A 72,089-nucleotide genomic window follows, 5' to 3' on the forward strand; every position below is an offset into this window, starting at 1 on the left:
ATCATCTTGCTTCAGATCTTGACATGCATCACTGGGTCGGACAGGAAACAGGCCCCATGACAGCACTGGTTCCTGTCTTGCAGGGCTCAGGAGGCTACATGCAAATATCCCATATAACAGATCTTTCAGATACCTGCCACAACACATTATTCATCCTTAGCTACATGCTAACATGCCACAGAAATGCAATTCAGTGCTGAAAATCTGGTTCACTGTGGTTGAGAAAGGGAGCTAACTCCAACTCACCAGTGCTCCAATGTGGATTAAATTTGTTGTCTCAATCTCATTCCTGGTGAAAAAATTACTGGTTGGGGTTTTTTGTTTGCACCACACACATTATTGAAAACTGAGCCACACAAGAAGGAAAGAAGTGATGCAAAGGCTGAAGCAGCATCTCTTATTGAGACAGATCCAGGCAGAGTGGTTTGGGGCAGTTCAGGGAGGCACTGCTGTGTCTCCTTGCTGCTCTCTCTGTTACTCTCTGGTCAGCTGTCAGCAGGGTTCATTCAGTTTTTCATGTCCATACCCAACAGTTATAAAAAAAAATCACATATTGCTTACTTGTTAAATTCTCAGTTTGCTCTTAAGCACAGCCAAGCTGAGCCTGAGTACATCTGGGAAGCCTGAATAAATTTTCTCCAGCTGCAGGTTTCAAGTGATGATTCCTTGCTTTAGAATTGACTTTTACACACACTCAGCTATTCGGTCAAATGCATACTCATGCAATATGCAAACACGGCATTAAAGGCGAAGGATTTTAAATGTTGGTATTTAAAATGCACATCTCCCCAGCACATGACAATGGTACTTTAAGCATCAGCATTCCCCTCAGCTTCTTCTTTCCTCCCCTCTGTCCTTAGGGCTCACTGCTGAGCCCTGGTGCTCCTTATGCACCTCCTCACCACCCCAGAGCCTCCATCCTCCCCTGCTTGCTCTTCCCTTTCGTTCCTCCTCCCAAACACTGACACATTTTTAGATTTCTTCAGATCTAATGGTGAGGCCAAGGCTGTTCAATAAAGAAGACTCAGAAATGGTGTATGCAAACCACATTCTTAATAAGCTTAGTCTGCTTAGATGGACTTGTTAACTGTGGGATATGTCCAAATAAGTAGTATGGGTGTTACAGCTCTTAAGGTTAAAAATAAGGTTGGTCAATCTGTAAGAAGAAAATGACCATGTGCTGCAGAAAGTCTCACCTGGGAGCCAGGTACTGAATGCCTGTTCTGAAAATAATGCTAAATATAATAGCTGTTATTGATCCCTTCTGTTCAGATGGCACTCACTCTTCCTAGGCTACATTTGGTTTTCCCCTCTGCTAGACCTTAATTCTCTCCTGCCAGACCATCAAAAGCACTGGATATAATAAACCAAAATGTGCTTTCTCTGGAAGTACAGTAATTGAGAGGGAGACAAATAGATAACTGACTATCTGAGGACCTCAAGAGAGACTCTGGCTTACCCAGCACATAGATTTTGCGGGAATGGCAGTATATTTGCAGAGCCTAATTAAAGTGAGCCAGGAGTGCAATGCGATCAGCAAGCCCTGTCATTGAGGCGTGGGATATCAGCATATTTACTGAAGAGGACTTCTACCTAGCACTACATGTTTAGAGGAGAGACAGAGGAACAGAGAACTGAGCCCAATTGATGGTGATCTGTCACGAGAAGGAAAATGTCCTAGCTCCCTCCCTTGGCCTCTACTTGCTGCCCTCTGCACTCCCTGGCCACAGCACAGGCCTTCCAACGTTTCTCACTCACTCCCTATGCCAGAGAGGGGCTGTGCTGCTCCACAGCTGCCAGGGACAGCCCCAGTCCAGCTCCCCCACCACCAGCTCCCTTCCCAGCTGTACAACGATGCTCATGCACCAGCTGAGGTGGCTCTCTCATATGTTGGCATGAATCTCATCACGTATTTGCCCATTTTGGACTCTGATCTACAACTGGTATCACTCAGAAAATTACTTCAGAAAGGAGAAAAAAGATATTAAAGACAACTGCTGTTTACAACAAGCCTTCCCAAATGCCTGTGTATCTTGCTGGCTCTTAAAGAACGCTGGATGTATTTCTATTTGAAGGTAAAGGCTTTCAGTTCCAGTTTATAAATGGCTCAAGACATTACTAGACAAACTAAAATAAAGAATTGTGTAGAGTTTCTTTTCCCATTGCTTTCACTGAGGATCCTGAAACAGGAAGGCCACCTTGATGCTAAGAGGTGTTTTTTTTTTGTATGGCTTATTTTCCTACACTATTTCTCGTCCCAGGATGTGCTGAAGATTCGGTGACTGTATTGCTTTTCTCCAGCACTGCATGGATATGCCCCTTGCCCTGTGTAAACACTGCAGACACACACTGTGCTTTCAGAAGACTCGGCAGGTACCTCACCAGAAGCATGAGACTGGCCCCACTTTAACAGAACTATTCATATGCTTAAAGCTGCATCTGAGCTAAAGGACCTTGCTGAACTGGCTCCCTGGCTCTCAAGCACCCTCATGATTACTTTCCTACACAGCCCCATGACTTTTGGGGCACTGTTTCTCCTCCAGGTGATCCCATTTTCTCAACGAGGTATCCCACACTCACAAGCCCTGTCTGTCTGTCCCCACTGTGGATCCCCATGTCCCTAACCTGGACCCGTTTGGCACCTCCCTTGCACTGAAGACTTATCAGCATTAACATCACAGTGCTGCAAACAGCTTAAGAAGTACCTGATGATGAAAGAGAAAAAATCTGGAATTTGCAGCCACTATGTTTCTGTGAAGTATTCAACAGTGTTTACTGCAGAAGAGACTGTGAGAATCGGTATTATGTAAGAATATGTTTAGGCTGCAATCTGGGAAGTTATATTTTTAACTCTATTTAATGAGGTTAATGGCTTTCCCTCAGTTTAAAGACAGAGGTCCCATCTTTCTTCCTCCCAAACCCTCAAATCCATGAGTTCATGGTGCTGAGTATCACTTCTGTTGTTTTCTTTGGTACCAATAGTGAGAAATAAAGAATCGGTTTAAGGACAATAAACAAAAAGCTTATAATAAAACCATGAATAAAAAGAAAAAGGGGGGATTGTGAGAAATAAAGAATCGGTTTTATTACAAGCAAATGAATTAAACAAATCACTAACATAGGAGTTTTTTCTTTACTAACCTATAAGGCGTATCGCGGAGTTGTAAGACACCGGATTCAGCCTGGAACCGGTGTCAGGGAAACATGCGAACGCCTCTTCTATGACGTAAACAGGGTTGAACCTTAAGAATGTTTAAAAAGTAGGACTTTGGAATTGGAGGGCGTGTTCCTGGGAATCCTGCATGCCTAGGACACCCAACACGTGTTGTAATTAATTTTTCCTTTTCGTTTTATTCCTTTTGTTTTGCAAACTTATGCCGATTTTCTATATTTAATAAAAAGAGATTTTTCTCTCAATAATGAAGTAGTCTATTCCCATACATCAGCATACGATTCTTCCTTATCTTTTCATTTACTGTACTCAGGGAATTTCAGCAAAGGAAATGTAAGAATGAAAAAAAAAAACAAAACAAAAAGGCTCTAGCTCTTTTCAGTGCATTGTGATCCCCAAAAGACAGTTTGGAGCTGAACTTTCAGACCACCCTCCTGGATCAAACTCAATAGATAATCTTCCCTTCCCAAGATTAGGCCTTCATACAGTCATCCCTTTTTTTCCTTCTTCCAAGTAATCCTTGCTATTTGCTTACATCATGCATTTATTTTCTTAAATTGTTGCTCTGATTTTCCATAAACATAGACATTGCTGACTGACCACTGCAGCCCATCACATGTATCATAATGGATGACTCTGAACTCCACTGTGGCCTCTCCTTTCTATCGCCGTGTATTTTATATGCACACTTCAAAGAACACGCGATCCCAAATTGGATTTTTCTACAGATAAGCAGCTGCACACACTGTGCCACACTCACTGATGGAAAAAAAGTGTTTAGCTTGACATAATTACCTCAACCATTGACCACAGTATCCAATGAGAACCCTTCCATTATGTGACATCCCTGGAGGCATATTCCCCCTTCAGCCATGCAGGCATTTGAAAAACCTCTGGGAACTGTACAGTCAGTCTGCACGCTGATCTATGATGAGTAAATATTGCTCCAACAGTTTTTGTCAGTGCTAATTTACTTGCTTTGTTTGTTTGCTTGGGGTTTTAATAATAGTATTAAAAGTCTTTGCTCCTGGTGTATTTGACATTGTGCCATTGGTCCATTAGGATTTGGTTGAGTGTTGTGCATTATTTTTAATTTGCATTCACAGTATGCTCTGTAATAACTCCCTCTGAATTCTAGCAATGGATGCTGTGAATTTGTATTAACAGCAGCCCTGTTTTGTGCAACTGTAGTGAAATTCTTTGCAAAAGAATACTAACACATCATGTCCTTTAGCAAAGGAGATGAGAGTTTCTAAATAACAACAGAGACTTGTCTTAGCAAATTGTTCCTGGGCTAATTGTAATGGAAGGATTTCAGCTTGGATGGAAATCATTGACACAAGTGACTGTTGATGCCAAAAGTTTACATGGTTTTAAAAAGCAATTAGACACAATTATGGAAGAAAAATCCATGAAAGGCAACTAAACACACAGCTAGCTCTGGTTCAGAAATTCCCTGAGCCATTGATTGCTGGAAGCTGAGAAAGAGTCCTAGGGATGGATCACTGCACAGTTCTTCCCTAGGACTCTGCTACGGGGCACTGCCTGAAGAACACGCTGTTCTAGTCTGACCCAATATGGCCTTTCTCACGGTGTCACGTTAAGATGTCTCAAGGCTAAGAGCCTTTAGGAAGAAAAGAGAATGGTGAAAAAAAAATAATATCCCTTCAGGTTAACAGCTTGAAAGTTTTGAGGTTTCTGCATTAAAATCCTGCTTTGTATCTAATTGTAACTCAGATCCTCTTGTCCCCATCAGCTTCCTTTGGAAAAGCATACACACCAGACTGCACTACTGTCACAGGCACATCAGTGCCTGCACTGCCCACAGTTGAGTGAAGGCTTGCACAGTGGCTGGCAGTAGAGCACTCATTTTCAGTAGTTACTGGCCTAGACTTTGCTTATGCTACAAGATGCATTTTGGACAATGAGCGTTTTTCTGCCGTGGGGCTGGATCACGATTGCTAAAGAGGAGAAGCTGGTTTCTCAGTTAAATTGAATAAAGAAATCTGGTGAAGCACACAAAATACACTACTCTGACAAATAAAAAAAACACAGTTTACAACAGTGAAAAATTTGTTAATTTTGTGCAGAAGAGGTATGTCCTACTGTAGGTTAGAGCATGGTGCTATTAACACCAAGGTCGTGGGTTTGATCCCTGTATGGGCCATTCACTTAAGAGTTGGACTCGATGATCCTTGTGGGTCCCTTTTAACACAGAATATTCTGTGATTCTGTAAGTATTACATCTTATGAGACTCTGAGAAACTTGAAGATTTCTCCACATGCTCTGATTTTTTTCACCCTGACCTTCTCTGGAGAGTGAATAGTGCCTGACTGGATGAGTCATCACTGGCACACTTGACAAACATCTCAAAACCAGGGTACAAATAGCTACTTTTAAATACCTAATACTTTAGCTAGTTTTATGTAGCTCTTAACAGACTGTTTGCTAGCTGAATGTAGTTATTAAATTACTATTTTAATAAAGCCTAATTTGTAAGTTACGGGACACAAAATCTTGCCCTCGAAAAATAGTGAAAAACATTAGGGCAAGAAAAGAAGCTAGCAGCAACAGCCACACAAGGTAGTTATTGGGTTTGGACTTGCTTTTTTTGGTTTTTGTTTTAATGGGGTATAGGAATGCATTGCTTTTTTCCATTTTTCTTTTGTGAAATGATTGGGACAATTTGATGTCCTGGAGTTTGGCAGACAGCACCTCAGTTCTTGCTGCTTATCATTATGTAGAACCATGTTGCCCAAAACTGTGGGTGGAAATAAATGAAGAAGTTGTGAAACGCAATGAACCAATGACTTTCTCCCAGTTTGAAGCACATATGTTTCAGTTTTGTGAGTTTGTTGGATATTTTTTTGCTAAAAGCACTCACATTAGTGACTAGACTAAAAATACCAAAATAGTTGTCTCGCACCAACATCTCACTCTGGGGACTCTCATGCTTTGGCACAACGTGGGACTCCAGCTTCGCTGAATATCTTTAGTTTCTTTCTCTTCCTAATTGTAACAGTCATCTCTCCTCCCATTTGCAATAACTAATATCTCTATGACAGCCATTGCTTAGATGAGAAAGCAGCGCTAGGAAAGCATTTAATGAACATTAATTGCTTCTTAATATGATTTAGCTGCTGGAAATAAGAAGGCTAAACTAGCTCCATGTGACCAGCAGCCCTACAGGCACCTCCACCAGACTCCTTTAGAGATTCAATCCTGCCAACCGGGGGGGGGGGGGGCAGCAAGCTATTCATGGATGATATCCAAAGCTGCATTTTGCTTTTCCAAATTAGCAGCTAAGCAGGACTGTAGGAATTCAGCAACAAAGTCATGATGATACCACCTGGCTGATTAGTGATCTCTTCCTTCTGTGCAAGCCAGCAATTATCAATTCCCACTGACTTCAGAAGCTAATGGAAATCAGAGGATGGGGGATGCTAAGATGCAGCAGCTTCCAGCTGTGAGGAGGAGGATAAGATGGGACACAGTCTCTGTCTTTTCCTGCGTGGCATCTTTGGCACCTGTGCCTTGATCATTTTGACCCTCAATATTACATTACCTGACCCCATGGCTTCTGACAGGACAACATCACGTAAGAGAAACTTGGTCTTTTTAATCCAGCATTCCTAAATTTGAATCCTGATTTACCATGAATTCTCATCTCTCCCTTTAGCAGGGTCACTTAACCTCTCTACTAAGCTGCTCTGCCAGGAAATTAAGGCTGGTAAAACTTAAAGATACTGTGACAATCAATCAATACATGTTTGTAAATTTGTTGGTAAACAACAAGCACAAAGTGCCAAGTCTAATTTAAACAGATGTGATTTATAATCTTCCCATTTTCTTTGCAAGAACTTTATATGACACAAAGATTAACCTTCTGATCTTGGAAAAAAAATCTTTACTGGTATTATAGACTAATGTTGGCAGCAGACCTCTAACTTGAAATACGATGTCCTCACTGACATCACTAAATAACCCATGGATTAACTGACAGTGATACTTCAGGAGTCATGGGAAAACCGTATTGCAGAGGGAAATAACAGTGACAGAAAAAAAACAAATTGTTTTCTGGACTGTAATTCTTAGTCTTCTTTCATTCAGAGCTGAAACCGAATACCATTAGACTTTCTAAAATGAAAGATTTATTGTTTTACATAGAGTACTTAATGGATATTATGAAATAGTTGATGCTATCTGTGGGTGGGCTATCCACTAACATAAGTAGGAGCCTTCAAGTTTTACAGAGGTAATGGTGGGATTGAAATTTCTAGTATCTGCTGATCAGTGAACATATACATACCTTGAAAAGCTTGACTGTTGGCCCCTACATGTTCATATACAATGCCACCTGGTTTTATAGGACAAGCCTGAAGCAAGCTTTTGGGAAATGGTGATGAAACATCATGTTCAAGACATTTATGATTCACAACAATCACAAACTTTTTCAGGACTTCAGAAGTCTTTACACCAGCTTTGTTTTTCTATTACAACTAAGCACCTCAAAGCCAAGAAGACAACTGAGCTGTGCTCTCAGAGGGACTGTGCACTGAGCCAGCCAGATGCCTGCTACCCCTGGGACAACAGCCAATGGCTTCTAGCTCCCTCCCACCAGCACCCACAGCACTGCTCACCAGTGCGCTAATGAATGCCCCAAAAAATCATGAGATATTTCCCTGCATACCCCATCACAGCTGGTGCTGTGTTCTTCCTCTGATGCATCGTAGGCATGCTCCTTCTGTCATATCTAACCACTCACGGTATCGAGTCCATGTTCCTTTATTATTAACAAAGCTACAGCAGTGCTCTTACTTTGAGGCTTTCCAGCAATTGTTTTAGAACAGATGAGCAGCAGCTCCAAGGCTTAAGGGAATGCTCACAGATACAGAAAACAGGAAGGATAGGGAAGAATCTGTAAAAACAAGGTGTCAGCTGGCTCATGACTGAAAGGCTGATGTAAGTCACAGCATCTCTACTATGCACTCTTTTAATGAAGGGGGCCTAGTTAATGGCACCTTGTCACCTTACTAGGTTTGTCATACCAAAGGCTGGCTCGTAAAAGCAACATTGATTGCACCACGAGGTAGAGAGATAAAAGCTTACTACAGAAACATTTCTTTACCAAAACCACTACAAATCATAGACTGGTAGCGTTCTGTGTTGGAAGGGACCTTAGAGATCATCTAGGTCCAAGTCCCTTGCACAGGCAGGGACACCTTCCTCTAGACCAGGTTGCTCAGAGCCCCATCCAACCTGGACTTGAACACTTCCAGGGATGGGGCATCCACAGCTTCTCTGGGCAACCTGTTCCAGTGCTTCACTACCCTCATAGTAATGAATGTCTTCCTAATATCCAATCTAAACCTGCCCCCTTTTTGTTTAAAGTTGTTTCCCTTTGTCCTGTCACTACAGGCCCTTGTTAAAAAGTCCCTCTCCAGCTTTCTTGTAGGCCCTCTTCAAATACCTGCAATGAGGTCTCCCCAGAGCCTTCTCTTCTCCAGGCTGAAGAACCCCAACTCTCTCAGGCTGTCTCCATAGCAGAGGTGCTCCAGCCCTGCTCCAGTCACCTTCGTGGCCTCCTCTGGACTCGCTCCAACAGGTCCACCTCCTTCTTACGTTGGGGACCCTAGAGTACCCCAGGTGGGGTCACTTTTATACAGTGCAGGGCACGCTTACTATTTTTAATTAAGAGCTATTAAAGTAGCAGTGACTTCACCACTACGGCCACGGGGCAGGGTTGGCTACCCTTGCGGGTAAGCCCCGCGCGCTGCTCCCGCCGCCGTCCCACACGGCGCCCCCTTCCCCTATTAAAGTTCGGGCAGCTTCAAACTCCCTCGCACTGCTGAGCGAGAGCCCCTCAGCCTTCGCTACCGACAACCGCCCTGATCGCCGCTCCAAAGGCCGCCTCGGTCCTGCTCTCACACCACGCAGCTCCCCGAACCCGGGCAGGCCAGCGTAGGGCAGGGCAGGGCCGGGGGGGCAGGGCCCCGAGCGGCCGCAGTGCGAGGCGCGGAGGGGACCGATGGCGGCGGCGCAGGGCTGCGGGAGAGGGGCGGAGCGCAGAGACCCTGTGGCTGCCATGGCCGCCTCCCCCTCCCCGCAGCCTCCCTTAAATACTATGGGACGGCGGTAGCTGCGGCGGGTGCCGCTGCCGAGCGCACCATGCGGGCTGTCATCGCCTTGGCCGCGGCGCTGGGCAGCCTGCTGCTGGGCGGCTGTCTCCTGCGCCTGGGCGGCCAGCAGCCGCTCCGCGCCAGGTAGGGCGGCCGAGGGGGGCCTCGCCCTCGCTCCAGAGCCGGCCGGGGAGGGCGGGAGGAGCGGGATGAGCTCCGCGGGGCGCGGCGGAGCCCGGCGCGGTGCCCGGGCGCGGGCGGTGCTGGGCTCGGGGGTTCGCGGCGTGCGAGCGGGTCGCGGGGAGGACAGCGGCGCCGGTCGCGCCGGGTGATGTTCCATCGCTGGTTCTGACAACTTTGTTTTCCCGTCTCGCTTGCCAGGGGCTGGCAGGAGGAGGAGGCAGGAGAAGCTGCTGTCACGCCGAAAGTGGTGCGAGCCCTCAGGTCCCCCCTGACGCCCCTTCCTCAGACCGAGAACAGGTACGGGCTGCCCACCCGCAGGTGGGTCCATGAGGACGGGTCTGCAGAAGCAGAAATTCACCTTCGCTCCAGTTCATTCTTCCTTTTGTTTTGGCAGTTTAATCAGAGAGAGCGTTAGAGGTTACTAGAGAAAATGACAGTTTGCTTTTAACTAATTCATGGGCTCTCTTAATCACGGCTGTCACTCTGCCGTTGGTTTTGAGCCCAATAAAATGTTACATAGAGCAGTTTTGTTACTGTACAAGGTTCTTGCTGAATGGCATGTTCCAGGTATCTTTTATTTTTCTTTCCAGGAAGTTGGAGCTGGAGCTGGGTAATACTGTTACTGGTTTTGTAACATGTATTTAGTTATAAATACAGATTTCTCGTTTAAAATCCATAGAGTGAAGATGAGACATATGAAGCCTTTTTCGTTTGGTGTGGCATCTTACATCGTGAGAACCCTTTCGCTTGATCCTGTGTCTGGATCTTTACATCAGTGTAGATCTTTGCTTTACAGCCTGTTATTTTATACTGTGAAGTTTAATAGGATGATAGCTGGTAAAATTAGCTGTGAAACAAGTCATGTCTTACATGCAGGCGACTGTTGTTTTCCTGCTCTTGAGGCTTCACGCACTGTAGGAAAACTAATAGTGCAGAAGAGGGTGGTGTAATCCACACATGAAATAATAGGATGTAAGAAGTAGTTTGCAAACATTTTTTGCTATTCTTTTTTATGTTATATGGCCTTTTTAACACTGCATTCGAATGACTACTATAGGTTAATAAATATTATTATCAAAAACACCTGATAAAAATTAGAAAAAACTTAAGAATTGTGTCTTTCATGATAACTGTGATGACCTGGTTGTACTGAAGTCAATGGCGACAGTGCAGTTAACCTTATTGAGGCCATCATCTCACCCAGTTTACCCAAATTTGAGTCTGAAACGGCCTTTGCTTTCCCTAAGTGAATGCAAGTGATGTTAGTAACCATTGCAGTGTACCCTAACAGTACATTTCTTACACATTTCCAATGAGAGACCCTTTTGGTCCCTGCCTCAAAATGTAGAGCTTTCACAAGCTGTAAGTTTATAGCATCTTTCAAAATTAGAGTGAAACAAAAGGAACAGGAATATCTGGTAAATTTTGTCTGCTGTTATGTGCTTCTAGCCTGCTTCTCTTTCCTGTGCTCATTTTTCCTCTTCCTTTTTTCTCTTCTTTTCCACTTTTTATAATGTATTGGGTTTTCAGTGTGTACTCACTTCTTCTTTCTTTTTTTAACTGTCACCCCATTCTTCTCTCCGCTCTGGTTTGGGTTATGTCTGTGGTTTTCCCCTGGCCCGTCTTCTCACACTCTTCCCTGCTAGTTTCTGAGCTACATCTCCTTCCACTCAGCTCTGTGAGCTAAACCATGGAGTCAAATTGACTAGAAATGCTGGCAGAGAGCACTTCAGAGAACAGTCTAGCTACTTCCCATCTGCTGTTAGTACACTCACAAATGGAGCAAAGAAAGTGGAAGCAACACATTCCAAAGAGAGCTGAAAATCCATGGCATGTTTTTAACCTCTGTAATAAGGCGAGTGAGCTTGAGGTTTTTAAATACATGTTTTTCCTTATTCTACTCGGAGGATTTTAGCACCAATTTGGATCTATTTTTGATCAACCTGAAATTGTATGACTAAGTTACTGCAAAAGTTTGACAAGTAAATGGTTCATCAAAAGATGTTGCATTTTACTCTAACTCCTATAACTGTAGTGTCTTTGGAGGAATGGCTTGCAAGCTGAATCCAAGAGTGGATATACTTTCTCACTTGTGTGACTATGCTCAGTAAGCTGGCCTGACAAGAGTTTGTGGTGCATCTTTGGCATATGAGGAAGGACAGAGAGCTGCTAGACTGACCAGGAGCTGTTACTTAATCCAGAGAGCAGTTAGACTGGGCAGGAAGGAAGCCATGCTGGAGGGGTTTGATCAAGGTAGCAGCTGGACTGGGCCTGGCTAAAGGCCATACTGGAGAGGTTTGATCCAGAGAGCATCTGGACTCATTCAGGAGATTCAGGCGAAACCCTCAGTGATAGAGATGAATGGTCTGGTCAATAGAAATTAGATTCCAGTTTGCAGTGGGGTTTTTCTGCAGTATCCATGAGTACATCAGAAGGACAGAAGAGTTCCTTGTTGAAATAGATTGTACAAGGGTTAGTGAAGTTTTGAATTGCATGAGGCTACGTTAGTATATTGATGCATAAAACTGGGAACAATATATTGGTGCAGACTTCCCAAAGTATGGTTCTCTTAAACTACCCTGATCGATTGAATGGCACTGCTATGTTATTGACAGCAATGTCCTTTACTGCATGAATAAGAGGATGTGCATGGATGTTTCCAGGAAAGAAAAAAGAAAAAAAATCAAACCTAATTGTTATCCTTCTTGATCTCTCACTATAAGTAATCTACACAATCTTGACAGTCTCCAGCTAATCTTATCATGATTTCCTTTGCTGTTGGAGGCATATTTGTAACCAGACATCTCCTGAAAAATCCCTAAGGCCCTATTATTCTGTTGCCTCACAGTATTGAAAGCTAATCTGTTCTTTTACTTTGAGTAATTCTTTTAAAAGGATAAAACTGAGAGATGAAAGGATGAAAAGCAAGGAATTGGATCAGACTGTCATAGATATTTAGGCAGCTATTATGCACAGCAGTGTTTAATTAGGTGGTGACCAGGCACCTAAAGTTCTCTGAAGATCTGTGTCTTAGTAAATAACCTTGAAGATCCTCTTACAGGACACTCCTTACCACTTTGTCTTGTTAAGTGTTAAATAACTTGAGCAATGTGACTGCCCCTAGAGTGTGACACCCAGTTTTTGTCTTGGATTTATTTCCCAGCCTGTTAGTAGGGTTTTCATACTGAAAAAAAGGCCATTGTTAGTAAGATTTGTCTAATAGTCCCCAGATTTATTAATGAAATCAGTATCGTTTAACTGCAATACTATGGTTTTCCGGCAAATTCTCATGTCTCTGCTAGATCCCACCCTCTCAATTTTTAAGCTGTAACTGCAAGTACAGCTTAAACTTTTTTAAGCCAATAGTACAACCAAAACAAGTAGTCTTACATTTTTCCCACCTTTAGACACTTGGTCTTCCCTTTCTCCCTCCTTCCCTTCTCAGCTGTATTTGTGCCAGCATATTTGTTTCTGTAGTCACAGCATTAATAGCAAATCAGAAAGCTCAGTACTGCTAGTGCTTATCAGGGGAAGGTGACAATAATAAGAGGAGATAGGTAGTCTTTTCTTTGTTATGAGATTCAGGGTGTGCTACGTTAAGCGTAGACAGAAATTCTAGCTCCTTTTGTACTGCTGAGAATATATAGCAGATAAATAATGCTAGCTCCTGCAGGGGAAGTGAAAATAATTTTCTCAAACGCTATTTATATATCCTTTACATACAAGTAACAGCAAGGCAGCAGTACCCTGAAGAACTGACCACCTCTGTTATTTTGTTTGTGTTGCCAGTTGCATTCATTTACTATTTCTGTAGCTTGCTCTGGTTTTGCATGTCCGAGGCAAGCACAGTGCAGAGACTGTTGGGGTAATTGAACAGTGGGAGGAAGTGATTGAGAAGCTATGAGTAAACAAGTTAGTATTAATACAGTGTTCCATAGTGTTGATTTCTCCAATTCCTCTCTTAGCAGCAGATCTTTGTGAAGGCCTAGGAAATGAACAGCTATACTTAATTAACTGTGCTACAGAGACCTGTACATTCTGTCTCCTGTCAAAATATTGCATTCGGGCACTCCAAAGGGAAAGAAGAGACAGGCTAATACCACAATTATGAACAGTAGCCTAGTGTATTGCACAAATAATTTGCTACAGTTTAGATTAGTCAGCAGTGGTGTCCACTTCACTAATTTTACTGCTCTCTTAGTGTTTTGTCCCTTCATTCCCAAGTGATGCATACAGACATATTTTAGGAGCACATTTTAAACACATGCCTCATGTATTAGTTCTGTCTAAATGAATAGGTGTTCAGTCGAAAGCTGCTGCCAGGACATATTTATGTTCTGACAGTGGTGAAAGGTTTCCCAGACTTTCTGTTTACTTGGTCCAAGTGAAACTGCTCTGTCATTCTGTCTATCGTGTCCTATTGTAACATGATTTTAGTCTAAGTACCTTATTCTTTTCACCCTACCCACCATGAGGCTCTGAATGTTGCTTGTCATGTTACCTGCCATGCGGTTTACGGATTTTGTAAATAAAAAGTGTCTGATGTTATGTATAACTCTGGTGAATGCACTGGAGGGTCTTTCAAATAATCTAAAAATGCAACTTGTCTTAAAGACCTGAGTTAGCATTTCTTGGATAAGCAAAACCTCCATGGGAACTCAAACAAGGATAGTAGGATCAGTCTCTTTCACAGTTACTGTGATTAATGTCTCAAGACAAATTCTTACTCCCATGGTTTGGTAAAGGCATTTTTATAGTCCATTTCACCAGGTATTTAAATTGTGTATTGCCTTATTAGACAAGGTGTTGTGAATTTTAAAAAACATCACTATATTCTTCTCATCTGATTAATCTGAAAGAGCGTCAAAGACAGAACACTTAAAAGTACCCTTCCTAGGGAAATATGGATTACATTTTTTTTAATAGTATTCAACTAATAGATGATGCGATTCAAATATAAATTAGTCTCTTCAAGGGAGAGATTAAGACAGAAGGTATTCACAATCTGGATAGTGTTATTCAGTGCCCCTTTGGTAGAAAAATATGAATGTGCAGTTTTGCATACAGAAGTTATCCTTTTTAGCTGGAGATGCTCATCGGGAACATGTTCAGAGTTCCTGTGCTGCTTCAGACACACAAGAGCAGGAAGCTATAAAAAAGAAAGAGCAACAAGTAGATCTGCTGGGAGTGGAGTGTATAAAGCCAATGAGTGGGATTATCCCTTACTTTCAGTGTGGACTTATTAGGAAGGTGAAATTCTTGTTGCTTTCACTGCTGCCAGACAGTCCAGTTATGAGCTCTTTGAAAATCTCATCCCGCATTCTTTCAGTTGTTTCCAACTGATTTCATGGGAATTCTAGAGGAGGGGTCTTGGGCTTATCTTTATGTTATGTACAATATACAGCACTATATTTCCTTTTTCCATCTGCCTTTTTTTTTAATTTCCCTACCATTTATCTGTCTTATGCCCATCCCTTTTCCTACTCTGATAACTGTTTGGAGTTAACTTTGGTTTTGTTTTTAAAGAGTTTCCCTTTTCTTTCCGTGCCTGCTTCCCCAGAATTCCATGTTAACTGATGTACCTCTCTGGTAATTCCCTGCACTAAGGCTCCCTATTGTCTCAGGACTGAATGCTTCAGGAGCAGCAAAAGGGGCCATGGACTTTCCATATAGTTTCTCTATTTCTTATTCTAAAGGTGGATGTGATCCTTGTCTTAAAAGAATTTTACAGTTTAAAGATCTGCTGTTTTCCTGAGAATAAGATATAGAATAAAAACATGCTGATAAATATGGCACATGGTCTTAATCTACTGTGGATTTATTAAAGTACAGATGGTGTACTTTCTGAGTTCCTAGAATTACCATAGGAAGTATGTGGTCCTCAAGCTGTTTGTATATGATTTAAAAAAAACCCTGTTTTTCAGATTTTGGCCAATGAGGTTGGCTTTGAGAACATCTAAACCCTAAGGGAAATGCAGCTGAAATTTCTCTGTATCATCTGTTTTATGAGTTCTACCCAACAGAATATAACAGGGTTTCTACTTCAAGTTCTCATTTAGCTTAATAGTTTGCAAAATTAGTTGAGTGTAGGCTGTTATGTGCATTGTTAGGCATATTATCTGATTTCATTGCAGAAGTTTTAACGCAGTTCTAAGTATTGAACAAAGACTGTCATCCACTAGGTCAGGTAAATTCGTTTAGTGATAAATGTTGCCTAGCATAATTGTCCTAAGCGATCAGAAATTTAATCTGAGTCTGATGTCTGCACAACTCTGCCATAAATAATGCAGTGGAAGTCTGGACTGCCCCTTGCACACCCCTTTTTATCGGAATGCAAAAAGATTTCACTCATGAAGCAGAGGCCACTCTGACAGGCAAACAGAAATTTAGAAATTTAACTTTTAATAGAATGAGTCATTTTTTTGCATTGTCTAGCACATAAAGTGTCTTATTTTCATACCTCTTTCACCATATGAAAAGCATTGAGTAAATTTTGTGTGGAAAAAGCCACAGAAGAAGCATTTCAGTGATCTACCATGTGTCTGCATTGCATGAATAAACAATTTTGATTAAAATGCCTGTCTGGTTTTCCCAAAAGTTGTGTCATTTTAACCAATCTTTACATGTGTCATGGAAAGGGAAGGAAAGAATCCTTGTTCCTTTTTTCTCCCCTTGATGGCCGTAAAAGTGATAGTGAGGATTTAATGACAAAACACCAGGGATTTATTTTGCTTATTTTTTTTCTCTGAATTCTTCCTTTTAGAATTTTTCAAGTCTTGAAAATGTGTGCATAAAAAAGCAATTACTTATTAAAAAAACGAGGCAACTTGCTTGTGTTGATCTTACATATTTGAAAGGACTAAAAGTCTGTTGAGCAAAGCTTGTATTGGAGAGAATATTTATTCGTAACTCCACAGATCTCAGGACATAAGTTATTAGGAAGCTGCAAGGGCATGGTGATGATTTTCTGCACCGAGCTGAGACTCACTTCTGAAAGAATGTTGGTTCTCCACCAATGCCTGCAAATGCACCTCTCAGTGGGCTGATCAGATCTAAGGGCCTGCTCTGACTTGGTCATCCCAGCAGGCTTTGTGTGTTAAAGAAGTTTTCCTCTGACCAGCTGTGGCTCAGGAGGGCTGGGGCCACTTCTCAAATCAGCATCCAACATCTTAGGTTTTAGCTATAATGAAAGACATATTTACAGCACTAACATGCACTTGGCTTATATCAATAGTTCTTTTTTTTTTCCTTTTTTTATTTTTTAAGATGCTGTTTAGGCAGCTAAACTTTACCTGTAGCCATCTCTTACTTAGAACTGCAACTGCAACTCATTTGAGGTCACTGAATTAAAGAAGCAAGAGAGAGGAAACATGATTTAGTGCTAACTAAATTTGTTTGGGAACTGGAAAGGGCCTACCAAGTTCTTCAGGGCCTACCAGAACCATTCAGACCAAGCTGCAATAAACCTGTGTGCATAAATGACATAGGCAGAATGTTTGCTGGCACTTGCTGTGTGAGATCTGCTTAGCTCTGAACTGTGTGCTCTGAGAGCCTTTTGGCATTTGTATGTCACTCCTTGAGAAGGAATTAAATAAGGAGCTGCATGCAAAGGCAGCCAAGGAGCTCTCAGTAGGCAGTGTGAGCTGTTACTATAAAGTCACTGCAGAACTGAAAGGACAGAGGTGTATGTTATGTTGTCTTACCATTGCCCTCAAAAAGGGATGTGCAGACTGGATACTTCCTTAGGGGCACTAAGTGTATACTGGGAAAAAGTTCTTGGTGGTGGAAAGAAAGGAAGAGAGCTAATTTCTCTTCTCTGCAACCTGCATCCCATGTGAATTGCTCCTGTGAAGTGACTGATTCACTAGAACATTCGTGTGCGGTGGAAAGAGGAGGAAAGATGGTTCATTCCTTTTCCTCCCATCAGCTATGAACATGACAGTCAGTTTGGTAGCAAAATAAACAAGCATATGTTCTTCTCTTTCTTCTTCAGTCATTCTTCTCATTTGAAGTGTTTAAAAAGAGAAGGCTCAGAGGGGACCCTATTGATACCCGAAGGGAGGGTGCAAAGAGGATGGATCCAATTTCTTCTTAGAGGTGCTCAGTGACAGAACAGAGGCAGTGGGCACCAACTGAAACACAGGAGGTTCCCTCTGAACATCAGGAAACACTTTTTCGCTGTGAGAGTGACTGAGCATTGGTACAGGCTGCCCAGGGAGGTTGTGGAGTCTCCATGCTTGGAAATATCCAAAAGCCATCTGGACACAGTCCTGGACCACTGTCTCTAGGTGGCCCTACCAAAGCAGGAAGATTGGACCAGGTGACCTCCAGAGGTGCCTCCCAACCTCAGCCACTCTGTGATTCTGTGGCTTGAAATGGCATCTTTCCCGAGTAAGGTCTTCAAAATCAGCTTGTCAGAAATCTTGTTGCTAAGTGGTCTCCATATTTTAACAGATGAAGGCAATGGAGTTTTGGTCCATTTCATTAAAAGTAGTGATGGTTCAGAAGTAGAGTGCACTATGTACAAAGTAGGAAGATCCTTTCTCTTTGTGTGTGAGTGCCTCTGTACAGAGATGTCTCAGTTCTCTGTTTCTAAGAACAGCATGAGTTCTGTTCTCTGCTGCAGCTCACAACCAGGAGTGAATGACACAGCATCTCTGTCTTCTGCATTTCTACTTCTGGTTTGGACAAACAGGTTACAATGTCCAAGTGCTCTGTAAATAGTGAATCAGTGGAAAGAACCAAAAAGGACAGGGAGGTGGCAGGGAGGAAGATGGTGAGGGGCAAGGAGAATAAAAACACTGGAGGAAAAATCTTAATGATAAATGGCAATCCACACAGCAGAAGGCTTGATGGCAGAAGAGGGTGATTATATGAGATGGAACATAGATAGGGGGTGAACTGAGGTGAATGCAATAAGACCTTGGTATCTCAGTCGTTTAGTAATTTACATCTCAGTCTTCTACCAGGGCTGCCAGAGCACGAGGACCACACAGGAGTTTGGTGAAAATAAGACAGGAATTAAAGATCAGTATCTGGCACTTGCCTTAGTTCCTTTTACAAATATTTACCCTCTCTGTGTAAATAAAGAATAAACAAGGCAGGAAGTATTACACTCAAGTCAGTAAGTTAAGGTCTAAGTACAAAGATCCACTTCACCTGTGGTGTTTTCTGCACATATTATATTGGCTCTGAACATTGCATTTCATCAACAACTTTAGGAAATCACATCTGCCTAATATTTTACTAGTGAATATTTTAAATATCTTCAAAACATGATGTACAAGATGCTTCCATTTAATTTTTTTTTTAAATTACATTTGCTGATTACAGTGTAAAGCACAAAATATAATTCTGACTGTGAAATAGGGTTCTTTCAAATAATTGAACATTTTGTAGTTCCTAGCAGCAAACTCCCCTTTTATAACAAGAGCTTCACAAAAGCAGTCAATAAGATTTTTTTGGTAATGTTTTTAGCTACATCAACAGTTATTAATCTTATTGTCATAGCAAAGCAAATGTGACAGCATTGTTAGAATATGTTCTCTCTTTTAACATTTGTTGCTTTATCTCTTATTCCCCTCCCCTTTTTAACAGAACAACTGCTAATAAAAATGGAATTTACCAGTTTGAACAGGCTTCAAAATGTAAGGCAATTCAGGACAACATTTTGTCATCATCTATCAAGAAGAAAAGGTAGGTGTTTTCTATGTTTTCTGCTTTGTTTGTTTTAAATAGAAGGGTAAGAGATTGTCTTTTTTACATAACTACTGATATATTAGTCTGGAGCTTTACAACAGGAAACTGAAATTATTCAACCAATATTTTCCACATTTTTTCTTATACGTGGATAAGATTTATTCAAGGTTGGATTTTATTTTTTTTTATTTTAACAACATAAGTCAACAAAATTTTTCCTTGTCAGTTAACAACATTTTATTCCAAATTATTCCCAAAAAGAATGAGTAGAATCTGTGAGGTCACTTTAGAAAGTGACGCTTTAGAAAGTGACAAGAATTTGAGCAGGGCTGATATCAAAGTTGGGGGTTTTTCCATGTCAGAAGAAGACAGAACAGCAAGTTGAAACCCAAAAAATTTTTCTGTTCACTTTCTCATTGTATTTAAAGATCTTTCACCTGTTTCTGTCACCATACTTCCAGCATTCTCTCTTTACTATTACTATTTCTCTATTTATTTCTCCTTTCCCCCCCTTCCATTCTCTATAATGTCTTCTTCCATGAATATTTCACCTCATCAGCAACACTATCATTAACATTTTTACTCTTTTGAAAGGTGGAACACCACTATGTTACTGGTGCACTGCTAGTGAGAACTGAAACATAGACTGGCAAACAGAGGTCAAAGAATGCTGAGAACTTGAGTGTTTGACACCAAGATAAGGACAACCAGTCACTGTATTGCCTTCAAAATCCACTTAGCAATATATCAATGCTGTTGTTTACCCCACACATTACAAAGATGTACAGGCTGCAACAATGGAGATGAGCTCTTCATATCTAGAGTATTTTGGAGCTGAGATTATAGAAGAAACGTTAGAAAGTGCAAGATGTTTATTCTGTCGCTAATGATAAAGGGACTGCGCTATTTAATGAGGCAAAAGAGGAATTGAGCAGGTAGGGAGAGAAAGCGAAGGAGCAAGGGATTGCTTTTTGCCACGAATATTGCAGCTATTGCCCTTCACTGAGAGGAGCTGCAGGGATCTCTGTTGCTTTTTCGAGGTGTGACCCACGGACATGGTATATAAATGCTTTATATTGCAGTTCTAGACTTTCAGGGATGTTCTGGACACTCTTGCCTCTTAAGTTGGCAGAAAGGGAAAAAATTACTAGTTTAAAGGTTGTCAAATGATTTGATAGTAAAAAATGCTATGTAAGTGGGAAGCTATTATAGCAGGTATGCACTGGTGGTGATAAAAAGCCTGAAATAATGAATTTGGCTGGCAATTTTCCATTTTTATTCTAGAGCAAGCCCTGTGCACACTGTCCTGAGGGTTTTTAAAACTGATAGTTTTTTTTGGTAGTAGTAAAGTGTCCAAAGGCAAAATGGATCCTCCTCTTCTCTTGCATATCCTGCCATTGTATTTCTTATTTGTTTTTTTTCTTGAAGATAAGCTGCTAAGTAGGAATATATCCTTTTTTCACTCCTACTGCTCAGTCTTCCTTCTAATTCAAATAGTTTTTTAACAAGTAGGTGTTTAGTTTTAGCAAGTAACCAGTGGGGCTGCATCTGTCTCTCTCTTCTGACATTTTACCTGTTGTCTCCATACTATCCCAACACTTCTATCCCTGCTGTTGTCCTACAGATATCTGCCAAAAATCCGAAGATACTTATATTTTGTCATAATATATTTTGTCATTTTTTGACTTTGCATAATAATTCCACCTTAGCCACTGCACTTAATGTAGAAGGTCACTGTGTACCTGACAAATACTGCAGGCAACAAAAAAAGTGGCTTCCAGATGTTATTTGTCAGTAAGGCTCATACAGTATGAGTTTTCTATGACAGCAAGTTATTATAATGGTTGTGGTGCAGGTGGCAAACAAAAACAGGACAAAACATGTTTCATTCACTATTCTCAGCACTGTAATAATTGTCTTGTCCAAGTATTTTTATAGTTCAATTTACCGAAGCCTTTTTATTTTAATAGTAAAACCCTTTTAGCATCAGTGAATATGTGCTGTAGGCTCCTGGGTGCTAGTGGAAATATATGTATTGTCCCAGCTCTTTAAAACGGATCAGTGGAGAAAACGACTGTCTGGGTTACAGCAGAGCCATGAAATGATTCCCTGATGACCTTCTGGTCTGATTCCATTCGAGGAGTGAGTCCCCAAGGCTCCTTTAAAGCAGGAAATGTTAAAATCAGCTTTCTGAGAAGAAAACAAAGCTTTCTGGGCTGTAAACCCAGCTGCAGCAAATCTCACAGCTTCAATTTGGGTCTTAAAAAAATTATCTATAGGAATATTGTCTGTATTCAAGTAGAGTTCATTTCGTGGAAGCCTCATATTGATGTGAGCAGATGCCTTGCAGAGCTGCCACAGTTGGGAGCTTCTGTCCCCCAGGACAGCGTGCTGGGATGTCTCTGCTCCCTGTAGCACTGTGCCAGCTGGCAAAGATGAGTTCTGACAGTCTGGAGTGCCTTTGTAAGTCACAAGAAGAGCTAAACTGCATGCACAGGGAGAGCAGTATTCTGACTTCTAAAGACCTGGAAGTGGTGCTTGTCTGGGTGAGCTGGTTAACCTCCGAGCAGGAGTCATTCCATCCAGCAGACAGCAGTGGAAAAGCTGCAGTGTTCTTGCCTTTGTAATTGATGTTCTTACCCTGTGTGCATCTTCTGTTATATGTGTAAGAAGGTCCTTAGTTTCTGACAGTGAGTGCCTGTGTTTCCCATGAGCCCTCAGAACCCGCATTATGGATGACGTTTTCATTTTTCTCCTTACCAAATGTTTCCCTGCAACTTGCTAATAACTTGTCAGTCCATGCAATTTCTTTCTGAACTGATGGTAATTTTTCTTTTAATTTCTCACTCTGATCTTCATCTTATCAATGTCTGTAGGCTAGACTTTGTTTTTTCTGTATTTTTTTTCTCCTGGATGATGATAACCTAAGTAACTCTTCATGCTCTGTTATCCTATTAATTTTTGGAATTTTTTCATAAGTCCCAGCACCTAAGAGTTATTTGTTGTTTAGCCTTAAGGAATAAAACTAGATGAGTGATTCAACATCAGAATAGGCTATTTTGGTCCTGTGCTTTTATCTCATCCTCCCCCCACACGTACTCTCTGCCCTGGCCTGTGCTGGTACTGACACTTCTCTGACCTCATGGTGAGTCAATTTAAGTAGCAACTTCAGCAGGAAAGTAGTTCCATTTTCTCTGGCTGCAGTTCCAAGGCTGATAATGCAACATACCAGCAGGCAGCTGCCAAAATAGGAGAGTCTTGTTCCCAGTTTTTCCACTCCCATTACTTGTTGCTTATACTGGCTGTGGTGTTTGATGGAACCTCTCTTAGTCTGCTTTAACACAATGACTAAGAAGAAAATGTATATACATATTTTTTCCTTCTGTTTTTTTTTTTTTGTTGGCGTGTGGGTTTGTTGGTTGTTTTTGCTGTGGTAGTAAGTTAAAGTGGGCTATGGAAGCATTTGGCAAGTGCAAAAACTGGCCAAAGGGAAACAGAGGTGGAGTCAAGTAAGTACCAGCTGTGACACAAGGGAGAGAACTGATTTGGAGTTGGTTTGGAGAGAGGAAGAATGTACTGCACCAGGTCAGATCAGCTACAGCTGCAGTGAAACTAGTTTGCTCTTCTCCCACTTCTACCCAGCCATTCCTCCTGAGCTGTGCAAGGGCTCAGTAAAATCAGTTTAGTCACAATCATCTAGTTCCTATAAGAATTTTTTAAGTGTGGAGGATGAAAATCATACATGTCGTCACAGATGCAAACTTGAGCCAGAGACCAGTTCTAATGCAGTATAATTTATTTTATTATATTTATATCATTTATTGTATTGTACTCTTAACAGTATCATTTATTTTTCCAAATTGGACACGATTTTGCTCAGGGGTAGATAAACAAGTTACCTTTAGCAGTTGCAGTACTTTTATGAAGGAAACAAAAAAGAGATCTGTTTTTTCCAAATGTTGAACACAGAGAGGGAGGGAAGCTTTCAGATCATTGACCTGTGCTGCTGCAAGCCACCACAGTCTTCCTTTTTATCAATTCTCATGCTCCATTTAAAAACAAGCAAAGTTTCTTGCTATCCCAGTTCTTGTAAAACTGTTCACAATGCACACTTGTAAGTTCCAGCTTAAATAAAGTAGTGATCATTTGGGTTTGGGTCAACACTAAGCTATTTTTGCTAAAATAATACATGGTAGATCTGTTATGGAGACTTGAGTACCACAGAATTCTTAGTCATGGCATCCATACCATCTCTTCTTCCCATTCCCCCAGTCCTCCTTATTATTCCCCCAGTTATTGTTTTTTAAAAACCGTATTATAAGCCAAGCACAAATGGGAGGATTAATAACATTGAACCTGAAAGAAAAAAATGTATCCAATCTTTTGACTTATGTGTTATAAAGTATTTCACTCTATGGACAAATTTAAATCTCTTGAAAGGTTTAAAAGTAGCAGAGAGCTCCTTGGTTACATGTAGCAATGTACATTGCTACACGTGCTGGTTGACCTAAAATAGCAGATTGTTTTATTTAAGAATAACTTAAAGGAAAACTTTCATCTGTAAATATTGGTCTATGGTTTTAGATGATTGAATTGAGCTTTGGGGACTCTTTTAAAGTAAATGAAAGAAAAAACATAAGTGTGATGTTTCATCTTGGTTTGCAAGAGCCAGTTTTCAAAACATTTTTGAAATTTAAACCACTGAGTACAAGAGTGTTTTGTATTATTTTGGGCTTTTGCACTTGAGATGATTTTTAATAACTTCAAGATATTTATGGTTAATTACTTAAGTTTGAAACCAGTGTACTTTTGAAAGTTTCTGAAAAGTTCACTAGGACATCACTACTAAGAAGAGATGTTTAATAGGTCATGCTAATTAAATGAGGATAGTACTGTTAAAAATTACAAAAATAAAATAGGTCATGGAGTTCTAAAAGCAATCTATTATATATGCACCATGCACATTATTATTAATGCATGCATCATTTGAATGTTTTAGAGACTGCTTCTAAATATACATACATATAAATTCTACTGTTTGATGTTGTTTCCTTTTTTAGATACTCAGAAGATTATTATCTTCACATAGTTACAAAACTGCAGAACTGCACCTGGATAAGGAGACCAGAAGAATCTACAAAATTCAGGTAATTTTCATCATCTTATGTAGAAAAACTGTTTAACGTCGACTTTTCTAACAAGCCATAAATTTAAAACTTCCCTTTTAAACAGATAATTTTGTATTGCTTTTACTAATTTCTATGATTCTTTTGATGCTGGGGCTCTTCTTGTTTGTTGGAATAGAACTGTGAAAACTGAGTAGAAGAACTACATAAATGAAGCAATATCACCTATCTCCACTACTCAAGTAGAATAGATTAAAATATTCCTGGCACAAAACCTTCAATGTTGAAAAAACCCCAAACAGTAATGTTATTTTGTCCATCTGAAATAGCACTCTGGTAAAGGACTGTGTAATAAAGCAGTGTATTTCTTACCCTGAGACTATTGCTTCTATTACAGAAGTGCCTAAGGCACTCATTATTTTTGATACTGCATGTCATGGCCCCTGAGCACCTCAGCACGTGGTTACATCTGTCCTTGTTTGGGTTGGCACATAAGTACATGCTCAGTAGGGACAGTAATCCCTGAAAAGCTTAAACTCTCATTCGGAAATGCTGGTTTTAAAGAACTGCTTCACTGTGCCATCCCTATTTTCTCCAGGGGAAAAATCTCTATTAATTGTATTATTACATGAGTCAGATTTAAAGATTCTGTCATAATCTTTAAAAATTAATGAACTGGCTCACCTTCCAACTCTTTAGAGTTAACTAGCATTGAGAACTTAATATCCCCATGCTCAGCATGATACCTTTAGAAGAAATGGTTTGGGAGGTGGGAGCAGGGTAAAGGATAACATAAATTGCTGTGTTTGCTGTGTATCATAACTGACTAATAGCTGAGGTAGGGGTATACACAAATTTAAGGTTTTAGAAACTTTGTGTTGACTCAGGCAGGCTTTAACTGTACACAAAGATATCAGAGCATAAGGAGCTGTAAAGCAGCCCATTCTGTTTCAGAATGGACAAACATCTTGCACAGAGTTGACAGAAGGTGAAGCTGCTCTCATCTGCTCCACACTCTCCTACATTTAGGCTTTTTGTTTTCCAATCTCTTTTTTACTTCTCTTCCTTCCAAACAGACCAGCCACCACATACCAGCAATTTGCTACTGCTTCTGTTGTTCTGGATGTGTGAATCAATGGCAGAGTAGCCACTCCTTGGTCCAGCTGGACCTCTTCATTTATTGCTTCTGCAATATCCCTTCCACTGTGCTGACCTCTACATCTTCTAGACCTACTGGAATCAAACATCCAAACCATCACATAAGACTGTTGGATTTGAAGTACAAGATGCTTACTGTTCCTCACGTTGTCTTTGGCTTCCAGCAAGGAATGTGGGTCATAAGTAGTGAAGATGGGTTATACAACCAGTGATCAAACTGGAAATATTCAAAAGTGAAAACTGTGGGCTGCAGTAAGCCACTGAAAAAAATGTGGACTGTATGTACATTGAGATGATCTTTCTAGCTTTAACTTAGCTCAAATACCAAGCAAAAAACCGTATTTTTAAATCCATGGTTCTGCACAGGCTGGACAAACTTGTTACTGATTCCACATTCCAGGGCTGTGCTGTTATGGTTTCCTTGGGTTTTAACATCCAAATTAGCTAGAGTGTTAGCTAGGTCATAGGTACACAACCCATGCTGCAATTCTGATGACAGTACTGTATATTCTTCTGTTCCTGAAATTTGATCTGATTTGATGTCATCCGAGAATTCCATTGGTAGGACCAAGGACTAGTACTTTTGTGTAGGGCATTATGGATGATTGTTTTACAAAAGATGGATACTTTTGCATAGGTATTTTCTTCCTTTTTCTATCCTCAAACTCTTCGCTGTTGTTTTGTGGAAATAGGATATTAAAATTTTACAGTTGTCCGTCATCTCAGACCATACTGGAGACTTTCAAGGCTCTTAGCAGTTGGTCAGTAGAGGCTTTAAAACAAAGGTTTAAAAAATAGAAACATTTAAAATTTACTGTCTAAATCTGTATACAGTCCATGCTTACAGCATTCCCAAACTTATTTATCAGACTTAAGCCCAAGAGCCTGGAACTAGGTTTGCAAGGACACTTTAGATGAGAAATGATGCATTGACAGAGCTCTGTGGGGAACAAAGTTTCTAAAATTGTGGTGAAATAAATGAATTAATAATCCATGGGAAGTACATCTCTTCCTTTTTCTAAATTACCCTCCTGTTAGTAATAGCTGTATAACACAAATATTATACAGTTCTAAAAATTTCATTAAGTAGGTAGATAAACACACCCATTTTCAGAAGAGGAAATTAGTCTCAGAGGGGCTGTGCAGCAGGGATCAAGTACTACAGACAGCCACCTTTCGGAGGGGGACTTGAAGCTGCCTGTGTCACATTAGTCACCTGCCAGTGCCACCAGAAGTCTGCCTGCTGACTAGACTGCAGAGAAGCTGCTTAACTTCTTTTCCTGTTTGCCCATCTGTTAAATGGAGTGAACACTTAGATGCTTCTCGGGCATGGTGTCAATTTTATGACATCTCTCTATTATCCTGAAGTTCTGAAGGACAGACATGCATATTTATAAGGGATTTAATGTCTTATGCTTCTGGGCATAAACTAACCTCTAATTAATAAGGTTCAAGAGCAGCTTCTCCTGGGGTTGTCAATTTTTCAGAGAAGCTTTCCTGTGTTTTCCTTTGCAGCTTTTGGCTGCCATCACACTGCTAGTGGAGTGAAGGAATATGTGATCTAAGCCAGTAACTCTTATGTTCCTAGAAGACGGCACAGTGTGCCAATGAGTACACATCCATCCTCTTTGTAAGCTGCTCTCCCAACAGATCCAGGCCAAATAAAAGAATATGAGTTAGAAGTGCAGTGCAGGAAAGAAATACTTGTCTTTTTATTTGGCAAAAGTGTTACAGCTGACAGGCGTGCCTCACACAAAGTACAGTGTTTTTGCTAACTCACTGTTGGAGAGAAGAGTGCTGGATCCCAGGTCGACCCTCTACTACTTTTACCATGCAGCTGTGCAAACTGTGTCCGTTTTTTGTCAGAGAGCTGGCCTTTTCCAAATGGCTTCCTCCAAAGCTGCTCTGCTCTGCAGGTGGCTAGATTACTATCTGGCAGTGGTCAGTGGTTCTTGATAGCTACGTGATGTTTACACATGCATTTCTCAAAATTAAGAAGAACCAGGAGGCAAGTACAAGCCATGATGTTCTCTTTGATACCTCTCATATCCATGGGCACTCTTCTCTGGTTGATTTTTGTCCAGCCTCTGTCAGGAAACCAGTACCCTGGCCCTTCAGTTTAGTGTCTGTAATAGTGACATCAGCGTTGCCAGATTTAGGCTGCCCTCAGAGGAGCAAGTGCAAGCACTTGGTTCATTGCTCTTGAAATTTAGTTAAGATTTATTGCGCCCCACAGTAGCATCTGTTAGTCATTGCTAAAGAGGTTTTGTCTAGCTTCACAATAGAAGCTAGTAAAGGTGATGTAGCGGAAGTGGTGTAAATAGCATCCTACTAACTGTGATTTAGGGAAAGTCTTCTCCAAAATTTACTGGTAGGGACATATAGAAAACTATTTTTTTATTCAGACTTTTTCTTTATGAAATTCACTTTCTTTTGTTTTTGGTGGGTTTTTGTTTGTTTTTTTTTTTTAATTTTTTCTTGTTCTTTACGGCTCTACACATCTCCACATTATGCGTTTGTTTCTAAGTCAACCTCAAGTCCAGTCTTCCTCCCTTTTCAATTTTACGTCAGCTCTAACTTGTGTTAGACAGAGCAAGTCCTTGGATTTCTTGGTTCTAAGAGAGAAACTTGGAAAGGTAGGGGAAATAAGCTCACAGCTGCCTGGAAGTGTCATCCTTAAAACTCCAGGAGAAAAAGCCATGCTGGGTAGCTTCCTCTGCAAAGGTTCTTCTAGCCACACTCAGTAGAGTCTCAGGTTCCCTAGGTAACCTGAATATTAATTATTATGTTAGTATTCTTCAAAGGTTTTCCACTTAAAAGAAATGTCTCATTAGGGCAACAAATTACAGAGCACGATTAGGTGCAAGCTGTAATCGTCTTTTACGCCTCATGTCTCTGCTTTACAGACTTTTAAGCTTGAATTATTCTCATTTGGGCTCTACACCCATGGTGTCAAATAATCTATAGGTTTTTAAAACAGTTGTGACTCCTGTTTTTGCAGAAAGCTACAAATAGTTAAAACAGCCCTCAAAATGAGGGGAGGAAGGATATGGAGAAAGAAAGGCTGTGCAGATGCTGTATTTCAGAGAAGCCTCTGGGCATTGTATTTCTGGGCTATCTCCCTGACCTTGAAGCCTGGCAAAGCAATGCAACAGTTCCTCAGGGGTGGTATCACACTGGAATAGCCTTGTGTGAACTGTGGGTACTGGGCCCTCTCCCTCTCCCCAAGAAAGACCACTCCAGACAAACCTTATTTACATATGATAATGGAGAAGGAAATTCCTAGGTATAAAATACAGTTGTAAAATTCCTGATGTTACACTGCAGTTTAGCTGGCACACTGCTTCCCTCTGCCCCCACGCAAATATTTTTTACTTTTTTAAAAAAGAAAATATTACTACTTTCAAAAAAAGAACCCAGACTCTTAAAAAGACTAGTTAAAGATCAACCCATTATCTTAGTCCTGTTATTTTTCCTCTTGCTTTTTGTTCCCCTTGACCTCTATTACCCTTTTCCCACTTCAATATCTCTTCTCAAAAGTGTGTGTTAAACATTCCTGCAGATTAAAAAAACCCCAATCCTTCTTGAAGAGATTAATTTGTTGCGAGCTATACTCTAACCTATATTACAGTATTGCTTATCACATCTGTGTACTGCCATGAACCCCAGTTGAAATACAAATAAAATACCCTGCAAGGTCAATTTATGCTTACATAAGCTCACACCACCACATAATCAATAGCTTTCCTAACACTAAACAGATCAATAATTCCACTGTAATCTCTGAAATCTTCCAGTATACAAGCATATACAGAACTCTGAGACTATAGTGTTGTTTAAAAGTACATTTGCAGCACAGGTTTAATAGATCATATAAAACAATGATTATATATTCAAAGACATTTTTTTTTTCAAAAGAGGAAAAGATAGAGAGGTAGTAATTGGTGACAGTTTGAAGAAATGGTTGAATCTTTTAATTGCTCTACAGACTTTTATATACTTTCCTAAAGGTTGGAGAATTCCTGTAAGCAGAACCTAATTTTGGATCAGTCCGAGTTAATTATGTCTTCATGACAGACTCTTTAAATAGTCTTTGGTTTGAAAATTTTATTACACTTTTTAAATATTCAGTCTTGATTTCATATTCAACCCTTTTGACTTTCATTGTCTTAGACATTTATGATGTTGCTTCATATATAGACAGTTCAAGGGCTGTCAGTGTAGCATTCCTCTTCAGCATGTTCTATTTCAGATATTAAATTTAAGCACTCTTTTCTAAAAGTTCGGAATATGTCACAATATGCCTCGCTGTACTTTGGGGATATTGACTTGGATTGACAAGGGCCTGGAGAAACCTGTATCGTTGTTTAGAGCCCCCAGTGAAGTACAATAAATAATTGCTTGCTCATTGTAAAATATTACAGCAGTGGACATAGATAAAAGGTAGTCTTGCTGTTTGTAGTTGTGCCCTTGAAATTTTGCTGTTATATAGTAGAATTTTTTGTGAGTTCTTCTACTGTCATGGTAGTCTCTTCAGTATGAAAACTCAAAATCTTTGATGTCCTCACCTGTACAGTATAACAGCTCACATGAACTAATGATTACAAACAGCCAGGCCAGGTGAACTGTTAAAACAAGCTGCTAGGCAAGCATGGGCTTTTTCTGCTTCTTAGTAATCCAAAGACTTTTGTCGCCTTAACACTTTGCCGTTTATTCAAATGACATTACAAACTGTGCTGTGAAATACACTTTAGCATCAGGCTTACAGAAGTTAGAGCTTTAAATATTTGCTGGTCTTACTTTGCGTTTGGTTATCCCTTGTGTGATGTTTTTGTGTGTTGGGTAACTGAAAAAGCACAAGGAGATACGTCTGTATAAGCATTGTTGGTGTCAGTAATGTGCAAGTGCTTTATAATAGGACTGACTGATATGTTATTCTTTATGCAAACAAACGTTCACTTTATAGATGTTTGTAAAAGGTGACTTAGAATCAAATGGACTTAGACCATTACTCAAAAAGGTTTGTCCAGATATCTATTAAAATACTCCAGTTGTTGAAACTTCACACCTTGCCTAGGCAACTGTTTCAGTGTGCTTCCTAATACTGAACTTAAGGGTTTTTTAGAGCAAATTAAAATTATTTTTCTTACCCTCCCCACCATGACCTTAGAAGACAGTTGATCTTCTACTATTTTGAACAATGTTTTGGATAATTTGATACTTCTGCAGTGTCCATCTCCATACATTTTCCCCTCCTCCCACCTCAGTTTTGTCCAGTGTATAATGACAGTGAAATATTTCACACTGTTCTCAGCAATGATGAATGCCCTCTGGCCCCAGATCCACAGGCACTGGTGTCACACTGAAGTGTAGTCTACATAAAAGACTCAGACTCTGCAGGCTCAGAGCCTGTCAGACTCTGCAGGCTCACATCCAAGTGGGGGTACTACAATCTCCTGAGAATCACAGTTAGTTGTGTTGGTCCAGTGGTCCAGCTGTAGGCTGGAGTATACTAGTTCCAGTGGTATACTCTCTTTCCAATGTCCAAAGTACAAAGCTGTGTAAAATTGGGTGTAAACGCAAGTGCCTTTTCACACCAGATATGTATCTGACTAAAATATTTGAAAAATATAGAGAGAGAACAAAATTACTTTAGCTAAGCATTTCTAGTTAAAGAAGATGTTCTGAAAATCATCCCACTAACTGCAGGAGGATGAATCAAAGCCTCTTGGTACTTTTAGTACTAGTGTTGTAGTTTAACTCCAGCCAGCAGCCAAGCCCCATACAGCCACTCTCTCACTCCCCCACCAGTTCAGGGAGACAATCAGAAGGGTGAAAGCAAGAAAACTCATGGGTTGAGGTAAATACAGTTTAATAGAGAAAGCAAAAGTCACACACACAAGCAAAGCAAAACAAGGCATTAATTCACTGCTTCCCATGGGCAGGCAGGTGTTCAGGCATCCCCAGGAGAGCTGGGCCCCACCACATGTAGCGGTTACTTGGGAAGACAAACGTCATTACTCCAAATGTCCCCCCTGCTTCCTCCTTCTTCCCTCAGCTTTGTATCCTGAGCATGATGTCATATGTATGGAATATCCCTTTGGTAATCTGTCCTGGCTGTATTTCTTCCCAACCTCCCATGCACCCCCAATTGCCTCACTAGTGTGGCAGTATGAAAAGCAGAAAAGGCCTTGGCTCTGTGTAAGCCCTGCTCAGCAATAATAAAGGCATCTCTATATTATTGTGTTCAGCACAAGTCCAAAACATAGCCCCATACTAGCCACTGTGAAGAAAGTTAACTTCCTTCCTCTGGACTGTGATGCTGTGACTAGATCATAAAAACACTTTGTTCAAGGGCAACCTCACAGTCTTTGTTAAAATATGGAACTTAAACCTTCTTACTGTAAGCTACAAACCTGTTCTGACATGTATCTGAAGTGGATGCTCAGCCTGTATAGCAACATCCCATCTTCCAAGAGCTGCTTCTCAGTGTTTTCTCCTTGTCAGAACAGACAATATAGATCACTTTCTACTCTTAAAAAAAAAAAAAAAAAAAAGAATGCAGAGTTTGACTTTAAGGTAGTACTGTTTGATGCTGTTAAGATTCTGCCCCTTGTTTCTGATCCCACCATCTGTTTAGGAACTTCTTTGTACAGTAGATTTTAACAGTTTCCCTCTCCCCAGGTGGCATGGTACACAAGTTAAAATGTTGTCTTGGCTTTGCAACACCTTGCATATAGCACTTATTAAAACAATTGGCTTGTATGGTATATATCTTAATCTTACGAAGTACATGCTTTTTAGGGGTGTCATCACCTGATGAGAGAGACCACATATGACATTAATACCCTGATGATGATTGCAGTAATAAATTGCTTGAACTGCCCAGTCTCTACCCCTTCCTCATTATTTACTGTCAGTTTTAGATTACCATGTGAAACAGATTGTACAAAATCCTGTATGAACAGACTGCTGAATACATTGCCAGTGGGTGTTGCTGTCTGCAAATTACATGTATTCCCACTGGAGCTCTGTACAGGGATTCTTGGGCACAGTGGGATTCTGTTTCATGATTTGATCTAAATAAGGTTTCTATTGTTACCACCAAATTTTTACCACATGTGCTCTAAGAATATATGTCATTAATCAATATGTATTCTCTTGTTCTTACTGTGTTTTTGAACTAGCCTGGCTATGTTTTACTTCCTCAGTGGATCCATAATATTAATTTAAACAATTACTTTCATATTAATTCTGATATCTGTTTTTCTTCCAGGCTGTTTCTGCTTTTATTGAAGCACTCATTCTTGTGGAATGAATAATAAAAAGCAAAATCTTGTCATCAGTATTAATGAATGGTATCTGTCATCAGTTTGCTTTTTCAGGGTCTGGTAGCCATCACACCAAAACAGCTGTTTTACTAAAACTGTCAAGAATATTCTGGCATTATTCCTTCTCCTCTGAATGTCCCATGGTTCACATAGATAATATTTAGGCCTGCTCCATTTAGCTCTAAGAAAAAAAACAAAGCAAATAAAAATTATGAGTTATGTGATTCCTCATCTCCATGTGAGTGCCAGGGAACAGTAAGAGATGGCTTCTTCCTGAGGAACAGGGTGTGCGATTCCAACACAGTAACCTGGCCAGCAGAGCAGGAACTGGCACCTGGGCTCATCCTACCCCTGGCCAGGAGTGGGTCAGCCCTAGCCTTGGGCATGGGCATGTCCACATCCCTGGGGACAGGATGGACACAACTGGAGACTGGCCCTGCTGTGGTGGTGTTGGGGCAGGGACTGATGGCTCTGGAGGGTCAAAGTAGGGTCCTGAGCCACAGACAAGATGGGAACAGCCCCAGGGTTCTGGAAAGGGGTAGTGAGGCTTGGTGGTGCCCTCGGGACTTGACAGTGATGTCTGAATCCTCTTATTACCGCAGTACATATTAAGGTTAGAAAGAAAAAGTGTACAAGAAAGAAAATTAAGTGGGCTCCAGTCAAGAGTGGTCCAATAACATCCAGTGTTCCCAGACTTCATCATTTGACTCTACTGCCTCATTGCTCCCTTTGTATTTTTCCATATATTTAAAATAGGATACTATATATGCCCAGGGAAATTGTTTTCACCGTATGGGCACCTCCTGACCTGCAGAACATACTCTCATTCCCACCCTTGTACCTAGTGGTTTTCAGTGACCACTGACCTTGTCTATCCCTTAAGGCTTTGAGCAGGGCAATGGGTATCACTGAATTCAGGGGGTGGAGCAGAATGCAGTTTGTGGAAATCTGAACCCTACTCATTCCTCTCTCAGGATTAGCATTTCCTAGTTACTCTCCTAGTATGGTTATTTCAAATCTCTGCCATCCCAGCACTCAGTCATTCCCAGTTTTCCTCACACATCTGGGAACTTTGTCTTTAAGGAGTTTCAGAGCTCAGTATTCAAAATGGGTTTATGTATACCAGTAAGTCATCTGACTATTGAAATGTTACTCTTTTTTTTCTTTCCTTTGGTATTTTATATATGAATCAAACCAACCTTCCCAACCTTTTTTTTTACCCTTATTTTGACCATTTTTCCAAAAGAAGTGAGACTGGGAGTTATCCCAGACCTGTTCATTCTGTTCCCTATCTTCCAGGAAACATAATGCCTGGGCTCTTCTTCTGTGCTTCATCTCCATCAGAAATAAAATTATATTATTATTAGAATATTTTCTTTGTCTACATTGTTGATAAAGTGAAATGAAGCAACTTCCCTGTGTCTTACCCTATTAAAGCGAGCTTACCTAGGATTTGTCCTGTAATGTTTAACTAGTTCCAACAGTTTGGTTTACTTTAATCACTGAAAAAGTATGAAATAAAACTTTTCTGTTCCTCAGACTCTAACTGATTTTTTCTTCCCAATTAACCTTCATTGTTAGGAAAGGAATTACTATCTTTTCCCTGCTGTGGTATCTTCTTCAAAATTCCAAGCAATTCTATTATAAATGTATATTCTTCTCTAAATTGTCAGTAGTTCTCTTAGTATCTCACCCAATGAGAAAGCTGTGTCTTAACAATTGATACGTAATGTCTGGACATGAACATTTCAGCCTTACAGTCTGAAAATCAGATCCCGTGGCAGCAGAGGAAATGTTGTTGCCTAAAGCAAAATGAATTTCAGTGTTTTAGGTCTGATTTCAAAGGTCTGATGGGGCTTTGCACTGCATTTCACTGTTAATAATGCAGGATATTTGCACAGATAAGATTTTCATAACTTTGGAGGTAACAGAAATTGTAAGATGAGTGATAGTCTTCACTCACACAAAAAGTTTGAGTGAATCCCTTGCACTCTTGCTTATTTAAGGACTTTTGCTGGGTGTTTTGGGGAGCAGCTAGGCTGTCTGTCTCTACCACAGAAGTATCTGTCTTCTTTATGTGGCAGTTGTGATCTAATTTATTTAACATCTCTGATAATGTGCACAGAAAAACTGTGCTGAACAGTTGCAGAAATTAATTATTAATTAATTGGCTTGCAACCATCTAGCTGTTCACCAAGTACTATCTCCAGTACCTTTCATCATCATTTCTTTCATCTCATTGTTTTTTTCTTTCTTCAGCCTTCTAGTTTCTTACAGTCACTTGTTCTATGTTGATTGAAATCACATTGTTAATTTTGGGAACTGAAGGTTCTCAGTGTTTCTAAAATAATCTTAGCAATTAATAATATGGAGGAGATTGACTACAACTTTTTCTTGGTGGGAAAAGGAGACCAAGAAAGAAAAATAGTGTAAGTTCTTGGTCTGATTGGTTTCTGAATATTTGCTGTGAAAATGGACTTGCTCTGCAAAGCAAGTCAAGGGAAATGACATTATAGAAGGTTCATATAGTCTTTTGTTGCTTAGTTAATTTGAACTGGTTTTCATTGATCTAGTTCTCCAGCACTGCTTTCCTACTTATTTGCCTATCTTTGAGCAGGTTTTGTTTGGGTTTTTTGCAGGTCAGAATTAGCTTCCTGCTGTGATGCAATTCACAATTTTATTGCTTCTCAAAACAACAGCCCACTGGGAAGTAACATGAGTTATGAAGTGGACAGTAAAAAGACCATCCTCATTACAGAGGACATTTTTAAGATGCTGCCTGTGGTAAGAACTGTATCTTTACCTGTTACTATGATTGCAGTATCATATATATATATTGGGCTAGTAATAGAGCTGCTTTGATTCCTCTGGAAAAGACCCATCAGACCCTTTTTGCACTTCTTTATTCACCTTGCAATATGTTTTTTTTCAGCCTTCCTCTGCCGTGGTGGAGGCATGGACAGGGTATCATAGATCAGATTAAAGGCAGAGTTGCTGCAGAACACAAGCCCAGCTTGGCAGCCGGCTGAATTCAGGAGTGAATATTCTGAAAATATTTACCTTGCTTTTATCCTTCCCATTTTTAAAGGCATTTCAGTCTGGAAGAACATTTCATATTCTTCATATACCCATGCCATTTCTGGTGCCGTCTTGGCATGTAATTTATGAAAGCTATCTTGGTGGTAAACACAATACAGAATAGAATAGAATAGAACAAAATAGAGTAATTTCAATTGGAAGGGACCTACAACAATCATCTAGTCCAACTGCCTGACCAATTCAGGGCTGACCAACTTAAAGCAAGTTATTAAGAACATTGTCCAAATGCCTCTTAAACATTGACAGGCTGGGAGCATCAACCACAAGCCTATTCCGGTGTTTGACCATCCTCTTGGTAAAGAAATGCTTCCTAAAATCCAGTCTTAACCTCCCCTGGTACGGCTATGAACCATTCCCATGTCTCCTACCACTGAATAGCAGGGAGAAGAGATCAGCACCTTCCTCGACATTTCCCCTCCTCAGGAAGCTGGGGAGAGCAATGAGGCCCCTTAGCCTCCTTTTCTCCAAACTAGACAAGTCCTAAGTCCTCAGCTGCTCCTCATAGGAAATTTCTTCCAGCCCTTTCACCAGCTTTGTTGGCCACTGGGGTGAGGCATTTTCAGCCAAAAACACAGGTTGAGAGAAGGAATCAGACTTTGTAGCTCAGGACCCTCAAAGACATACAAGTTCTTGAGACTAGACAAAGAGGTTGTATTTGGTTTCTCAAAACTAAGAGCACATGGGAGCCCTCTTACCCAGCTCTGGCATTCTTGGTTTGTGAGATCCCAGCTACCACGAGAGTAGTTCTTCCTAATGCTGCTGTGAATCATTAAGGACTTCATTGCAATATAGGTTACAGTGGTTCCAAATTTAAACTTAGAGAGAGAAGAGAACAGTAGTGTTTTATGTGCACATATATGTGCTAAGCTAGCCAGAGTTGTCTGGCCTTTGTGTTCTCCTGCTGTCTTTTCAGAATTGAACAAAATATTTGGGCATGTTGTTTTGTAATATACTGCCAGGCAACATGATGTTTGCCGTTTTCCCCACACTTTTTGTCTTGTTCGTAGCAGTGCCCCATCCTTCTTCTCTTCAGGCAAGCTGATGAGAGAAGGAGGAAGGATAATGCTTTCCATAAGCAAGTCTTGACTCAATCTTACAACTGGCTTTAATTTCTGCAGTTACCCAACTGTTGGTGTCTCTGTTGAATGTCAGTGCTCCCACAGCAGAAGGGGGTGAACAAGATGTATGAAAAGTTTCAGAGGCTGGGATAACAGCCAACTGTATTAATGTCAACTGAAATAGCCAACAATTTACATTCGTTTGCTAGGTTGTGATCTGTGCTGGTTCTCAAGTGGATGCACTTAGCTCCCACTCAGCTTCCCCACGGCAAGACAGCAAGCTGTAAAAAGAAGAGGAGCAGAGAGAGATGAACAGCCAGAAACAGTAACCTCGTCAGTGAGGCCTCACATTCACCATGAGTTAAGCCAAGGCACATCATTATCCTTTTCAACATCTTCAGGTTCCCCTAATTTCAATTTTTTACTTCAAATGTAGTGCGTGATGACACAAGTGCTGAGCGTTTACAAAGTTCCCTTCTATTAGCTGAGAAAGTCAATGACTATATGAAAGCCTGCAATCTGTTACAGTGCAAAGGAAAATGGGTAAAATTTAAGCTATCTTCAGTACAAGCTAGTTCCTTAGCTTTTCAAGGATTCATTCACCACTAGATAGTTTTTATGTTAAGTGTATTTAAAAGATACCCAGTTTTAGTAATCCAGTGTTATTCCCTCAAAGTTCTGATGACTGAAGTAGCAGTTCTCAGTCTGTTGGTGCCTGTTTTTCGCTCTTGGCTGTCAAGGTCTGCCAACCCTGTCTGCCTAAATGGTGAATGCTTTTACTGGGATTTACCATATTAAACCTGCAGGAGCAAATTGACACAAAGAAACAATCAAAAGATTTTTAAGGCATTGTCTGTGTCTTTTTATTTGCTTGCAGTCCTCGCCTCTTTCAGTCTATCCCTTCAAGACCTGTGCTGTGGTTGGAAACGGAGGCATTCTGAAAAATTCCAGCTGCGGAGCTGAAATAGATAGTTCTGACTTTGTGTTCAGGTAAGAGCTGCTTCATCTTACTGAAGTGTGTCGAGTGTTTCTAAAAACTTGGCAGGCTTGGAAGCCTACCAATGCCAGTTTGTAGCAATAAGAAAGGATCTTAAAAATTTTTTCTTTCTGCCTCTCTAAGGATACTACTGCTTCGTAGTTTTCAGAATGCTGCTTCTAATTAGAGAGGAGTCTATACGGATACATGTATGATCTATAATTGCAAAGACACCTTGCGGTGATGTGAAACGTGATCATCTGAGAACCTGAAATTTCTGGTCATTTAGGATCCCTTAGGAGACTGGTATTAAATGCCACATGTTTACACCTTAGTTTGTCTCACTCATGTAATCATTTAACTGTCCTGATATTTGTCTCACCTTCTATTAGACATCTAAAAAATTAAGCATTTAAGTAGGTTTTTTTATCTTGCTGCATAGATTGGGAGAAAATCAGGTGTACTTAGATCATTATTTGGCCCACACTATCAGTAGGAGTCACACTTTGTAGTTCCTACAAGGGAACAGAGTAACAGAAGGAAGGTTCCAGTCTGCTGGATTTTGTTTCCTTTTCTTACTATTGACTACTATTTGGGCTTTTGAAAACTTTTTTTTAAAAAAAGGTCTTTCCAGCTAGATAACTGTCCTAATAAAAGTGGGAAATCTGCATACTAAAATACTAAACTTACTAAGTGACCAACTTTAAAAAAATACTGGGTTTACATTTTACAGAAATCACTGTTTCTGCAATAAGGCAAGTTACACTGTTGTTAGAAGACACAGTAGAAGACTTTCAGTAGAAATGCATTGTTTAGGCAAGAGGTATTTCCTAGCAGATAGTGTAGAGTGTTCATAGACTGGCTCCTTCTGGGATTTTAACTATGCTCCTGGTTTGTGGTATGATTTATAAAAATCATCTCTCTGTGCCCTATTTTAACCATCTGTACAGTAGATTAAATATTTTTACTAGGAGTGCTGTAAACCTTATTTAATATTTGTAAAGTGCTTAGACATCCCTGGGAGCTGATGTGAAAGTGTCATTGCACAAGAGAGGAATTTGCAAATAATAACTGTAAAGCATTTCTGGTGCACATCTGTTTAAGCAAATGTTTCTCAATTCCAGGTGTAACCTTCCTCCAACCACGGGAAGCATTAGCAAAGATGTTGGCAATAAAACAAACCTCGTGACTGTTAATCCAAGTATCATAGCTCAGAAGTGAGTACCACTGCAAATCTATTTCTGTGCAATGGTGTATAATTGTTTGACATGATTTAAATTTTGTCAGAAATTCACTGGGATACCATCATAAGAGCAGTGCATGCAGATTACCTCATTAAGCCTTAGTTCCTGTGTAAAATATGTACTAGTCTAAATGGAAATCTGTTAAACCTGGCCTTATTTGTAGCAGAAAGGAGTCAGCAATACCCAGATTAGCAAGAGCCTGACACAAGTCAACAATTTATGGCAGAGTAAAATTGATGATTGTAAGCCCAAACCTCTTCTTTTTCCCCCCATGACCCTCATGACCCCAAGCATTTAGAAAGGAATTGTAATCATAAATAGGTAATGTATGTCTGACTGAAAATGTATGTCTGATTCTATCGGTAGGACTGTAAGCACATGTTCTTAGCTAATGTGCTTAGAGGCTGTTTTGGTGAAGGCTGTTTCCTGAATGGAGGTCCAGTTTCTGTAATCCATTTTCTCAATCCATATGAAAGATGCTCTTTTTTCTCAGCAGAGGTTTTGGTGGGTTTTTTTCACCTTCTTGATGAAAAGAAAATCTAATAAGGCCAGGTTGACTGATCTGACATCTTCAGCAGGCTGGAACTGCAGCTTATCTATGAAGAGGACTGCTGTGGCATGTTATTTACTGCTTACTGATCTTACTGTATCTTATTGTATCTTATTGTCTGTCATAACTGTATTGTCAAAAAGACAACATCAGGCAAAGCTTTTTTTTTTCACCTTGAAAGGAAGAAGGAAAAAGTACAGTGAGTAGATAGAAATGACTAACAGGCATTTTTCATTGATTTAGGGATAGAATTTCATTTTTTGGAATGAGTACTAACTATGTTAATGCTTACCTGGACCTTTTTGATTTAAATGAAGATGAATTATTGCTTTCCCAAAAATAGATTTAGCTCATTGATGTTAGCAGGGCTGCACAAGAACATGAGGAAGGAAAAGTGTCCAATGACTCAGCATCCTTGGTGACTACTGACCTGATCCGTGATTTGTCTGGGCTTGATCAAAGTGTTCTGCCACAAATGACCTCATTTTTTAGCCACATTAAGGCACAACAGGGTTAATAGGAGTTACACTGAAGATAATAGGAGCTAAACCTGTGTAAGGGTGAAAAGAGATTATAAGAAGACTTTAGGATTTAAAAAATTATTTATTTAAATATTCAGAGAAGACTGTAAATGCTTTGGAAGAAGGAGTAGGAAGCAACTTGGTACCGTTTAGCAGAACTAAGTTGGTTTTGTCTTTCAGAAGACCTATTCTGACATTATGCCCTGTAATTTCTAATTCTGTGTTTGCATACCAGGTTTGTCTGATGTTATTATTGTTAAGGTTAATCAGCATCTGAACTGTGTCTGTCAGGGTGTACGATGTAGGTGAACTCTCTTGCAGAAAAGCACAGTTCTAATGTGTCCTAATGGAGCTGGGCTACACTTCTCCTTACAGTGGCAGAGCTGGAAAGGAGAACAAGACAAAGTTGGGTTGTCCAGGTTTCTAGCTAAGGAAGAACAGACATCTGAGTTCTGTCCTGGGGACCCTTTATGTACTTTACTCTGAGTAGAAGTAGAGAAATTCTTGGAGTAGAGGCCAGAAATTCAGCCTTCAGCCACTTTTCCTAGATGTAGGCTCGGGTGTTTCTTGCTTGTTTTGGCTGTGTGACTCTTGCATGCACAGAGGCTCAGGGTCAACAGGAGGGCCTGAGTCTTTCTCATTCATTTTGTTTCAGAGTCTGGTGATAATGGCACTTTTCTGGGAAGCAGAAGCTGTAAGTTTAAACCCCTTCAGGCTGAGAAGGGCTGTATCACTCCTTGCACGAATTCAGTTGTGCAAGAGGTAACTGATAACTCCTCTGTGAGGGTTTTGAATGGAAATGGCAGTAGCTGCTGTCCTCTGTCTTGAAGTGCTGCGTAAGAAGAGGGTTTGAACCTACTCAAGTTGTGAAGGGAAGTGAAACGAATTTTTCCAGTTTCTGCTGGAGCCATTTGTGAAAAGTGGGCTCTGGTAGCCCTTAGAAAGTGAAAATACACTGCTCAAATAGACAACTCCCTACGAAAGAGGACTCAGTGCTTCGAATCCCAAAGGCGGTGCAAGTACAAGTTCAGGTGATTCAGAATAGTGAGATCTATAGAGGACATGAGTTGAGTGATGCCCTTTCTTGTATCACTTCTTGGATAACTTGTGAATTTCACTGTTCAGTATTTGGGAGCACCAAATTTGAATTATACACTAGTGAGAGCTAAGTCTATTTGCTGTTGTGGACTGAAAGCAGCCGAGAATGAACGCTCTTCATTTGTAAAGTTAGAGCTCTAAGTCTTTCTAGATCTCCATATGTTCCCTTGGTAGTCGAAGCATATAAACAGACATGCCTGTACTTTTAGCTATTTTAAGAGTATATCAAAGGCAAATAAAACCTGAGCACACACTAATCTTTACTGCTCCAACATATATCCTTTATTTCCACCAGGGCAGACACACAGATTCTGAAGAGAGATTATTTTATACCTATTGATGTAAGAAATATGCAGTACATATCTTAGTGCATGTAGGTTTAAATAGAGGAAGTATTAATACAGGGGGGTTTTTTGCATTCTCCTTTGAAATTTCTTAATCAGTTCTGTAAACAGGTCCTAGTCTCATTAGAAGTGATTTTGATCTGCATCAGTAGCTCCTGTGTTGCCAACTCAGTTGCCTACTCACACTCCTGTTTAGTGTGTTCTTATTATACAATAGTCAAATTTTCATAAGTGCACATATGACAACATATAATAGGGTGGTATAAATTTGCAGTATAGACAGGCTGAACTGGTGCAGCAGAGTTCATAACTCGTATATGCCAGTGCATTTGTGCTGTTTTGGTCTGTAATATTTATATCAATAATACATTCCATTCCTAAAATGTTGTACTTTGCAGATACAACAAGCTAAATGAAAAGAAGACAGAATTTCTGGAAAACATTGCCGTCTATGGAGATGCTTTTCTTTTATTGCCAGCATTTTCCTTCAGAAGCAACACAGCCACTTCTTTTAAAGTATATCACACTCTGAAAGAGTTCAAAGCAACCCAAAGGGCAATATTTTTTCATCCCGCTTATCTGAAAAGTCTTGCCCAGTTCTGGAGAACTAAGGGTGTGAAAGCCTACCGATTGTCATCTGGTTTTATGATCACTAGTGCTGCTCTTGAGCTATGTGAGAATGTGAAGCTCTATGGCTTCTGGCCTTTCTCAAAATCCACAGAGAAGATGCCAATCAGCCACCACTATTATGACAACCAACTGCCTAAACCGGGCTTCCATGCAATGCCCAAAGAATACAACCAGATCCTTCAGCTTCATGGCAAAGGCATTTTGAAGTTGCAGTTTGGTAAATGTGAATCAGACTAAAAAGGTAGGTCCTATTCTTACCACATACAATGTCTTTATTTCAGTAATGAGTCAAGGGTCTGCTCTTCCTTAGAGAGATGTTTCTACCTTACACTCCATGAAAGTTGTGTTCCTAAATAAGTGAAAGTTTGGAGCTTTGTAAATAAATATGTATCACAGAGTTGAGAAATGTTTTCTAATTGTGAGCATTAGATGGGAAGCATAGCTAAATACAGATTATCCCCATAAATCACAGTCAGTACTGTCGCCTTATCTCAGATACATGTCTCACCAATCTATGTTTGGTTTGGTATCAGTTCCCAGGAACCAGCCCCCTTTGAGAATTGATTTATTAAAAACATTCACATATTGTGATCTACAAGAGAGGACACCTAATCCTGGCACAGCCTTTCCAGATGCATACAGAGAGCACAGTAAGGATTAAGATTGCTCCATTAAGGAGTAGCATGAATGTGGCCTTGTCTCCTCTTGTTAGGTAAAAATCAGAGCAGTGTGCTCTTGCATTCTGGGGCTGCAGAACAGCTTGTGGGCAGCAGTGAGGAAGCTGCTATACAGTACAGCAGATCTTGCTGAGGATTTTACCTTGAGGCAGTTCAGAATCTGGGAGTTTGAAATACGGGATGAAGTGTCATTCTTTTTCCTCTGTCCTTTCTATCTGTTCCATCCCCCTTGGACCTCTGCCTTCTGTGTATTGCCTCAGAGAAATGCAGCACAGTCTGGCCTCTGACCTTGAGCCAGTTTACTGTGTACAGACTACAGATGACTCTGAAAAGATTTGTCAATGTTTTCAATCTTGATTTGCCCTGTTGACAAAATAAGACCAATTCGTATAAATACTTCTTCCTCTTTTAAGCTAACTCAGAAATTCCTGAGCTCACAACACTGTTGTCAGATTTGCCTTTCAGAGAACTCCATTTTTCCAGGGGGTTCAAGTTAATACAACAGTAAGTGAAGTGTACAATAGAACTGCCATTGTATAGAATATGCTTTAATTTTACTGATGTAATCTCATGACTGTATTACTCAAGTTAAATAAATTAAAATAGCATCATCTTGTTCAAGCCAGAAATTTTAAGTTTAAAAGCTAAGGGCTTTTCTCCTGGCTAGATTCTGAAATGTATTTGAAAATATCCTTTGTTGATATCTAGAAAACATTCTACCAAAGATACATTCACACTTGTTTTATTGTCAGAGAATGCCAAGTTTTAAAATAGCAGATTGCTAGTACCAAGAAGGCACAATTTTATTCAGTTTCAGGGGTTTTTTTAAAAATACAGAACTAAACTGCTCTCATAGATTATTAAAATAATATAAAACCTGTGAGAAGGGGCCTAGAATCCATCTAGTAAATCCGCTCTCCTATTCCGTGGCAAGAGATTACCTAGGAGAAAGTAAATTGTATATGCATGCAGTTTCGTGTGGCAAAAGTATGCTTTTTTACTTGGAAAAAGTTGCAGTATATTGGAAAGGTTAAGAAATACATAATGTATTTTTCTTAGTCACTAAGTTGTTCATACCCAGCAGTTTCCATTTTATTTATTATTCCTATAATATAAATCCCTGGAGACATAACTGTGTAATTTTAATTGCAGTAACTACATCAGCTAAGAAAATGAAAGACAGCTCTTTAGAAATACTTACTCTAGAAAGAAGTAGATAGAAGCCACAAAAATATTTAAGCATCTGTATCTGTTAATTAAATGCTGTCCTTGCTTGACAGACTGAAGATCACTTATGAGGCTAAATTTGCAAAATAAGCTGTAAAGAAAGAAAAATGCCACAAGAAAAATAAGTTGTGCTGCCCTGATTTACACTTATATTTCCAAAGAGAAAACCAAAGAAATTAAATGCTTTCAGTATGAGCTACCATTCTGTTAGTATTATCAACTATTAGAGGTAATTGAAATTCTATAATGACTGTATTTCACTGAAGATAACCTTTTCTAAAAGCTGAACAATCTCCTTTCTCTTTTCAATTTCCCTTTTATGTTCTCCCTGCTCCATGTTCTTCCTATTACTGGGTATCCAAAGGTTCGTTACACCCCTGGGTGCCCATAGGAGGCTCAGGCAGAACTTTTCTCACATATTACTAGGACACAAAGGTTTGTTGCTGTAAATAGGAAGTGAAGGAAGCTGCTCTGCTGCAAGCACCTATAGGGAGAATATAAATACATCCCAATGAATCATTTTTGGCAATATTGCTCCTAAACACCATCCTTACCATTGAAAAGGTGAACTTTTCTTATTGGACAGGGAGAATTGCCATATGTTAGAGCCTTGTAGAGTCCCTCAACCTGGGAAATTCCATCTGCCTTAATATCTGCTCCTGCACATTTATGATCATGCTCAACAGACATGTACATGCCTTCACTACAGTAGGTGCATACCTATCACAAAGGGTAAAATGTAAAATGCAACATCAGCAAAATCTTGAAATGTAGTTAAAATAATGGTCTTTATTATTTTGTATTAGATTACCAAATCATTTTTGCTATGGCCCTGCAACTGAAGGAAGTCTTGTTTGTTCATTGGTTTAACCTGATAAGCCTGAAGGGCATGTCATTAGCTTCAAGTAAACATAGGTTCAAGGAGGGGAAATGACCTGATTCATATTTAAAAATAGAAAGAAAAATCTGATTAGAAAAATTGTCAGATGATAAATTAATCAGACTGACATAAATTTGATTGCCCAGAAGCCTGGTTAAAATGCAGATTTTGTCTGACCAAGAATCCATCAGGTTTTCTGTTTGCTAGGAAAAGACAGCAGGGAAGATAGGTATGTGGGGTTTTGACATACAGAACAGTAACATTAAGCAGCTGCTCAGAGGAGTCAGTCAACGAAAAACACACCAAAAGAAAGAATAAAACTGAGACCCTGAACCTGGGGAAGAAAAATATTGCTCAATTGTCTGAGCAGAAGGACTGAGGGAGGAGAGGCTGAGCAGAGGTGTGCTCATGATTAGGAAGTAAGAACTGCTGAACCTTTGACTGTGTGAGTGTATCTTACCTGGAAAGTAAAAATTAGGTATGAGGCTTTTTAATTCCAACCAGACAATTAAATGCCATCTATTTCTGAGAGAGAGCAGCAGTGACTCCCTCCACTCAAGGTGGAACTAGCAGATCAGCATCCTGTAGAGCAGGGGGCTGCCTGCTTACTTGCACAGGAATTAAGATCAAAGAAGATCATTTTGTTCCAAACTCTGTCAGCATGTGATATTTTTTTAATCTTGAAATTTGCTGCAATCCAAGTAAGTGATAAATACAGTTATACATAACCTATTTATAACAGTAGAATACCAACATGAGCTTAAATTCTGCTGAAATTCTTTTATGCTTCTGGTGTCTCAGTGTAGCTAGAGAAATGTGAACTGCCCCACAGCTCACTTCTAATTACTTTGAGAAAAATGATACCACATTTTAAAATAAGGACTCCTCTAGATTCCTATCAGGCTGACAGATTTCAACCTATCCTTGACTTTAGCAAATATTATCCAGCGTGAAATTATTAGATATGTGTAATATTGAAAAGAAGGTCTTCTGCGATAGCACCCATGCAGTGCAGCTTTTAAGCACACACTTTGCTCATGCATTCAGTGAACGAAGTTAAGCGTTAAGAATAATGTCAGTAATGAAATAAGTGGAGATGGGTTGCTTCTGTTTCAATTAAAACCCACCAAAATAGAAAAATATAGATTAAATCATATTAGAATTTATATTAGATTTCAATTCAAATGAAGAAGTATTTACAGATCTCCAAGGGTTTTGTTTGGTTTTCCACAGCAGAACTATCCTGCTGAAGACACAGAATATTTCAATCTTTAGCTAATTCAAAATATGATTAAGATACTATAATTTAGAACATCTCCATATTCAGATTAGCAGTGGATGTGTTCCCATGAAGATACTGGTTAGACCCAGCCTTGGTTAGCTTAGGAAGCCTGAAGAGGGTGGTGCAGGTGGGGTAGGCGTGAGCAGTTCTGGGGTTATTCAAATGAAGGAGCCCTCCTTCAGAAAGAGCAAGTGCTCAAGCTAGACCAGGCACTAGCCGTCCAGCTTACCCAGGAGAATTTTGTGAGCTGATGATTCTGTATTATAGATCTCACAGACTGACAGTTTGAAATAAGGATGAAAAAGCAGATGCAGAGGGTGCAATGCATACACAGAAGAGTAAGCTATTGGCTTATTTCAAGTATAGCAAGCAGTTTTTCTACTACACAAGGAATATCAATAACATATTTTATTGTTTTAATTCCAGGGTGATGATCCTAAGGAAGACAATTTCTGTATATCTCAGCAGTTCTGTGTTGGATTTGATCTGATGTGATTTTGTGAGCATTAAACTGCATTATTACAATAGGAAATATTTTACACTTGGAGAGAAAAAGGGGTGATTTTTTCACGAGAGACTGCTACATTTATGAATTTTGAGTAATCATTTTTAAAATACAAAGTAATGATTATTTGGAAAATTCTGAAACTCCTGGCTATTGTTTAATTGTAGCAAAGCACAATCTCAGGATGGTGGCAACATGTGACATTCATCATGTTTTGCTTCTTAAAGGATCATTAAAATATTTTGATATAAGATCTCTGGTTTTGTTGGTGGCTGCATGAGTTGGCAGTGAACATTTTCAATTAAGAACTTGATCCTGTAAATACTGACATTTGTCTAATGCAAAAAGTGATGAGAAGAGCTACAAAGGAGTAATTAATTCGGAGCCATGTCATTCTTAGCTAGTCCAAGGCTTCACAGATGATAAAATCCCTCAGGTTAGAGATAGTCAAGTGGTTTATGGGCTTTCATTTTGTGGGCAATAGGTAATGCTGTGGATTTAATGGGCTTTCCTTTTGTGAGCAATAAATGATGCTGTGGATTTAATAGGATCACTCGTGTGAGTGATGTTAATTTTGGGAACACATGTATGAAGGACCACAGCTGTACAGTTATTTATAAACCACTCTTCTTGCTTGTCTAAGGTCCTGTCTAAGGTCCAGTTCAGCTCCAAATGAGGACAGTGAACTAGGTTCTATGCTACAACTCCCAGAGTCCTGGTAGGGCATGACTTTGCACATATTCCTGCCATCCCAGCTCTGTGTCTTGGCTGATACGTGAGATGGAATTTTCATTAGAAAGATGATAGGTACCAAACCTTTAATTTCTTCTATTTCTTTTCAGCTAGTATAGCTCTTATCAATATGTGACTACAGATAAGGAAACTGCAGTAAGCATTATTAGAAGAATGTTCCTCTTACAATCAACCCCAAGCTCTTCTTCTATATCAGGGCATATGAGAAAAGTGACTACATTCACTTAATTTATAACCTATGAAGTTCTTGAGCTTTCAGTTTTCCATGTGGTCCAAGGATACATGTGGAGCAACATCCTGCAGCAAAAGAAAGAGAATCACATTAACATTTGCAGGAGCTGTGACAAGCGATTGTGCCCTAGCTATGGCTGCTTGTATGTTACTGCTTATATGCTTGTGTGTTCTACTGCAGGAAAAAGAAAAACAACAACCAACCAAGCAAACAAAACAAAAAAATTGTAATAACCAGATTCTGTTAAAAGAAGAGTTTCACTGACTTTTTTTGAGTGTCCTTTGAATGCTCAGTTCAAAGATAGTGTCCTTCTCCTCCTTTTACAGCCAGATACTATCAGGTATTTTATTTACTAAAACTCCTTTTGCTAGTGCAGCATTAAATTCCAAATCGACTGATTTAAAGAGCTTTTAGTATTCCACTCCTTGAGGATTATATCTGCAAAATTATTCCCACTTAAATGAATTGAACTTTATAAAATAAGGTTCAAAAAAACCTTTTGAATTGATACTTCATAAGAGCATTACTTTAGTGTTGTAATATTTGAAAGCTTACCTTGCAGCAGTTTTATAATCACATAAACACTCCCAAAAGTATTAGAATCAATCATTATGGTTACAGGTCTGTTGGTTGAGACACATTCAACATCTGGATCCATTTCCACGATAATGATATCAGAAGCCTGTACTACTCCTACTCCGGCAGAAGTGTCCATAAATCCTGGTTGCAAGTATCAGCAGTAAAGTCAATTTCCGAAAATAAGGGGTTTTAAAAAATATATAGTGCTTTGGGGCATTGACTGATGGCACTAATACACGTGTGAACCTCTGAATGTCAGTAGGGCTTTTCACAGAAACAAAATAGCAGAACTGAGTCGATGGGTCCATCTGCGTTACCAGCTGGTGACTGAAAGAGGCGAGCACAATAGTTTGATTCACTCTGATCTGTTCTGGTTCCAACACCACACATCCACATTTTTTCTTCACCAGCAGTAAGATTTTTGTCATTTTCTGGCCACGGGCACCTGCTACTCATGTGTAGAGAGCTGGCTGCTGCAACAACCTGTATCCATGTTGTGTTATGAATGGTTGCCTACTGCAACATCCTAGTTATAGATCAAAGACAAATTTGTTCCCAGAAGAGCTCCTCCTATGCCATAAATCACTCACATGGACTGCCCCTGAGTGTTTATAGCTGGAAGCTGTGCAAAGTGATGTAGTTGTCCTTTGGGTGATACAAACAGCCCAGGTTGAGGAGAAATATGTCATATTTCATACAGAGAGACAAAGGCACACCTGTGTTCAGGTAAGAACTGTAGCTTATTCCAGTCTAGTGTAGCGCAGTGAGATGATCTTGGCAGTTAGTCTTGGGGAAAATTCATACATCTTTTAGAGGTTCTTGCATCTGTAGTATCCAGAACAGTTCCAAGTGCTCCATGTGTACATAGAGATAATGCAAAGGGCCTCATTTATTGCTCAGACTAAATTCAATTAAATACTTGGCATGAGTAAAGGGACAAAACCTGCTTGTGTGAAGTAGAAGATGGGGAGAGGAGAAAGTGAAATTTATTTGCAGCAGAGACACTTGTTAGTTAGCACCATATTGCATTATCTCCGTGAATAAATCTAAACAGTGTACCATGACACACCATGAAGAGGTGAAGTTGCTGTGTACCTGTACTCTGTGCAGCTATGATATTTAAAACACACATGTACTGGTAACTGGAAAGATTATTGGAATACATTTTAAGAGAGGTTTAGCCAAAAAGAAGAAACCTATTCTAGCTTCCTTGATGAGAAAAGATCTTAACTGAAGAAATGTGATGTAGCACTCAAATGAGAGCAAATGGAAAGCTCTGTAGCATGGACAGACACTTTGACTTTTTAGCACTGTTTCCACAAAGTTTAAACTTGCCATTGACCTGAAGACCTGATCTTTCATACTCTCAAAGCCCTCAGTGATTTGTGTGGAGCACAGGACTGATAAGAAGTGCACAGAGGAATTGTTAGCCTTTCTTACCCTTTTCTACAGAATGCTCTTAACTCCTTTTAGAATAAAAATATGCCCTGTTGGGCTTTAGATTAAGAACCTCAGGCCTTACTCCAGACATGAAGTTATTATGAGATGTTAGTTGCATCCACTTTTCTCTGCAAGAGTGCAGACCTCATACTCAGCTTTATTATAGCTACCAGTGCTGTGTGCTTGGTGGCTGGATCGTGTTAATTTGTGCACAGGCTGGAAAGCTAATAGTGGCATTTCTGTGTGACAGGGTGCAGTTAGATTGATCAAGACTTGCTGAAGTACACTCACTGTGGGAAATTATATTTTCCTGGGTAGCTGAATAAATGATCTCTCATTTATTTTACATCTGTGCCAGATTAATGTTGAATAAATGGATTTTGTATCTGGCTTGGAATGTTTATGACACTTTTGCAAGACTGAGCCAACTACAGTTTTGATTAGGGATTCTTGTCCAAAAGTTAGGAAGGACCTTTCAGTTCCCTCTATTTCACATGAGGAATATTCATTTTTAGGGTTTGTGGGCCTCCACTGCTGTCACATGCTGTGGAATGAATATTGAGATTAAATGGTTTTCTAAATATAGAGACACTGACAACATGCTAATAGTTCCATTGTACCTCTGCAGAGGCTGACAGTGTCCTTGCACATGACTGCATCACAGCATTATTACATTAAAGCCTGCTTGGCTGCTTTTATTCCTTCTTCTCCCCTTAATCTCTAACGTTGCGTCTTCCTTTAGGATCCAGTGCTGCCTTGAGTTGGTTTCTTGTCTTCCCCCGTGGAGTACTATTTAGTCCTGTTTGGTGTCTATTAGGGAATTTGTATGATTATGAATCAAATGCTGCTATGCTTGCAGCATAGTAAAACATACTTTAAGTGACTTGGTTTACACTTCAAGGAAGGCAACTTGGTGGGATATTCATGTTGCCTAGCTGGAGGTGCTAAATTTGGTCTGTACCTGCATGGTGACTTAAACTGCAATGCCTGGCTACACAGTCCAGTCCTCATTCTTGTGCTGCACCCCTTCCTTTGTGCTGTCTCTGGCTCTTGCCTGATCCTACACTGAGCTGTTGTGGCACACTGAGATGGCAAAACCCTAACATGGCAACAGAAAGAGAAAATTTGTTCATGCTAACAGAGCCAGGGGAATTCAGACTCAAAAGAAAGGAAGGGATGAGACCATGCAGGTGGGATCGTAGGAACACAACAGGGGCCATTTGTTATCTGACAACTGTTGGGCAGGTCCAGTGGTTCCCTGAGAGCTTGGTCAAGTGCAGAAGTCAAAATCTCTGGGGGCCTTCCTGGTCAGAAGGGAGAGATGGGCTCTTGCAAGGGGGGATCGCAGCATGACGGCTGTTCTGGTGGGCAGGAGCCCGTCTCTCCCTGTGGTGCCAAAAGGTGATGAAGGTACCTACACTAAGGACTCTAGGTGTCTACACTGCTTGATTATTGCTCCCCCTTCTCTCTTTACAATTACAATCATTTTAACAAGCTGTTCACCGCTAAAAGATTCAGAAATGATAAGTATAAAAAATTCTCAGTTCACTGATGGTAAACTTATATAAACTTGCTTGTTAGTCAGCATGCCTTTGCTGTCAATCACTTCTAATCCCAGCATCTCAAACAGCATCTGCAGAGAACAGAGCTGCACAAAGTCTAGAGAGTTTGAGACCAGTTACTCTCACTTTGATTCTCTTTCCTTTGTACAGTAGTGAGATGACTGACCTTAGCACCATGCTTGAAACAAGATGAAATTGTCTGTCCTGTGTGATTTGGGAAAGGAAACTAAATTATCTAGGTGACCTAGAACCCTCTGTGGCTCCCAAAATTAGTAGCAAAATATTCCTGCTGTTATGCATTATTTGATTTTGTTCAGCGCAAGTATCTGGATAAGTTAATTGGTCTGGGTTAATTGGTCATGTACACCTTGAGCCTGCACAAACTCTGTGATGGAGCTACAGCCTGACATAGCAATCTAGGTTTAAAAACATTTGACCTAGAGATCTTTTTTTGTCCTGTCACTTGCTGACCTGGGACAAATCTGTGGAGGGAGATCCTGAATATCCGTGCAGCAGCTTCTCCAGGGACCCTCAGGTCCACAAAGCACACATCCACTTGTGTACAGGAGTCTGTGTGAGATCAAGCCCAAGGAATATTCTGTGGAGTGCTTTATTCTGAAACAACTCAATCTAAAATAGCTGATAGCTGCTTGTTGCACACGCTGGAGCAGCAGACTTCTTGCATGTGAGCCCTTTAGTTAAATGTATCTTAGTCTGAAATATTCAAAGCCAGGTAATCCTTTGCCTTGTGGTACTTCAGCAGCTGGTTTCTTTAATCTCTAGGTCCTCTAGCCAGCAACACTGACAAGGGGATGTGTATTTACCATAGAAATCCAACTTTCTTTATTTGGAATTCTGTCATTTTAGGCAAGAAAATTATCCTTCTCTGAGTTTCAAAGGCTGCTGATCTCTCAGGGTAGCATGGGGAAATCCATTAGTTTTTCCAGCTACAGCATACAACAAGTGGGCAGATTTATATTTATTAAGCTTTGTTCCAGATTTTCATAAAGTGTTTCTTAATTGGCTCAAAATTATCATTATGATCAAGTAGAGCATGAAACACTCTGCAGCATGCCACTAAACAAAGGAACTATTGCTATTATTTAGTGGTCTCCTTTCATAAAGGCGCATTTCACAGTACCTTCCTGTCCTGGGAATGCCAGCTCACCAAGGGAATGACCCTGGGTTACTGGGTTATCGTGCACTGGTCCAGCTGCAGTAGCAGCCTGTCAGTATGCTCTTGGTGTCAAGCAAATTCCAGCAATACAAGAGCTTAACGTGGTGGGAGTACACCAGCTTGAGTTTCCTATAGACCAGGGAGTAAATGTAGTACTGTGGTGTGTGATAATTGAGCTCACATCACTCTGTGCACAAACAATAACTGCCCTTTGGTGGCAGGTGTTGGCAAATACTAGTTTAAGGATGAAAAGAGTCTGGCTGTGTAATACAAGAAGGAGTGGCATCCTCGTGTTGCAATCAAATGAACAGTCAAGTCTGTCTCTTGCTAAATCCTGATGTACCTTCAGCAGTACGTCAGTGTTTGTTGCTACACCTAGTACTGCTGTGTCTCATCTTTTTTCATCCCTTTTCTCCAGTGAGGGAGAAAACTCACAATGCATGATGGAAGTATTTAATGATCCCACCATGAGTTCATGGTATCAAGGCAAGAGCCCATCAGAATGAATCATGCTAAGGGTGGTGACAGGATAGCCTACTCTAAGTCAATATTGCTGGTTTTAAATTCCTCACTATTCACTTTAGTCCCTGATAAGAGGAGATTCTTCACAGCAAGCCTGTAGTTCAACAACCTGCTAGGCTTCTCAGCTCTTGGATTGGCTGTGATGTATTTCCCTAAAAACACCTCCTCCTTGGTGTATTTATTGTCATTGCTTACAATGCAAACCCATTCTTAAATTCTTGTGACATTGAAGTATAACAGCTAACATTTCTGCATGTTTTATATGCACATTTTATATAGTAGCTTCATATGTATTCTTCATATTAATATTCTTGATACTCTTTTCTTTGAGTGCCTAATTAAAATTATTTTAAATATTCCTTATATTTTATGCCACCAGAGTAAAGTGTGTGGGAAGTTACATAATGTCACCTAAAAAACAGTGATGAAAGTCAAAATAATTTTAGGGGTATCTGACTGATTTCTGGAGGAGTATTTTCGCTAGTCATTTGGACACTTGCTTCTTAGATTTACCTTTCTAAGGTGGGTCTAAGAGGCCACCTCTGCTTCTAATTTAGTTCAAGATCTGCAAGTGAGAAGACAGGTGAATGGAGATGTCCTGCACAGGGCTGCTCCTAAGGGATGGCAAATGTGTGGTTTTTCTTTTCAGAGACTTTTCCATGTGTCAAAATGTAATTCCATAAAGTTTCCATGATAGCTTTTGCCCAGAGGTTTCATTGTCTCTTAAAATGTGTAGCTCCATTCTTTTCAGTGCAATTATCAAAGCAGAGCTTATTCCCCATGGAGCTGGTACGATTGTGTTCCTCCACATGCTCCAAGCTCTGTGTGAAGCTGCTAGTGTAGGCTCTGCTAATGCTGTTCCAAAAAGGTTCATCAAATTATCTCAGTGCTGAACTTAATTTATGTTTTCAGATGTGAACTTGATATTGTCCAAGTAGAATGTGTGCAGCCTAATATAGAAATGTCTCTGCACAGGGTTTAGGAGGAGGCAGGAGCCCCTCAGCTGTGTGTGTGCTTTTATTACAGAAAACCAAGATGAATTTGTATTGTTGAATCATCTGTTACAGCTCATTTAATTTGTACTTTGTTTTCATGTTTTAAGTGCCTGATGATTTTTTGTCAAGGAGGCAATGGTTTCACTGTTATAATGCATACTTAGAATTCTGTACTTGTTACCTGTTCTGTAATAGAATATTTTTGCAATTTCTGTTTGGAAATAAAGACTTATTAGGCATAATTGTGGGGATGTTTTTCTTTTGTGAATTCCTGTGACTAAACAATCAGAAATCAGTCTTCTGAGGCAGCAGCACAGAAAATGCATTAGTCTGATTCTTCTGCAGCAGTATTAGCAACTGACAGTAGGAAGGCAGACAGTTCCTTAAAATTGTGCAAGGAGAAAAGCAAACTGTGCTTAAAAGCAGGTGTAGGGGAGGGGATTGGGGCACTGGTGCATGTATAAGTATCTGTTGCTTAAATAATATCTCCGTGTGATTTCAGTCTTTTCTGTTCTTGAATGGCAACACAGTCAACCATCTTCTCTTGTTACTTCAAATGACTTGAAATACTTTTCAGAAATTATTTATTGAAGAAAAATCAAATGAGGAAAGGAACCAAACAAATTGAAAACTATCTCTAAAAATAACTGAACATTTTGAAAACAATGATTAATGGAAAATGTTAAAACCAGTGATGCAAAAGTTTTTCATGCAAAATACCATGAATGCCTGTCTGATAGATGTGTATCTAGTAGATTTCTACACATGTTTTAGTGGCTTATGTGGGTTTTTTTTCTCAATATATGTTTTGGTCACATACACAGATACTTACAGTGAACGAATTTCAAACAGATAAAGTTCAGAGAAAGAATTTTCCCTCCAAGCACTTACTTTTTACTTTTGGACAGAAGGCAGCCGTATAACTTCTGTGCTTCTTACTGCAACTTCTCCAAATAGAAGCTGACTGCCTCATTAAATCAGGTCAAATATGTACATGCAGCTGTTTTGTGAGGAGGACTATTATCCTTTAGGGCCCTCTAGGGACTGAGCTGCAATTGGCAAATTTTATTGCAAACAGAACAGAGGGCTAGAACTGAAAGCTTTTATTTGGCCTCACAGACCATCAAGTGGCTTCTGCCCAAAGATTAAGACTGGATCTCTGTGGCCTCCCTCCTTCCCATAATGTATAAGTCTTTTACAGATGATCAAAACCAAAAGGTTTCTTTTGTTTGTTGTGCTGACACCTGGAATTGCATATCTGAGTGATGCAGATGCAAATGTGTGCTCATATTCAGAGCAGTTTCTAAAGCAGAAGTGTGATTTCTGCCTGGAAAGTAGGTGTCTTAGATTGAGCTTAGCCATCTCAAATATTTATGAACAGCCAAATGTTGACAGAGCAGCACTGCCTGGTGATCAGAACTGCTTGGTCCAAATACAGAATAACTGAGTGCTGCCCTAGACAAAGCGTTGCCTTTTCCTCATCTCTTGCTTAGAAGGGGAGCAGTCTGGGAAAAGCCAGCTGGGCAAGAGGAGAGTGGGAGGGAAGCCGCTGTGTACTGAGGTTGTACCTGTCAAGCAGTTGTTGTACCTCCGGATTACACCAAGCACGAACTGTTCTCCTAGAGGCAGAGCATCTCCCATCAAGATGGCATTCCTGCTGTGGAAACACATGGTCACTGGTGTTAGAAGGGCTTAAGAAGGAATGTTCCCATGAGCAACGATATTGTCCAAGACCAGGTTAGGTTTTCCTCTTGGCTCAAAATACTGTTAGGCAAAACGTGTCATGTAAAGATGTTAAAACATGAGGGCACTGGGTTAGTCCAGGAGAAGAGAACGGCCAAACTCCACAAGTTGAAAGCCATGCAGTGGACTAGAGAAGCTGGAGTCACAGCCACAGCACAGCCAGCGGCTGGAAAAATACACATATGGGTTGAGGAAGTCATCAGAATTTTAAAAACTGAGGGAAGATTGCCTCCTTCTCACAAATCTCAGTATGCCCATGTTCAGGTAACTACATGTGCCTGGGTTTTCAGATACACGACTAAGTTTTAGCTTGCTTCTCCCATCCTGTATCAAGTGTCTGTGTCATTCTCACTCTGCACCAGAGCAAATTAATAGTGAATAGGAATGTTAAGGCCTCATGGCCTCTGCAGACTGATAGATGGAACCATCTGGTTAATGGAGGTACCATAATGAAAGCATTAGTTTTTAAGTATAGCAATGCAGATCTTTTATCATGTAAGGGATAAAAGAGAGAGCCCACTGAGGACTGAATTTAAGCTGCTGTCTGTTTTCTGCAGCACAGGAAAGGAAGGCAAAGCTGAATTATTCCACGAGCTCACATCCTACCACTGTTGTTGGAGTGGATGTGCTGGGAAAAAGATATAAGCATTAGAAATGGAATAACTTTCATCTTTGACATTACTTTTATTAGGTAATTTGAGAGACTTGTGGGGCAAAAATAATCTGACTGAATTCTAAGTGCAGTTCTGCTTGTGTAACTCCAAACCTGCAGGGACATCTTTTTAGCTTTTAATCTTCTTTGTAAGGACAAACATTGCTCTGGTATTACATGTGTGGAGTTTTAATGGAGTAAAATCACTCAGAAGAGGTCCCTCAATTCAAACTGCCCCTCTAATACTGATACTTCCCCTTGAACAATATGCATTGTGCAAAACCTGCTGTAAGCCCAGGCAGGACCCCGGGAGTGGGCTGCAGCCCCCTGCTTTCTCTACCCTCTAACAAAACACAGGCACAGCTCCTGCCTGTGGGCTGCTACTGACCCCCACCCAGCCCTGTGATGTGCCTAGCACTCCTGCCAGGAATGTAGCAATGATGGGTCTGAATCACCTGTAGGAGAGAAGGAGTTGAGGCAGGTGGCAGCATGCTGCCTCAGTAAATGTCCTAAAGCTGGATTGTGATATAAAAGAGAAGCAAAAGGATTCTTACCCTAGATAGATTTTAAATTAATTGGTTCTCTTTTCAAAAATATAGGATTTTTAAGATCTCCAGATTAAAGCTGGGTCTCCATCAAATGATGGTTATAAAATAACTTCTTTTTAAAAAGCCAGACATGTTGAAGCACAGAATGGGCCAGAGTGAGAGGCAGAACTAGCAGATGTGACACAGGTCTACCAGTGTCCTTGGGCATCTCACCTTGCTGTAAGGCTGAGCAAGATGGCAGAAGGAAATAGCCTGAGATTCGTCTCACCAACCAGACTCCAGTTCAAGGTAGGGAGATTTGTATGCCCAGGCCCATGGTCCGTAAGTACAGGAGGCTACTACTTTTTATATAAATTTCTACATCATAAAAACCTACACTTATTAGATCAGTCCCAACATTCCTGTCCTGCACTTTCCCAATCTACACTGAATGTTTCTTTTACAGTGCCTTAATCATAGAGCTCTGAACTCTGTTGGCCCTATTCACTCTGCTGCAATACAGATAATAATTTCTAGAATGAAATCTCTTTTTCTGAATATATTTAGCATTTTTTAGAAGAGTCTAAAATAGAAACTCTAAGAACATTAACTTAGAGCACTTTTCAAGTTCATCTTACTTGCAGTCCATTAAAGTGAAGTGACAACTGAGGTATGACATGAAGTAATTATACTGATTGTGTTGTATATGCTCTGCAGGAGCTGAATGATTTGCTGAGGATATTAATTTCAAAAGTCAGACAGCAAGAGATCAGATGAGATGAAAGATCACTGCAAAGTGACCTCAGACCAGGGGAAAAGAAAACGAAGAGGGGGTAGTGTGGCCCAGCTGAGGAGTTCAGTGCTGTACAGTCTAGCAGTGAACTGAAGAAGATGCATTCTGACACCAAAGGTGGTTTCCATGGAACTGAATGTAGGTGTCATCACTGCAATTCAAAGTCACCACTGTGGGTTCCCTTTATGGTCTTGGTGAGAAGTGGAGTATAACTCATCTGGCTTGTTTTAGGTGTCTACATTGGGATGTGATAAATCATGCCCTAGATTCCATGGTTTATGAAGAGAGTGTAGAGTGACTAGCTGGGCCACCCTTTTCAGTGTGCTGGCTCATAATTCAGTGTTCCACCCTGAGGGACTATGGAATGGGTGAAATGCAGATACAACCCCAGACTGAGCTACCATCTACCCTATTCACACAAAGCTGTGAGCAGGGAAATAGTAACTATATAACATCACTTAGAAATAGCATATGATGAGATCAGGTTGATAAGGATTCTCTGAAAGAGAATAGGGATAGATTCACCTATGTGAATAACAAACATAGTGAACTTAATTTCTTTGACCTCTAAAACAATTTTCACGGTCACAAAAAGTTAATCAGAATGTAAAAGCTCTTTATCAAATGTTCACAGAAATCAGCATTGGATTTATATACTTGAACTGTTGTGCAGCCCTGAATAGATACATTAAAAGTAGTTTAATCCGATTGTACTTTGGCTTTAGCTTAGTTCAGCAATCTAGCAATGCAAGTAAAACTGCTTTCACTTAGGGATTGTCACTGCTTCACTTGGATAAATTCATTAGTAAAGCATAAAGTAACTGTGAGTCTGCAGGACTTTGGTTAAGCCATGGGCTAAATCTTCCTGAGGGAACCAAAAACTGGAGGTAATAGCCAGTTCTCAGTGTAACACAACACTATGAAGAGGATGTCATGAAGCTTGACTGGGCAGCGTAGTCCTTGAACCTGGATATCCAGACTCAGAGAAAGGTAAGCAGTGGTAAAAGCATGATTCTGTGCAGGGACCCCCACACTCATTATGTTCCGCACGGCTTCACCTGTCATTTGCCAGAAAAAGTGTCAAACTACTTTAGTTTCACTAAAGTTTTGACTTGGTCAAGAAACAGTGTTGTGGCACACCCAGACCAAAACAAAAGTCTGTAATCATCATAGTTATTGTTGCTACTGACTCATGGACTTCATGGAAAAACACAGGCAGTCCCTGAGTTGAAGGCACTGGGCTCAAGGGCTCTGAGCACATGTCCAAGGATCCCTGGTCCCTTGTGGTTTTGGCTGCTCAGGCTCAGCCTGTACTGAAGAAGAGCCTGGCCCATACAGGCTGCCCCATACAGGCTGCCCCATGGTAACCATCGGGGCTGATACAGCTACCTTCTGTAGTGAGAAACAGGCCCTTTATCCCATCTATCACAGTGTTCTTATGCCTTCACTGACAAAAGAGAGCCAATTTGAACAAGAGGTTTAGTTTTTGGCATCAAAAACTAAACTTGCTCACTGATTAAGGTTGAATCCTTGCATGGTACCATTAACTGCATCAGTCCAGCATCAGCCTGTGCAGCACAGGAACCATCCACAGGTGATAGTGAGAAGGAATGCCAACCAATTCATGGCTATCAGGAATCTTTTCTCTCTTTCCGTACAGCTGGAAATGAGGTGAGACATTGCAGTTAATAGGGAAGGATGCCTTTGGAGAGATCTTTTCGATCTTCATGTAGTGAAAGTAGACAGCAGTCCCCAGATTTCTCCATGGCCAAGCACTTAGTCCTCTATTATTCCCTCTGCAAAATGTGGCCAACAATGCTTGATCCTCTCCCAGTGGTGTTATGGGGGTAGATAGTACATCTTGAGATCTGTTTATGTCCTGTGTGATGGAGATCATGGGTGACCTACAGACAGACAGCATTTCCTCTCCCTAAAAACTGCAGTTTATCTCTTGCTGCTATTCCACAACTTGATCTATGCTTGGTTGGCCATGATATAAAGCACAACTGGACAGTTTAGATGCAGAGTACCGTTATCATGAAATTTAAATCACAAAGATGAAAAACAGATCAAGAAATCAAGGAGAGAATTTAACATTTTTGATTGGCTTTTTTCCTGTATTTTCTTAACTTTAACCAGAGGTGTTTCTGTCTTCCTGTAATAATCACCCATTTCCAAGAAGTGAAAATACACTTGCAAAACTAATAAATGAGAATCTATTTGCGAAGATATTTATTTATGCGCCTGGCACTTCAGGGTGTTTAGAGGGCAATCTCAAACTGTGAGCTCTGCACTGTGTAAATTTGGAAGCGATTTTTCTAAATGTCAAGTATTTATTACATGAAAAAAACATTTGGAGTGTGGAGCAGGTCTCCAGTGATATACAGTGCATTTGGGGAAGGGCTTCTTGGATGAACAGAAATAATATTTGAGATACAAAAAAGCAAATCCTCCATTTGAAATTGCTTTGTGTACATGGAAAGGAGCTTGAACAGAGGTAGACTGCTAGCTCAGTGTTTTGCTTTGTCTCGTGCATAAAATAGTGGTTTTCCAAGTCTTTTATATCCACGCCTGTGCCAATCTGTCTTTTCTCAGTCCTGCGGCACTTTTGCTTCTCTTTCTTACCCCCATAACAGCTCCAGCAGGCTCCATTCAGACTGCAGGTAAATAAACCCTGCAGAATTTATGTAGGATTTTACCCGTGTAATCTTACCTTAATGTCAACATATCTCAAAGTGCGAAGCAGTAAAGTGCAAGTCTCCAACTGGAGGCTGATGATATGGAATATGAGGGACTCTGATCTATTGTGAGAAGCCCATGATGCCTGTTGTTTTGCTTGGAAATAAGAAAATCATCAGAAGCAAGGGAAGGAACACTTAAAGGTGGTCTTACAGTGACATCAGCCAGCTCCCTCAGCGCTCAGGGATGCATTCCATCAGGGGCCAGGGGTTTATGTATGCCCAGTTAGCCCAAGTATTCTCTGACCTGATCCTCTTCCAGCAAAGGTACACCTTTCTTGCTCCAGTCTTTCGCTCTGGTCTCTGGGGATTCCTGAAGTTGTATCTTTCTAGCAAAGGCTTAGGTGAAGAAGACATAAAGTACCTCAGTTTTGTCCATGTCCTGTGTCACCAGAACCCCTGCCCCTTTCAACAGAAGGCCCACATTTTCTACTTTTTCACCTTATATATTTATGGAAGCTTTTCTTGTTGCTCTTGACATTCCTTACCAGACTCCACTCAAGGTGGCTTTGGCTCTTTCCTAACCATGCTTGCATGCTCAGATGATGTCTCTATATTTCTCAAAGGTTACCTGACCCTGATCCCACTTTCTGCATACCTCATTTTTGGGTCTGAGTTTTGCCAGCAACTCTGTAACAATCCACACAGGCCTCCTGACATTTTTGCTTGACTTCCTGTTCTTTAGGATGGATTGTTCTTAAGCAAAGTAATGTGATTGCTGAATATCAACCAGCTTTCTTGGATCCCTCTTCCCTTCAGGGTTCTGTGCCATGGGACTCTTTCAAGAGGATCCCTGGAAAGGCCAAAGTCTTCTGTCCTAAAGGCCAGGGTTGGGATCTTGGACTTCGCCCTGCTGTTTTCTCTCAGGATACTTCACTCCACCATCTCTTGGTCACTGCAGTGAAGGCAGCCTTCTACTTTCACATCCCCAGTGAGCCTTCCCTTGTTTGTAAGTGTGAGGTCCAACAGAGCACCTCTCACTTCTGGCTCCTCTATCACTTGGGTCGGGAAGTTTTCATCAGTGCTCTCCAGGACCCTCCAAGAGTGTGCTCTCCCTCCAGCAGATATTGGTTAAAAAGTCCACCGTGAGGACCAGAGCCAGAGAACGTGAGGCTGTGGAAGGCCTCGTCTACTTTTTTCTTCCTGATCAGAGCAGACACCCTCTACATCAGGCACCTCCTTCCCCATGGAGCTGCCTGATACCTTGGGGTGGAGGTGCCTGATGGGGCTAGGGCTGCCCCATCCATCCTTCCACACCATCCTGCCCTGTTCCCTGGCCTGGGGAGGTAGGACAGCCCCTGATGGTGAAGTTGTTCCCTCCCAGTCTGTGTGGGGAGCATCTTACAGTGCCTGTTAATCTGATGACAGTGTAAGTCAAGGTTTGTGGATAGAGGTCCTGTATTTTATTAGTCCATCTAATAAGGTTGGGGGAAAATGACAAGCTTTCATCAGAAAGCTTTTCTTCATCTCTGAAATAGATGCCATGAAGTTCAAAGCAATTGCTCCAGGGTCAATTAGTTGTATAGGAGCTCCACTACTTACAGGAAAAGGCAGCTAGAGAATTATGGGTTAAAGGAGAGAAAAGCTAAGAACAGATCTTGCAAAGGACAGAGCGCCAAGTAATTTACAGCCTGTGAGGAAAGTGGAGAGGTTAGTGGTGAAGAGGATACAGCAGCTGTATGTACTAAAGTTCAAAATAAAGCCAGGAAGGAAAAATTATATGGAAGTCAATTTGAATAAAGCTTTCATCAGAAGTGGACAACAATTAAAAAACAAAACAAAACAAAAAACAACAACAACAACAACAATAACAAAAAAACTAACAAATCACCATAAAAAAACAAAACAAAAGCCCAAAACAAAACAAAACAAAAACCAACCAAATAAAAAACCAAAACAAAGCAAAAGAAATAAATAAAACCTCACACGAAAACCAACAAACCCCAGAAGCTAAAAAACTGAAAATTCTGATTAAACACAATGAGAATTTTTGAGACACTTTATGTCCTAGTTTCATCTGGAATAGAGTTAATTTTCCTCCTAGTATCTGGCACAGTTCTGTGTTTTGGATTCCGTGTGAGAATCATGTTGATAACAAACTGATGTGTTGGTTGTTGTTGAGCAGCACTACCCTTAAATCAAGGACTTTTCAGTGTCTCATGCCCAGTGAGGAGAGAGGCACAGTTAGTTGGGACAGAGCACGGCCAGGAGAGCTGACCTGAACTGGTCAAAGGGGTATTCCGCACCCCAGGACATCATGCCCAGTGTCTAAACTGGGGGAGTTGGCCAGGAGGGGCTGATTCCAACTCAGGAACAGGCTGGGCATCGGTCAGCAGGTGATGGGGAAGGGGAAGAAAATGGAAGGATAAAAAACCCAAAACCCACAACCAAAGAAACAAACAAAAAGCCACACCCAAATTTAAAAGGACAGTGAAGGGAACTACTAGAAGTTGAGGGAAGTCATGTCCAAATGAGAAACCAGGAAAATTGAAATTTTTTAATACACCTAATATATACACCTAATTGACCTTGGAGCAATTGAAAAGTCGATCTCTAGTGGGATAGACCAAATACCAGTTCAAGAGGCAAGTTACTAATAAAAAAACGCTTTCAAACACATCCAAACCATGATGTCTGCTGGAAATTCAGAGCAGCTTAAAGCAAGACAGTCAAGAAGTAGAAGGATTAATCAGCAAGATAAGGCCATAGGAAAAAACTTGGATGAATGCAGATTGTTAAGAAAAAGGTGAAGGAGCCCCCTGAGACAGCTGAAGAACAATCTCAAACTGAAAGGGTTTTGAAACAAATCAATACATTGGCAGGTAAAGGAGAAGGCAGGATGGGAACCATCAAACAGCTCTGTAGCAACTCAGCATGAAACTGCTAATTTGTGAGCTGCAATGCATCTGCTGTCAGAGGAACAGTCAATGGGCTGTATAAATTCAGACTCTTAAAAAAAGGCTCTGGGGTGATGCTGAAATCTAGAGAGCAACAAATCTAATGTTTTTACCTGGCAACATCAGGAGGAACTGCGTGAGCAGATTTGCTAAGGAGGATTCTACATGCATTTGTTCCTGAGGAAGTCATGTCTTATGAATCTGGTGGAAACATCTATAGGATTTTACAAGCTTTGTGGGTAAGAGTGAAGCAGATGGAAGGTTTTTGTCAAAAACTTTTGCATAACGCTTACTGCAGATTCCCAAGAGATACCCTAAGAGGGCATATTCTCCCTGTTTTAGGCTAGAAAGCAGAAAATTACAGAAATGATGGAGAGCCTTCACTGTGGAAGGAAGCTGTCAGTGGGCTGCCACAAGTACTTACACACTGAATTTTACCATTCAATACAATCCTCAGTGACCTAGGTAAGGGCTGCCAGGGAGCTTGATAAAAGTTTTCAGTTGCTACAAAATTATTAAGTGCAATTGGTATTAATACCAAGCTTAAAGTTGCAGAAGGGTATGGCAATCTTGGTTAACTGGGCGATCAAACAGGGAATGAAACTTTAATGTCAATGACAGCAAAGTAGGGGGGAAAAAAGTCATAGCTATTAGTCCTTAGAAAATAAATCTTTGAGTCACAGTGGATAACTTTTTGAAAACATCAGCACAGTACTGAGCAGTAATCAAAAAAGTAGCTAGGATATTTTTACTTACTTTGAAGGTAACTGAGCACAAAACAGGAGTTCCCATTATGTCACTCTGTGTTGCTCCAACGCACGTGTCCTGGAGATTGTATGTTGTCTTAAGTCACCCTGTTTTAAATAGGTTGTGACAGAACTAAAATGAGGAGTAGAGTGATGAGGATTATTAGGGTTACAGGATGACTTCTTGATGAGAAGACACTATAAATGTTGAAACATGCAGAAGTGCTGGAGGAGAGCTACTAGAGAATCACAGAATCACAGAATGGTTTGGGTTGGAAGGGACCTTAAAGATCATGACCCTGACAACCCCCCTGACATGGGTAGGGACACTTTTCACTAGACCAGGCTGCTCAGAGCCCCATCCAACCTGTCCTTGAACATTTCTAGGGGTGGGAAGTCTGTCAAATGAGGAGTGACATGGAGGGGTTGAATACAGAATTATATGCTTCATAACACAAGAACTCCTAGAAAGTCAATAAAATAATCAAACGATAAGGATAAAACAATCAAAAGAAATGTTCAAATGTTCTTCGCTGGTATACTGTCATATTATGAAATACAGGCTGTTAGAAGCTAAAAATAAAGAACTATTCATATCAAGTCAGACAACTTCATCAATGGTCTGGATAAAGCCACTGACACAAAAAGCCCCTGAATTTTAATTTGCCTGAAATAAAAGCTGTTCCAGGGATTGGAGCCATGTTCCTTATACCATTTTTTTCTCAGCAAGATCTGTAGGAGACTGAGTGGGTCACTGGTCTGACCCAATCGGGCTGTTCATATGTTGGTTTAGAGCTCTGGCCTTTACTTCACCTCCCATCTGCCAGGCCACCACTTTCTTGGATCCTTTTCATGACCAGTGAGTATAACTTGATATAATGAAGCTAAATTTTCTGGGGGAGGAGATCTTTCCCCTCTGCACAGCCCTGATGAGATCCCTCTGCAGTGCCATGTTCAGTTCTGGGCTCCCCAGTACGAGATGGATTTACTGGAACAAGTCAAGCCAAGGGGCACAAAGACAATGCAGAGGTTGGAGTACCTGACATACGAGTAGAGGAGACTGAGGGAGCTGGGACTCTTCAGCCTGGAGAAGGCTCAGAGGGATCACATCAATATGTATAAACAACTGATGGCAGGAATAGCAAAGACAGAGCCAGGCTGTCCTCAGTGCTATCCCATAGCAATGGGAAATGAAATGAAAACCAAGAAATTCTGTTTAAATACAAGACACAACTTTGTCACTCTGAGAGTAACTGAACACCAAACAGGGTTTGGCCAGGATAGATACATATACTACCAATGCAAGAATTTCCCACTTCAGACCCCTCCTAGATCACAGTCCAATATTTTTTAGCCTAAGGTAGCAGGGAAAATGCTTTGTGCTGTTCGGCAGGAGTGGTACAGGCACACACTTCCACAGCTGCCCAGCTGCAGGGCTGAGGGGAAAGCTAGGGGCAACAAACCTGTCATGCACTCCAGAAAGCATCATCAAAGAAGGACTGCTGGAACAGAAAGTATGTTTGTAATTGCCATCTCCAATTTGAAAAATAAACTTTAAAAATATGATAGTAATAGTTTTCAGTAGGTGGGAGCCAAGGTACTTTTGCAGTATTTAAATAGTAGCTAGGATGGAAACCTGGCCTGGACATGGAACACTTCAGCCAGCAAAAACTCCCTATATTACTCACTTTTCCCTGTATAATAAAGCTGGTTATATAAAAGGGCAGAGCTTTTCTAGCTTGTACATTTTTTGGACACCCATAAAATCTATAGGGTGTCTTATGTTGGGAGATCTGGGCTTAAAACCATCCCCCTAGTTTGGAAAACATGGACTTTGAGTCTGGGTCATTCTCAGACCTCACACATGGCCTCCACCCTGCTGCCAGGTACCCATCTGAACCTCTGCAAGATTCATGTACTGGATCTGGTACGGATGGAGTTCACTGTCTTCATAGCAATCCCTGGGGTGCTGTGCTTTGGATTTGTGACTAAAACAATATTGGCGACACACTGGCACACTGGCTATTGCTGAACAGTGCTTGCAAGGCATCAAAGCTTTCTCTTTCTTTCCCGCTCTGAGCCATCATCAAGCTGGCTGGGTGTGGGAAAGACACTGGAGGTGACAGTTGGAACAGCTGAACTGAACTGGCCAAAGGGCCATTCCATAGGCAATGTCATGCTTAATCAGCTCAATCACCAGCAGTAAAGACTGAGGCAAAGGAAGAAGAAGGCTTCCAAGGTGGCCATTGTTCAAACACCAGCTGGGCATCTGTCTGGGTGCCCAGTGGGGCATAGTGTGCAATTGCCTTTATTTTTCCTGGCATTTTCCCCCTCTTTTTTCTTCATCTGTTAAACGGTCTTTATCTCCACTCACAAATTGTCTTACTTTTGTTTTTTCTGTTTTCTACCCCATCCCACTGTGAGGGACAGAGGACAGCAAGCCTCTGTGTAGGTACTTAGCTGCTAGCTGGGTTCAACCCACCACTCTTCTCCATGCTGAGCATGCTTTTATTTGCTGTCTGCCAAGTCTGTGACGCCGTCTTGGACTTCAGAATCACAGCCAGTAGCAGAGAATAACTGCAGAGCAGTTCTTGGGGAAAGCAGCATCTTTCCCTTTGAGGACATACTATCTCTCATGATTCACTGCAGGCAGGATCCACCGGCGAGGAGAAATGCTCCACACAGGCCGCCTTCCCCTTGCAGTTCATGTCACCCGCCACAGGGAGACAGCTGCAATACGTCTATGGAAAAGAAATGTCGGGCTGAAGTGTTTGTACAGAAACAACGACACGCCACTGTGCAGAGATGTGGCTGCTGTGGAATTGCCCTTTCCTGAAGCAATGAGTTTGGTTGCTGTGGACTGAAGCCCATAAGCAGGTTTTACCTCTGACCAGCTCATGGGCCTGGGGAATGGCCTTGGACTGGGTTGTGAGGGAACTGTTAGCCAGAGCATTGCTGCCCATAGTGCAGAAGAGGGGAACAGTGGAATGAAGGATGCAATATGCTGCAAGGAGGAGTCCTACAATTAAGGCTTCTATGCTGTTGGAGAAATATCTTTTTTCCTGTTTGTGCTATAGTCTTCCTGGCTGAAGCTGGAAATTTCACTTGAACTATGCTTTGCAGTGGTACCCCATAATGCCCGAGCTTCATTTTGTGGGGACTTTTTCTGAAATCTAAACTGTGAAAGTACCTGAACCTGAAAACAGCAAGTGTCTTAAAAGTACACGGTGCTAACAGCCCTCACAGTGGACCCCTGAGGCTAAATTCCACTTCTGAGCACTGCTGTGCTCCATGGCCCTCCATTTGAAACAGGGCCGACAACAACCCACCTGTTGCGGGGGTCTTGCAAAGAACCAGGAAGAACAGCAGAGGGTACTCTAGAGGCAATTAAAAATTCAGACTCTTTAAAGCAGATAAACGGGGGAACACATATCCAGGTACAAAATGCTCTAGCAGTGAGCAGTGGTGATTTCTGAAGTGCCATTGGGTGGGTACACTGCATGAGAACAAGGTCCATGAACTTGCAGCTGAAATCCTTAGCATTATGCGTGAGAATGAAGGGACCAAATGAATATTGAAGATGTAATTTTATTTTTGGCACTTTCTAATTCTGCATGCATGACTGCACTCAAGTAAATGTCTCTTAGAGCAGTTTATTGCACATAAATTACTTAAACTTCCCCGTTTGAAGAGGGTGAACAGTTGAGTGGCTGGCTAGAGAATTTTGCTGGGACTCTAACAAGTATCAGAGATTTTAACTATAAAATCCTTCTACAGGGGAAGGAAAGCCTGGATATTGCTGAAAAATTTTATGTCCCATAGATGCCTTCCCTTTCACCAGTTGGTAAGCAAACACTGGTCAGGAGCAGGAGTCTCCCAACACCAGCTGTGCTCCAGCAGGATGTGATGTCCATGCAGCCTGGGTCCTTGGTGACTGCCACCAATGGCCCTATGGCAGGGATGTCAGTCACAAGTTTCTCCATGCTTCTTGGGTGCCTAAAGGTGATTGGGAGTCTACAGGATATGTTTTAATTGACTAATGGGAGAATAGAACAGTCTCAAAGTGCCCAGTAACCCACTTACCTGTGGAATTTTGCACCTGCAAATAGGACTTTAAATGTGAGCTCTGTAAGTGCTCTAATCTCAGGCAGCCCTGGGCACCCTGTTTGGCGTGATGGGATTTGCCCAGACCTCACTTGTGAGGTCTAACAACGGGCTATGATGAGTCATTTCCTGTAAGCAGTTTTCTGAAAGTTCCTCAGGTGCTTTTGTGGCTTTGCATGAGGTGCCTGGGCACCTGCCTGCCTGTGGGGCAGCATCCTGCAGCCTGAGGCACAGCAATGCCATGCCCCCACCACCAGCTCTGATGGACAGCTTCCCACCTTCCTGCCATCAGGCTTCATCCAAAATGTCCTAACCTCTTTAAACCTCACAGGTAAGCATTCAGGACCTCTGAGCAGTCTTGTAACTATTTCCTCCATGCACTTTAAATAATACAGATGTTCCCACTGAGCACAGTAGGCCACCAGTGAAAGCACCAGAGTCATTTACAGATGTAACAGCTGAAAAGAGCTGCCACAGGGAAGGGAAGAGAGAAGGCCAGAGCCTTTGGCTGGGCCAGAGCTCTGAGCATTCTGTAGGCCATATATATGTGTTCCACTCTGAAATACTGGACAGAGAGATGAAGAAGAGGAGAGGACAGAAAAAGAGAGAGAGAAAGAGAGAAAGAAAAAAGAGAAAAAGAAATAGAGGAGGGAGGGAGGCAGAGAGGGAGGGAGGGAGTATATTTGCTGTATACTAAAGGAGACCCACTGGATGGCAGAAGAAGTGCATTTAGCTATATGTTCCCAAGAGCCTGGAATATCGAGTCTCTGCTAACAGTGTCTGTGTTTTGCAAGATTATTAAAAAAAAAGAAAAAGGAAAGTAAGCTTCCAGCTACATGAGGCAAAATAAACTAAACATGAGGATTCTTTGTTATCTGGAGAATTAATATTATTTACTGTAGGAACAGCTCACACACTGGGAGGTAGTCACTCTACAAGTTCACAGAAGCAGCTTCTTGGTGCTCATTGGCGGGCAGGACAAGCGCCCGGCCATCAGTGGGGGCTGCACCACTTGGTAGAGCTGCTGCCTGGAGTTATTAGAATGTGAAACACAGTTCTGAGGTCAGCTGCTGGCTCAACACTAAGCAGCTTTCAGTAATTGTTTGTGAACATGAGGCTGGTGCCCCTAGATCGAACACCAAGAAGTTTACACAGTCACCATTTGCTCTCCTTTCCACCATGAGGATACTCTCACACTAGCACGGAGTGCAGGCTTTGGAGGTTTCCTGCAATATTGCTATCCCCTTGGCAACTAGGTTTATTTATTTCTGTTTTTCTATTTATTCCCAGGGTTGAAAGCTCTGCCACATGCTTCTCTGTGCTCTGAGTAAACCCAAACACAGAAAAGCCAGGAATAACTCCTTTGCTGCACTGTCAGTGCTTGATAGAGTCACTTCTTTTATCTACTGAGTGAAGCAATCAAAGGCAGCAGAAAGTGGTGAGCCAAGTAGCTGGCAGCAGAGGCAGAGCAATATTTGAAAGACTATCACAATTCAAGTAACCTCCAGCAGTCAATGCACATCTCAAAAAGCACACTGGGCTGTGGGTCTCTGCCCAGAGCCACTGAGGGTCCCCACTGTCCCCTGATGGAGCTGGCTCTCCCTGCCCACACGCTGCCAAGTGCCACTGACCAAGGCTTCCACACTGCTTCAGCTGTAACAAATGACATTAAACATGGGCCCAACCTTTTCAATACCCAGATTGAGAAATACTTCAGTAGTCTGCAATAGGCAGGACATGAGCCTCTTACCCCACTCTTGTCCTGAAAGGGTGTAGACACCTGTGCCTATTAAGTGCTCAAAATGAGATATTACACGTGCCCAGAGCTATCACTTTCACAGAAAGCATTTCCCATGCAAGCTTGTTTGTGCTTTTTTAATCATTCTGGATGTAGAAGAAAACCTGGTGTCTGTAATCTCTGCAGCATGAAAGAGGCTGGGTTCACTCTTTCAGCTTTTAGTGAGACTATCCTAGTCACCATGCTGTGGACCAGGTTGAATCTGTTCTGCTTTGCAGCAAGCAGCAGCTGAGGCTTGATGCCAGGCACTCTCCTCAGAGTCACTTTTGGCTCTTTTGCATGGAAGAGTCAGCAGAACAAACACAGGATCAGCTTCAAGACTTTTGGGTAAGCACCTAAAACACCAAGCTGCACATATGGATTTGTATGTTTTGCTGAACATCAGCCCACTTGTGGTGTAACAGGGAAGAGAAAACTCCCCTCTGGCCTGCCAGGAGTTGGAAGTTAGAGGCTGAAGTCCTCTGTGAACACTGAACAGCAGCACGACACCTTGTTTGAAAATTTAGGCTCTTTTCTGCTGTGAAGAACAGCTTCAGCACTTCTGCCTGGGTGGTTCAAAGCTGTAAACTGCTGTCATACCCAGGCCCCTACCTTCAGGTTGTGGGATACCTGTGTGTCTGAGCCGCAGAGTGTTTCAGCACATCCCAGGCACTGCCCACCTCTCTCTTTAGCATCCTAGCTGCAGGTCTCCTAACCTGGTGCTACAGGGAACAGAGATGGGAAAAGCAGACTCCTACTGCCCTCTCACTCCAGTGTCTGCACTGCATCCAGTTAGTCCTGAGTTTGAGCCAAGGGAAATGCTAATAAGGATTGAAAAGAAGTAATTTGTTTTCATCCCTATCAGATAGGGTAATAGTATGTTTTTCTTACAGATCAGTTCCCAAGTGCTTGTGAGAGTGTCTGTACAACACAGAACTACTACCCTTACCTTGAATGAGCACTGAATGCTATACATATTTACTGAACAACTCATTTGCTTTTACTCATTCCACAAAAATTGTTACCTCAGTAAATGCTTACAGGAGGAAGGTTTTACAGGAGTGATGTGGAACAGAGTAACGACTTTCATGGGGCTGTGCTGTGGTCTCGAATGTTTAAATTTGAGAAGTTCCTTGCTCTGCAAAAGAGAATTTAAGTGTTCACAGAGGACTTCAGCCTTTCACTTCTGCCTTCCACAAGACTATAGCAAGCCAGATGGGAGCTTTCTACAGCACTTACACTGATGTTCAGCAGAGAACACCAGGTATGGTGGCTCTCGGTTTTTAAAAAGGAGTTTAAATACTAGAATCAAGTCAGCAATAAGGCAAGTTAGTCTCTCCTAACCCCCAATCTATATGAAAACTTCATTTAGCTTCTGTAATACAGACAAGCCTTTGGGAACTAGTCTTTCCTGGAAAATGAAGTCAATATACCAAGTCAGCTGTTAACTTGCAAAGGTGCTGTCTGAGATAAGGGCTTGCGTGAACTATTTCTCTGCTACATAACTAGTATGTTTTATAAAACCAAGTTTTAAGGTATTTTGAGCATTCTTGGCTCTTAGTAACTGGGTTAACTAGTATATGGAAGCAAGATTAACTTTTATTAGCTTGAAGTATCATATTTTATTCAATTGATAAGAAATATCATAATACATTATGCATCTGCCAGTTATAGTCCATTTAGTTGGTTCCAAAACCTAAGCAGTAAATGAGTAAGACAGTTTATCTAGTTAAACTGAAAAAAACAGCATTCCACACAGCCAGTACTAGAGATGTCAACCGTATAGTAATTCCAGCATTATGTTGTTATGGCTTTCCAGAAAGTCATGAAGTTAACAAATTAGAACACATCAAGAGCCATTTTCCAAAGATTTATTGAAGTAGCGACAGGTTGCTCATACTGTGCTGGAAAAAAGCAGTTTTATTGAATTCTGATACTTAAAAACAGTATTGCAGCACAAGATATTGCTATT

General features: G+C 40.8%; 2 protein-coding genes across 2 annotated transcripts in view; one reads left to right on the plus strand and one right to left on the minus strand.

The window, feature by feature from the left end:
• The first annotated feature begins 9,201 nt into the window (after window positions 1-9,201).
• Window positions 9,202-49,119, plus strand: ST8SIA6 (ST8 alpha-N-acetyl-neuraminide alpha-2,8-sialyltransferase 6). The gene is given in 10 exon segments (XM_027695561.1): window positions 9,202-9,234; window positions 9,237-9,436; window positions 9,674-9,772; window positions 19,073-19,171; window positions 24,235-24,321; window positions 35,429-35,573; window positions 37,824-37,936; window positions 39,047-39,139; window positions 42,078-42,550; window positions 46,802-49,119. Coding segments are annotated over 9 exon segments (1,338 nt in total). The 3' UTR covers window positions 42,547-42,550; window positions 46,802-49,119.
• Window positions 49,120-71,719: 22,600 nt separating this feature from the next.
• Window positions 71,720-72,089, minus strand: part of VIM (vimentin) — an 8,549-nt gene continuing 8,179 nt past the window's right edge. Inside the window, exon 9 of the mRNA XM_027695712.1 lies at window positions 71,720-72,089. This exon is cut by the window's right edge and continues 253 nt beyond it. The gene's annotated coding sequence lies outside the window, so the exon portion shown is untranslated.

Source organism: Neopelma chrysocephalum, unplaced genomic scaffold, assembly GCF_003984885.1.
Source record: "Neopelma chrysocephalum unplaced genomic scaffold, ASM398488v2 Primary Assembly neopelma1_102, whole genome shotgun sequence".
Taxonomy (NCBI): domain Eukaryota; kingdom Metazoa; phylum Chordata; class Aves; order Passeriformes; family Pipridae; genus Neopelma; species Neopelma chrysocephalum.